The sequence below is a fragment of the Python bivittatus genome, unplaced genomic scaffold (assembly GCF_059951505.1).
Source record: "Python bivittatus isolate LINGU-HERP-01145 unplaced genomic scaffold, Pbiv_v1 ctg000120_np1212, whole genome shotgun sequence".
Classification (NCBI taxonomy): domain Eukaryota; kingdom Metazoa; phylum Chordata; class Lepidosauria; order Squamata; family Pythonidae; genus Python; species Python bivittatus.
This window is the reverse complement of record NW_028277037.1, coordinates 6,459,686-6,531,774: the sequence shown is the minus strand read 5'-3', so window position 1 is coordinate 6,531,774 and position 72,089 is coordinate 6,459,686. Positions and strand designations below refer to the sequence as shown.

Genomic DNA, 72,089 nt, shown 5'->3' with positions numbered 1-72,089 from the left:
AAAGATCACTAGGAACTTTAACTACTAGAATATGTGCTGGTTAGTGCATTAAGGGTGTGGCCAGGGAGTCATTTTACAAAGCCTTACAGTTTTAAATGGTATTGGTTACTGATTCGTCTGTATGGGACCACATTTCAGTAGCTGGTTCTTACTTTTAAAATTTTCAATGGCCAGGACCAAAAAATGATATGTAATTTCAAAAACCTATACATTTTATGAGCTGTGTCTTCACATGTATAGAAGAGGCTTTAACTGAAGGACCTTTCACATATATGAGCTTCTACTCTACTCAGAACTTAAAAACTTCTTTTTAAAAACAATGACTTCTACTCAACCAATGTTGAGTAGAAGTCATTGTTTTTAAAAAGAAGTTTTTAAGTACTGAAACATACAGTGACATCTGAGGTGTCCGTGGTGAGCAAATAACAAAATCAGTGTCATGCTGACGTGATATAACCTCCACCCCTTTTGTGGGTACATTGTGACGTTGCATGCAAGTCCAAAAAGGGCACAGATTGCCATATGATGGCGTGACGCTGCATTCATCATTTTGGCAAAAGGGGTGGATCCTGTAGCTGCCTCTAGATGATGTTATTACCAACATGTTATAGTGCACTGGAGTATCTTCAAAGGAGTTAAAGCAATCAAGCCTCCATAATCAGTTAATATAATTACTTGGCACAATGGTTCATGTTCACTGACTGTCCTATTATCTTGGTATCTGTGTGAGAAGATTAGTAAGTGAACATCTTTATTGCAGGCCAGACCCCTTGTTCCCATATATTACATTCCCTAGAGATGTCATGTCCCCCAAAGAGAAAAGAACAGCAACAAAAAAGGAACATTCATTTAGAAATGCTGTTTCAATAAAGGAACATCTGGCAATTCTTATCTAAACTAAAAATGAACAAATGTACTTTTGGAACGGAGAAGAAAAATGTGTCTGGACATTTTAGAAATTAAATATTAGATCATTCATCGAGCTCAAAAAACTTTCCAACTGAGCCATATTTATTGGACTTGTGGTTGCAGTTGTGGATGACCTCTGGAAGGTTGTGTCCATCCTTGCTTTCAGTACCATTGCCTATGGTATCCTTCTGGACCACCTTCAAGGGCTAGGAGGAGGGGGCACAGTGTTATGCTAGTTCTCTTTCTTTCTCTGGGGTCAGTGCCAATCATTGTTGAAGGGGGAGGGAAGTCTGCCCAATGTTCTCTCTTATGTGGAGTGCCACAGGGGTCAAGTGTCTTCCCACTCCTATTTAACATCTACATGAAGCCACTGGGTGAAGTCATTTGAGAGTATAGGGTGAGATTATCTATATGCTGGCCAAGTGATGCTGTCAAGGTTCTTTCTCAGTGTCTGGAGGCTGTGGGGGTCTAGATAGGAATGAATAGAAGCCTATTCATTCTCAACCCTAGCAAGATGGAGTAGCTTTGGATGTTAGGGCCTTCTGGATCTGGTGATTTTCCATCCTTAGTTCTGGATGGGGTTACATTATCCCAAACAGAACTGGTGTACAATTTCAGAATCCTCCTAGATTTGCAGCTCCTGTTCAAACAGCAGGTGGCAGCTATGACCAGTGGGGCCTTTGCACAGCTTTGCATTGTGGACCAATTGCACCCCTTCTTGGATCAGGAGGCACTGCACTTAGTCACTCATGCCTTGGTCACCTCTTGAACGGATTATGCAATATGGTCTACAGGGCGCTGCCCTTGAAGAACATCTGGAAGCTTCAATTGGTCCAGAATTCAGCAGTGTGGGCAATTATTGCTGTGTGTCTTGCTATGGCCATGTTATACCTTTGCTCTGCAAGCTGATGTAGAGGAAAGAGGGAATGGCCTTGAGGGAAAGGAGGAAGAGCCACTACCAAGCTAACAGTCAGATAAAAGGAGCCTGAGACCGTGGAAAGAACGTAATATGACTAAACACCTCAGAGAAGCCCCTTTCTAGTTCACATAAAGATAAAGGGAGAGGGAAGTACTTTAGCAGCACAGGGTATTCTTTCAAGAGGCAGGTTGTATAGGATGGAACCAGAGTTGCTAGTGAATTTCACTTAAAACATTTTGTTTTGTGTGGCTTTTGACTGGGGTGATGTTTAAAAAGTAATAATTTTGCCCATCAAAGGATGTAACTGGAATTTTTAGGATGAAGATAAGATTTTGATTACTGGTGCTTTATTGATACATGTGACATGAATTGTTGAGCACATTTTTCTGCTGAAAATCAACGGTCATCATTATTTGATGATTTGTAGCTTTGATGATTTTCGATTTAGGAATTTGGAAACCTCCAGGAAAAGAAGGAGGAGGAGGAGGAGGAGGAGGAAGAAGAGAGAGAGAGGAGAGAGAGAGAGGACTAGGAGTTCAGATGAAATGTGAGTGCCATTGACTGCCTATCCCAAAGCAAAGCTGGAAAACCATTTCCTTGTTAGCTGATCTCATTTAAATGTATTCCAGCAGTAGATGAGCTGAGCCTGAAAGTCAACAAAACTACTGATTTTTAAAATTATGAATGAATGAATGAATGAATGAATGAATGAATGAACGAACCACAGGAGGCTCAGTGAGAGGCTTGATTTGGAGAAAGAAAACATGATGTGAACAGAGTTTAGAGGTCTAGGTAGAAAAGGTCATGGATCAAAGTAGCTCTAATCATACATAAAGTCAGTTGGGATAGGACTTTGAGGAATCTTGATTATTCTTGTTAATCTCTAGTATTTATAAATGGTAATTTGGGCCATAAGGTTGCTTAATCGGTACAAAAAACACAAAGAACTCATGGAACAATTTAACACCCCAAATTTTTGAGAGAATCATTGAGCTTTTATAAAACTAAAGTTATTTCTTAGGATAACCCCTGCAGTTTTGAATTTGATTCTAAAAAGAGTGTGATGGCATGAATGTAGCATCTGTCTCCAACCTCTTAGAGCAACTGTGTTTTTTCTGGGATCACATGGGAGTTACTTTAAGAAGTTGCACACAGGCACAATAATTTATCCCTCTGTATGCTCTGAAGCACTTTCTTAAAATCAAATCTGAAGTGATGCACACCCCTACTGTAAATTCATGTGCTTATATGATCTGCTTATGTATAATCACATAGGTAGTGTGGCAAACATTACATACAACACTGACAAACGGAAAGATGCAATACCGCATAATATACTGTATAAAATGTACTAAATGAATGCATCAAATACAATTTTACTCAGTTTCTCAGTTCTCCATTCTTAAATTTATTACAGCCATTTTGTTGCATGAGTGAATCTTCTTAAAGATTGCACCAACACTGAGGTGCATTGATGTACTGTATGTTTTGCTGGACATTTGCAAGATCTACACCTTTAACAGTATTAACCATAGTGATTGTTTCTGGCTGTGAACTATTAGAATCAGGTGGCAAACTCTGTATAAGAGAAGTATCCTTCCTCTTATTCGTTTGGCTGCTTTCCTGATTTTACCTTTTTATGCTCACTGCTTTTATCCTGCTGTCTGGTATATATTTTGTATTGTATTATTTATATTCTTTGTTGTTACTTCTGTATTGTTGAGGATGTATTTTATATGTAAGTTTACCTTTTGTATATTTTAAGTAGATATAAAGGTTGATATATTATATACCTTGTCTCCTCTTAATCTCATTACCCATCAAATGGGTAGCAGAGGATGGTTAGGCTTGAGAAGCTGATAAACTTTTTAAAGAGAAGATGAAGTTATTATTAAGTCTGGTGTTTTTCCTTTTTGATCCAGACAGCAAAGAACTCTTTTTCCTTTTTTATGGTAAGAAATTTTTAAAGGGATAAGGTGTTTTATGTAAGTGTTTTATTGATAGTAAATATTTTAAACTAAAGGAGAATTTAGCAGACGAGTTTGCACAGAGTAATTTTAAAATGTTGGTAACCTTAGGCACTTTAACAGATGGAGCTACTACATCTACTCAAGGTTTCCAACAGGGTGTAAGTAATAACAGTGTATTTTTAATTCCAAAGTTAAACAGGAATAACTTTCAAATGTGGGATGCAAGGTTAAGAGTTTCCCTTCAAGTATAGGACTGTTTACACATCATAGATAAAGATATGCCTGAAAGCCAGTTAGAGCAAAAGGAGTATAAAATGAAAGAAGCAAAAGTCTTAATGATATTATATCCCTGTATAGAAGATCATGAAAGTCAATTAGTAACTAAATATAGAACAGCTAAAGGTTTATATAATGCTCTTAAAGGAAAATATTTCATTAGATCAAATAAGAATGTGATATTTTTGAAAGAAAGATTGTATAGTATGAGGATGAAAGAAGGAACTAGTATTGATAAGCACTTAGATGAAATGTTAAAGCTTGCTTCAGTCTGCAGGAGCAGAGATATCTGACTCTGAACTTCACACCTGTATATTACTTAGTCTACCACAATCCTTTGCAAACCAAAAGGCTATGCTTGAGTCTATTGCAAAAGTGGATTTAGATTATACAATTGCTTATTTGAGAGACTCTGGCCTTAAAAGGGTAACAGACAACACACCTGGAGAAATGTTAGTATTAAGAACAAGACCTGATTTTAAGGAAAGGAGATGTTATGTGTGCTCGAAGATTGGGCATATTGTTAAGTATTGTAGATTTAAAGGGGTAGAAGGTCAAAAGTCCAGAGGAGTAAATGTTCCTACAGAAAGAATGTCTTTTAATAAACAAGGACATTTTAATAGCCATAGAGACTTTAAACCATTAAATGGTAGACCAAATAAGAGATAATCAAAGGTTTAATAATGGTATGAATGCTTGCAATGATAATCAAGTGTTTCAAATATCTGATTATCAAGGTGTAAATGATAGAAGGCATTTTCTCCTTGATAGTGGTAGTTTTATCCATATTTTCCGGTTTAGAGAAAGTTTCGGTGAACTTGATACAGAAAATAGACCAGAGATATTGAAAGCAAATCAACAAAGGCTAAATGTTCTTGGAATTGGAACTGTACCTTTAAGAGTTTTTACTTCTACAGGTGAGGTAGTAAACCTTACATTAACAAATGTTGCTTTTGTTCCTGAAGCCTCAAATAATTTGCTCGGTACTAAAAGGATCGTGAAGAATGGTTACACTGTAATACTTAAATCCAATACAGGAAAAATTATTGATAGGACTGGTCTGGTGCTTAAAGTTGATGAAAAGGATGGATTTCATTATATCATTGATGTTAATGGCAATATTATAACAAATGAGGGGAGGCCTATATGTCAAACTAGGCAAAATATCTGTGATCATAAAACTTGTCTTTATTCATGGCATGTGAAGTTAGCTCATAGGAATATGCAAAGTATTGAAAAATTATTGACAAAGTGGAATTAATGCTGTTAAATGTGATAAAGCAAAAGAAAGGTGCGAAATCTGTATAAAAGCAAAGGGAACGGCTCCTAGTTATTCAGGACAATCCAATGTACAAGATAAGGATTTTTTGGAAGAGGTTTATTCAGACCTAGTGGGTCCTATGCCATTATCTGCAGGCAAGAACAGATATTTTCTTACTTTCACTGAATTTAAGAGCAAATATAGTTATGTATATATATTTAAAAACAAGGATGAGACCCTTGAAAGGTTTAAATGCTATGTAGCCGCAATTAAGAACCGATTTGGTAAGGCACCTTACCTACCGTAAGTAATGCTACGTACTGATGGAGGTGGAGAATATTGTAATGCAGATTTTGAGAGGTTTATGGAACAGGAGGGCATAGAACATAAAGTAACCATATCTTACTGTCCACAACAGAATGGATTTTCTGAGAAGCTGAATCGAATGTTACAGGAGATGTCTAGATCTATGCTGATGCAAGCTGGACTACCTGACTCTTTATGGGCTGAAGCGGTAGTTACAGCAACTTATTTGCATAACAGAATTCCTAGTAAAGTGACAGGTAAAACACCTTTTGAACTATGGTTTGGAAAGAAACCAAGTTTAAAGCATATAAAAACCTTTGGTGCTAAAGCGTATTCTTATGTTCCAAAAGAAAGGGGGAAGCTTGATCCACGAGCTGAAATTGGAATCATTGTTGGATATCCTCCTGGGAGGAAAGGGTATAGAGTCTGATCCTAAAACTCTTGAAGTGAAATGTTGCAATGTTGTGTATGTGGATGAGTGAAATATAATGCAAAAGACAGTTGAGGCTATATTAACAACTGATTTACAGAACATAGATACTGTTTCACAAGAATTGGTCACTGGGGTACCTATAGAGATCATTGATCAGTTAGAAGGTCCATCTTTGGGAGATGCTGTTATAACAGAAGGGGAAGTGAGAACTAAACCATGTGAAACAAATAGAACAAACAGCTAACGTAAGATGATTAGATAGAAGTAATAAAGGTGTAGATCTTGCGAATGTCCAACATGTTTGTAGAGAAAAACAGATTTTAATTATATTGATATAAGATAAGGTAGCTGAGGAAGGAGAAGTAGGTTAGTACCTGCCATGTTCCTCAGAGACAAGAATGTGACTAGAAACCCTAACAGTAGCCATTTCAGTTCTTTGAGGAAACAAGAATAGTAGCCATTCCATTTTTGAGGAATCAAGAATAGTAGTTCAGAAGTCATACCCAATTAGATCTCATACTGTTTATGTTCTGCTGCAACACTGTCTTTTTTGAAAAATTTTGGACTTCCTCATATTTCTAGCCCTCACAGTACCTACTGATGATGGATGTTACTTTATATTCTGTGTATGTTCACGTAAGTCCACCTAGTTAGGCTGGAGTCTTCCAGACGTGAAGGGAACCCTGACAGCATCTCCCATTGAAATTGTCAGCACGTGTGGCTTTCTCTGGTGCCAAGAATGAGAAAGATAACTCTTGAGCTCTTTCCTCCTGAATAATCTCCATGCTTAACAAGAGAAAAAAAAATGACACCAAAGAGAGGCAGATGATGGATTCTATTGATGTGTTATTTATATGATGCAAAGCAAGTGGCTGAGTGTGCAGGAAGGACTGCCAATGACAGATGAAGAGGCAGAACAATCAATTTTAATTGTACACAGTGAAGCTAACATTGCATTAGTGAGTTGACAGAAACCTCTTTATAAGCACCAGCCAATTTATGGTTCTGCTGGCTTGCTTTTCATTGCACTGAAATGACCATTTTAAAAGGACATGTTTTCAAAACCTCCAGATGACCCAATTTCATCTTGCAGATGAATAATGACAGGAATGTAATCTTCACCTCTATGAAATTCAAGAGCTGAAAGTCCATTAACCAGGCAACCTCTTTACCAATAACCAGACATATCTATATCTTTATACAGTAAAGGAACTTCATGTGAGATTTGATTTTTCCCTTGCCAAATATTTCTAGTCTCCATTGTTACTGACTCTGTTTTACACTGAAGCAAATGAATTTGCTAATGTGCTAGCAGAGGGCTGTAAAGCTGCTTAGAGAAAAAGCTTAGGTTGCTAAGATTTAAAAGATCTGTGTTTTCTAGGAGTTTCATATGCTTGAATTGGCTGACACTGGAAGCTGAAATGAGGAAGTATAACCAAAACACCAAATAATTAGTATTGTAATACAACTTGCCAAAGGTCACCTTGGAGTTGTTGAGAACATTGAACCTCCCATTAGAGTTGCTTACAAACGTTATTCAATCTTTATTAAGTAAACCAACCTGATTCTTACTTCCTGGATGCAGTGTGGACATCCACAAGGGGGAGGCAAGCGATGTCACGTGCATCATTATGCCATCACACAAATTATGTAGTAAGTGTCATTTGCATGATATGGTGCGCATGACATCATTGTGTCTTCTACTGGATACATTTGTCCCTAGCCATTATAGGTAGGGGTAGACTAATGGCTGTTGATGTGACAAAGGGAATAATTTCTTCATTAAGAAGGAACCAGGTAGTACTTCCTGGAAGGTGAAAAGTAGCACTTCCCAAAAGACAGGAATGTAGTCGTGTGTACTCTAGATCAGAGAGGGAAATTTGAAGCAGTTTTTTTCTTAAGGAAAAGATTTTAGCTTTCCAGCTGCCTTTTTCTTCCCATCTTAGAAGAAAACATTTTTCCTGCCTCCTATGATGAAGTTAATTCCAGAAAAGAGGACAGATGTTCAGAAAAACAGGAAATTACAATGGAATTAGCAGATTTGTAGCTAAAATTCAAACTTACTTACATAGCACTGAATGCTATTAATGTTGCATTTAAAAGTGACATATAAACAAATGCAGATAAAACTTCAGTTGCTCTCTTTTAAAAACCTTCTGTATGGATTTGATATCACCCAGAATAATCAGATCATGATTTCAACATGAGAAAACGCTTATCTCTTCATCTTCACTTTTATCCAAACTACCCTTAAAATATCTCAAATACCCACAGGATACAAATTATGGGAAGATAAACAATGTTTAAGTATGTGAAGAAAATGAGACCTTAAGAAACTTACAGGAGCCTTTCAGAAGGTTTGAAGGCTCCATTGTGGCCACTCAAGATGTAAGCAGATTGTCCACCCTAAATCAGTCTGCACTGTCTCTGAAACAGTCTTTCACTGATTCTCCTGTATGGTGAATTTCCGTCTCAACATTACTATATGAGGATTTGGAATGATATTTTCCTCATGTGTCATTCTGTCTAGCTCTGAAGTTGACAGAAGCAGAAGGTGTGGGCCTTCATTTTTTTTTCTCACTCTCAAAGCCCATTCCACGCATAAATTGCCAGCCCTATCCTTTCCCAAATAATGAGAAATTATCATTATTTGCTATTATCTTAGAATCAGAGAAAGTTATCAAGAAAGGTATTAACAGAAGAAATTCCTGTTCCCTCCATAATAGCCATGGGGAGTTTCTCTTCCATATTCATCAGTCAGTTCTTTGCTTCAATCATGGATTTATGATTTTGTGACAGGAAGAAGCCACTTGACTGTTGACCAGCACCTTGCAGCAATTGGTACCAATCAGATTATGTACTTAGTCATATCTTGTAGCAGTACCTAAGTATAAAACCTAAGCCATGGAGATCTGTATGAGGATCCCGGTTTATGACAGCACAGCTAAAAATCAGGAATAAGATGATTAAAATGCTATGGACCATTGGAAAGTTTTTTGCTGCAGAAGCTGCTACCGTATCTACATGTCTGTGTAGTCACAATCTAGATTGGCAATTTCAAGATCAACAAGGACCTTTGTTTGGTGATTTAGCATCTCCCTCTGATTTTTCTGTGATATCTGCCATTACTCCATTTTATTAAGCTGCTATGTCATTGCTTTTTACTTCCTCCTCTGGCCAATACTGTACTTCTAGCAACCATAAACTGCTGCTATCACTGTTAATATGACATGGCTTTTTTTAAAAAAAAAACCCAACCATTTAACAAATTTTATTCCTGACTAGCATAGCAGTAGGCTTAGAAGGTGGAGAGATCTTGCTGTCTGAGGAAGTAGTCACTTTGTATGAGATGGGCAGCTATATAAATATGATAAATAAATGCATGTATGTATGTCAGAAAATGGCATACTGTCAAGAAATCTGAGATGTCTTCCTCCTCGATTGAACAATATGAAACTCCTGCCACCTTGGTGCAAAAGAACAGAAATACCAACAGTGTTCCTTAGATAGGACCTATATTAACAGAAATGAGCTTGCCGAGGAAGTAACTGCAATGGCCAATGAAAATCAAGTATTTGATCTTTGTCTTATGACTAAGAACACTTAGTCACTTCAGTTTTGACTTTGACTAAGACTATCACGTCAGCCTCAATGACCATTTGAGGCCCTTTCATGAAATGTCTGAACAATAGGGAAAATGTTGCTCTGAGTAGTACCATCTCCTGAAGTTCTGGTGCTGCACAACTCTTGCTTCCCTCTTTTAGAGACTTCAGATGAGAACTGAAATCGTGATTATCAAGTTATTTCTAGAGATAATGCAATGGAGGAGAGTCACCAATTTCTATAGCAACAGCACAGAGCTCTTCTGGTAGGTGTGTGACTGTCTCTGCCTGTGTATTTTAAAGGCCAAGCATATCATTAAACTTTTCAAGAAAAGGGAGAGGATTTAATGTTTTGAGGCAAATGCTTCTAATTTATGGTAAAACATTTCTGACGTGTGCAACCACTTTAAGTGAGCAAACCATGCAAGATATATACCCAATCACCTACTCAGCAGTTTGCTTGAAACTTAATCTACTCTAAAATCATATCGGTAGGGATATGGGAGACAAACTTCAAAACAAACTCTGCTTCTGCTTCAAAACAAACAGTGGGGGGAAGTGAATTATGAAATGAAAGGGACCTTTCCAACGTTGGTGCTTGATATTTCTCACACTATTCCTAGGAAAATGGAGTACAGATTAAGAGAATTTATCTTTTTCTCAGGATAAGTTCTCACCACTTCTGAACATGTGGATTCAGCTCTTATTCCATCTGCCTGATGCCATCTTTGGATAAGCATCCATTCTACCTTGACCCAAATATCATGGATCTTAACGTTTATACTTGTTGATTGTCTGCTCGTATTGCGTGTTTGGAAGTTCCAGAGATCAACATTTTTTGCTAAGAACTCCATCTCCTTTGCTACATGTGCTGTTTAAAGATGGAGCTCCTTCCAAGTTGCTCAGTTTTCTCTTTTGATCATCATAGGTAGCAACTTGGATTGTTCCTCTTAGTGATTACTTCTCTCTGAATTTGTCTGCAGGTTGGGGGCCCTTACAAGTTCCTTTTAAGATAAGCTGGATCTACAGTAGTAAGCTCCTTGTGTCTGACATTCTTTGTGCTTTATGTGTCTTGGCAAGGGAGCAAGTGGGTCTGCAATAGCCCATTACAAGAGCTGCCTCTATTGAGCTGGTCAAGTCTGTCTTAGAAGTTGATTTGTAATCTTTCTCCACCTGATTGAGATTCTTGCCACAGATCTGTCTCCAAATTTCCTGCCACCTGTAGTAGGTCTTTACCACTTTCAGTCTGTATTAGGCCGCCTGCCTTCAATGGAACACAGTAGCGCTACTTCCCATATGATGATCAGTCATTCTAGTTTGGGTGGCAGTCATTATCAATCCCAATCTCCATCTTGTTCCTTATCCAAACTATGACTGGTCTTTCCATCCTGATAGTTCCCAGGACAGTTGCTATACTGGAACATTATAGTCTCCTACAGGCAGCTGTCTTCAGTCTCGGATACCACCATTCCTGGCACAACTACTCACTATGAACATGATATCCCATTACAGCAACCACCTCTCTGCTGCAAAGTATTGCAGCTATTACAGGGGATGGACTACTGTCACAGATTAGTCAGGGCCAGTGGACCCAGCCTTGCTCTATCATATGCCAGCCCCTTTTGTGAAATAGCCTATCATGATACCATCCCTGGTTCTTTCCTCTTTTTCAGATACGACTGTGTGTCCCATATGGCAGAGACATCGTTCTTCAGATGAAGATGATTATCTCTCCTCATTAGTTTCAGTTTGCCCTTCCATCTATTCTCCAGGTTAAAAGTATTCTCCCCATTAAAGAATGTCCAAATATATACTTGGACAAGCATCCATATGACATGGTCCCTTGGACATGATGTTAAGCAAACCATTCAGGACTCTGTTTTTCAGCAGCCAAGTCAGTGAGAGTTCCAATGCCTTCTGGCATTCTTAAAATAGCCAAATATGATTGAAGCCATTCTCCATGCCTCCTACTTCAAAGCATCACAAGAACCTTTACTAGGTGCAAGAAGAAGAATTTCCTTCCTTTTCCTCCATCTTCCTCCTAATCTTCAGTGGGCCTTTGACCAACATTGACTTGCCTTCAGTGCTATATTTTGTTGTTGTGTATTTTGTATGCTGCATCTGGGAATTATAAGCCACTTACAGCTGCTTTTGACTGGGAGCAGCATATAAGCCTCAGGTAACAATAAATGAATAAACAAACCTGATCATAGTTGAGCATGACTAATCGGATCTAATGCCATCAGTTCCACACCTGTGAACATGGAAAACAGCAGCTCATTTCTACAAACCACGAATATTATTCACTGGGTGATCTAGGACCCCAGATTGCCAATAACCAGCCCTGTTTGTCCAAGAATTAGCATTTGTTTTGAAACAGCTTCTTGTTCTTTCAGTTGTCCAGATCATGAAGCAGCTGCCAGAAACTCAGGTTACATTCATGTCCCACCTTTCTTCCATGGAAATTGGAATGATATACCTCCAATTTCAAAACAACTAGCAGTGACCTGAAAATAACTTGTTTATTAGAAATCATTTCAAAACACTCTCAAATTTACTACTTGGGTAGCTGACTGAGTCATTATACAGATGAGCAGTTACACTATTCCTGGTGCTGGTGAAATGTATTGGATTCCTGTTTAAATTAAAGTTGCCATTTCTAAATTCTCATGTATACGTTTATATATGTAGATGGCACTCAGATATTCATGTTCTTTCATTCTCTTTTTTTAGTGATGCATTTCATCTATTTTGGCAAGGTAAAAGTAGCTGTAGTATTCTCTGTTTCTCCAGCAGTTCTCTCTGTGGAATCTCATTTCACATGTCCAGTTAGAAAAGTATCAGGGTTAGTGCTTCATTTATTAAAGCACTTATGCTGGGATTAGGACTAGAGATTATTTTCCACAAAAGCCTTCTGAATTCCTGCTATGAAATGTATATGGGTGCAGTGTATGTGCTCTGCATAATCTGTATCATTTCAATACTAAATTTTGCATTATATATTCTGTGGCAGTCAAAAGGAAGGGTACAAACTTATAAAGAGCAAAAGTCTTCGTTCCAAACTAGCAGGAATCTTATCCACCTATCTCTTGGCATCTGTTCAAGCTTCTTTTCAAAAATAAAATAGCCATAAATACAATCTATTTCTTAAACGAAAGTTACCATGTTCAAGAAACTTTTTTTTTAGTGCTGTTAAAGCTGAAACAGGGAGAATGGTAGACTAAAGGCTAGCAGAACATTTCTGGGTAAATTGTGGTAGATTGTTTTAACAATAATACATTAGAAAAAGGGTTAGGGAAAAATATTTCACTATGGCTGGCCTTGGGCTAATCACTTCTGTCTGAGATTAAAATATGTTACATAGGATCACATTTTGTGTTTTGATCCATAACTATATGATGATAGATTCTTTAGCTGCATGCTTAGAAGTAGACTGAAACTCGCAATTCATCCCTATGAATACATCAATGGGAGCAAGAGTGGATTCATTATGTTCTTTGACCTCTAATTCTGCATCTGGCTCTAAAATTGCTAGTCAGACATTTGGTATCCTTTGGTAGTTGATGAAACTCAGCATTTTTAATAACGATATATACAAAATAGTACATAATATATACAGTTTGTACAAAATTGTACATAAAGTCATGATTATGAGGAAAGAGGATGTGAGGCATCTGAGGAGTAATGCAAAGGTTACAGGAATAAATGTAATTTATGCAATGTGGGAAGAAACAGGTCTTTCTGTTTTCAGGACATTCCAAAGTAAACCAAGTGTATATTATGTTTATCTCTTAATCCTTGCATTTCTTTTTAATAAATAGCCTGTTGAAAGTAAGGACTGTTCTATAACAGTTTGTGTTCTTGGTGCTCTGATTCTAGGATGCTCCTGAAATGATATGCAGATATCGTTGATATGATATGCAGATATACCAGATATGCAGAATTTAAAAGAAGAAAAAGTCACCAATTTATAGATGAAGCTATAGTGAGAGAAGTCTGTCAGGAGCCTAAATTTGGGCCTGGCTATTCAGATAATGTAAAGGGCTTGGCTGTCATGATAGTAATGGAGAAAACCATAGTAGCACAGACTTTACACTGCCCAGGCCTGGTCCATTGAAAAACCTCTAGTTTTCAGGTAAGATGCTATTCATGACCAGCACAGCATGAACAGTAGGACACAATTAAGTGTTCAGATCTGAATTAAGGTGGGGAGGGAAGATACCAAACACTGCCTAGAGAAAGATGTGGGAGTAGAGGACCCATAGCAAAAAGAGGAGGAGGAGGAAGAGGAAGAGCTGCTCTTTTGTCTGCTGTAGAAGCAGATTCTGTACATGTCAATGCATATGCCTGCTACTGAAAACCACCCACTGGTGTAAAAATCCATCCTTGTTTGAACTGCCTAATAATGCATGTCTGTGTTCCTGACTGGATATAGAAGCAAACAATAGCTCACTTTTTAGTCAGGAAACAAGACGGTCCTTTCTGCCTCACTTTAGCTTTGCATGTCTGCATCTCTCTGTGTGTGTGCCTTTGAGTCATTCTTCCAGATTTCTTGACAAGATTTTTGGAGTTGGGTTGCCCTTGCCTCCTCCTTATGGCTGAATGAGGGTGACCGGCCCAAAGTCACCCAGCTGGCTTGATACCTAAGGCAGGACTAGGACTCACGGTCTCCCAGTTTCAAGCCTGGCTCCTTAAACCACTACACCAAACTACCCCTCATTTTGGCATATATTCTTTAAAAATACATGAAATCACATCCAAGTATATCCCTATGCGAGAAACATCCCCCCACCCCCCACATATACCTATCTCTTTTTAACTAGAATATATATTTTATGTCTTTTTGAACCAAGAACTCAAATTTCAGAATTTGGGAAAAAGCAAACATTTTACTTCTAAATGATATTGCGTTCAAATCTTTTGCTATGATAAGACGATAACCATAGATATTCAAAGATAATGATGGTTCATCCTAGTAACATCCCTATCTTTATACCACAGAAGTATGACCTGCAGAGATGATCCAACTGCCGCTTGCAATAGAGATATGCAGCTATTTGGACCCCAAGTGGAAAAAGTCAGAGGGGAACTAAATATGTTTTTTTTACATTGGTGATGCTTCTTTTAAAAGAAGATGTGCAGGTGCAACGTGCATGCCCACGGCCCCTCCAAAGGATCTATCCCACTTCAGATCCAAATAGCTACACATCGCTAGTTTACGGCCACCTCAATGTGGCTTAAGTCAAAAGTATGAGATCTTCCTTTGCAGTCTGGGGGAAGCTGAGTGATATTAAGGAGCAATATGGTTGCCTTAAGCCTTGCAGATGCTAAAGAAATCCATTTGATCCCTTAAAAATATTGCAGTCTCTTCCCAGGCCTTGATTCTGCCCATTTTTGGAGCACAGCCCTTAACATGCCACACAAATCCTGGTGTAGCTCGCAAATCTCTAGGGCCACGGAATATATTGCTTGCAGCTTCCACCATCTGCTGTTTGTTAAGCATATCAGCTGCATAAAACGTTCTTATCCTTTAGTTTCTTTCTTTCTTTCTGGGAGTGTACTGAGAAGAAGCAAAATTTATTTTCAGGAAAATGGATTACGTTAGAGAAATAATGAACATTTTCACTACATCCTCACCCAGACATTTAGAGACAAACATACTCTGTTATTAAACCTGTTTGAGACTGAAATGTGAGCTAACCAAATCCCAGGCAGATGCTGTAGATAGACACCAGTCCCAGTGTTGGTAAACAATTCTGCTAATAAGATTTAATGGCTCCAACGAATCATTTTCACCTACCTTCATTCTGCTACAAGCTGTGCTTAAAACAATGCCTGGCAGAATACATCTGACATAATTTGTGAATGGTTTTTTTTTTCCTTGCAAATATACCTGATAAGTGCAAGGCTTTGTTTTGTTCTGTTTTTTCCCCACCCAATGCATTCATTTGCAATTCCTTTTGCATACCGGGTTATTTCATGTCAGCTACAGACCGAAAGTTATTCATGAATGGCCCCATTGCAAATTGGATGATGTGTATATTGGATGGAATGATTCTTTAGGAAAGAAGGAAAAGGAGGAGGGGAGAACATGGGATGGGAGTGGGAAAGCTGTTTCTTTCTCCCTGGGCTTTAATAAATTGTACCAAATTGAGGGAGAAATGTCATTAACTAGTGGTAGAACACACTGGAAGAACTGAAATCTTGCCATTCAGTAGCAGTGGGCTAGATGGACTGCTTAACTTAGAATTAAATACTATAGCTTCCTATGTTCCTAGCTTCCAAAATATTCACCATTGTAAACTCTAAGCCCCCCCCCCTTCCAAAGCAATTGGAGTTTATCCAGCCCCCAGGCCAACATCAGCAGTGAGAGGATGTGTGGAAAGTCATGGCTGAAGCCCTGGGATTTTCTGAAAATTCACCCTGGGATATCTTTATTGGGGAGGTACTAATACAGCCCAACATTTATCATCTCATCCTTGAAATGGTCTTCATTCAAAATGAATTACTGAATTGAGCTAAAAAGAGATATAAAGTCCTCAGGGATTATGGGAAGCTTTAAAAAGAAGGGGGGAAATCCTGCAAAAGTATCTTAAAAAGGGGAAATTAGTACATTTAAATCTTTTACTCTTGCCCCTAACTACAACATAGCCCAGTAACTGGTGTTTTTTTTTTTCCCCTTGCCATGTCCTTATGACATTGCCTTCACCTCATCTGCAACCCATAATTGAGCAGCTTAAAACTGTCCTCAACTATTTGGGTTGTAAAGTAGTATTTTCCCTCTTCTTCTGACATAGTTTTTGCCATCTGGCATCTTTCACCGACCATTTGATTGCTCATGCACTCAGGAGTTGGGATCGGCCCAAGTCCTATTGGCTAGCTTAAGCTGCGGTGGGCACATCCCCTTTGCTCTGATTATCATTGTAATTTTGGTTTAGGCTGCAGGAAAAGCTAGATATTGGTTTCTGCAGAGATATGACTCTGCTTTCCATACAGCTTTCCTGGGCTCCTTATGAACACCGGCTTAGCACTTTCTTGAAAGAGTGCTAGTCCTGTGCTGCCCAGAATGTCAATGAAACTGGGAAGGAAAGCCAGGTTCTGCCAGCTCTGTGATGCTAGTTGTGTTACCATTGGGTGCATTCAGGTTTTCCATGGCTTCTTATCAAAAGAATGTCACATGGCCACATCACCACCACCACCTCCACCACCACCACCACCACACCAGTATCACCTCTTCCTCCTCTCTGGGCATTTGGACAACACTAAACAATTTCTTCAATAAGGAAACAGTCCTGAGAAGAGTTTCAGTTCTAGGGCTTTTGCACAAAGTACTGAAGTATTGATGTACCACTTGGTGGAGAAAGTACTGTTTTGCCCACTCCAACCTGGCTTTTGACCAATCACGCTTGCACGAACCTGGAAGTTTACTGTGTGTTCTCTGTAGACATCCAGTGACAACTTCTGGCTGCTGCTGACCACAAGGCCAGATGTGGACTCCTTGGTCACCTCCTGCCAGTGCCACTATGTCCTGGCAGCACTAGTCAGGGACAGACCTCACTGTTTGATAGATCATTCCTCCTGCTTCCCACTTTTTGCTGGTTATCCGCCACTCAGGCTATTTTCTGAATATGAGTTTAGCTTGCTTTCAGACAATTGTCTTGTTATAGCCATTCTCAGGAATAGCCTGATTGACAATAGCACAGTGGAGGGCTTGCGCCCAGCACAAAAAGCTCTCTCCCGTTTTGTCCTGTAGTTCTCCATATCTATTACCTGACATCCAGGCTATTTCTGAACCAAGGTTTAGCACTATTTTAGAACTACCCTCTTTTCTTAATTTGGCCTGCAATTAGCAAGCAGAGCACCATTCACCGGTTTTGTTACTGGGGCAAAATAGGAATTGGAACAGGCACGGCAAATGTTATGCTGGCTTGAGGAAGCAAATAATAGAGTAAAGCCTCAAGAGGGAATGATAGCACATTATTGACGTCTCTCAGAGCATCTCAGCCACAACCAGCTACTTTGCTAATGATCATAAATCTTTGCTGAATCAATATTCTTCAGTGGTCACTGAATTATTTGTTTCCTTCCTATATGCAAAAGAAAAAAAGAAGCATAGCTTAGATGATCTCTCTGCAGAGGCCTCCCTGTGTTAACACTGCAGCAGAATGAGTGGAATGCGACACTATATGGCTGCTTTATTCTGTTGAAGAAAAAGTGATATGCAAATATATCCCATTCTCTTTCTTGGTTTGGCCAACCTCCTCCCCCCCCCCCCGCAAAACAACATTTCTCTACTGGAAGGCTTTCCCCAGTTGTGTGGGAGAGCTGTAATGAACATTGCCACAACCGAGAGCTGTGATGGTTTGTGTGTCTGTTAATTGTGCAGAACTTCATGTTGCTTTTGTCAAATCAGAGATGGTTCTCTCTTTCTCTCTTTCCTGTAATGGTTTGTACCCAGACTGATGGAGGTTCAGGAAACTGTTGGCTAAACAGACAGTTGTAAGCTTCTTTATGACCGATGAAAAGAATTCCCTCCTTGCCAAGTATCAGGAAGGTTGTTAGAAAGTCAAAAAGCCTCTGTCCCAATATTCACAGAAATATATTGGTTCTGAATGGGAAATTTCAGTTGCTGAAATTCTTCTAACCTTATCCCTGTTGCCTCAATAAATCTTGCTAAAGAAAACTCTGTGAGAATCTTGCTTAGAAAGAATCACTTTTTATTGGAGGCAGTTGCTAAAAGAGCTTGATATCTCCTCCTTTTCTTTTTCAGTGGCAGAGGTCTGCAAGGGTGGCATAACCATGTTCAACTGGATGAGTTTCTATGGGATCAGAAGTTCTGTGAATTGGGTTTCATAGTTAGGTGGAGGGTTGTTTATGTACAGATACTCTCGGTCAATATGTGAAGGTCAGAAGTGGAGGAGTTGACTTGCAGCATGTTACCTTGGGCCTTCGTGTATGGGTGTATGTGTGTATCAAAAGGGTTATGATGGATTTATTTATCTTTACAGGTTATGATGATGCTGTCAGAACCTGCATCAACCAACAATTGTTAATTTACAAAGCATAGCAGTCAATGGGAGTTTGATTGATTTGCTTCTGCCAATTGTGACTGGGGAGGGGGGCTAGTAGTTAATGGTTGTAATAGGAGTAGTACTGGGAGATGGTGAGGAGCTTAACCTTATACGGGCAATGAGGCCGGACCTGATTGCAGGCAAGGCCAGTGGGGGGCCTGATGGCCAGGAAGGAGATATGTATCCCTGGGAGGAAGGAAAGAGGTCACCACCAGGTGAAAAGGAATTGAGGTGCCAGGGCAACAAGGGGAGGGGGGATAAATAGAGTGAAGTTTACCCAGGCTTTAGTTTTAGCAATGTTTTGTTTCCAGCTGCATGTACCACACAATAAAGGAGCATTTATCTGAACCAGGCCTGGTTTCATGAGAATTCTTCTGAATTGGGGTTTGGACTTTGTGGACTTGACAGATGCCCTCTTGATCACATTGCATAAGAACTCCTTGTTGTGAAAGGCAGAATAGAGGCTAAATTAAACACCTTCCCAGTTTCTTTTGGGAACAGGTGAGTCATGGTCCTGACCCCAGAAGAACAAAGGATGTTTTCCACAATTAGAGAGATAGAAACTGAAAGAGAGCCAAAACTAAATAACTTCTCAACGCCAATTATGATTTTTCAAAGATTTCTACTTGTTTATTTCAAGGAAAGAAATCTGCTGTGGCTTAGGAATAAATTTTGCCAACAACAAGTACAATGCATGAAGTATATGAGCATGAATAAACAGGAGAAACTCTGATGATTCTATTTATTAAATGATGTGTGAACCAAGAATTCTAGCCTGTTCCCCTTCTAACAAGACAGACTTGGAAGTGGTGATTTACTTCTGGCTTTCAGTTCCTGATTTCTTTGGGAAAGGCAAAGGGACTGCAGTTTTTGTATCATGGCAAATAAGTGATAAATTATATAAATACTGACATAGTTTTTGCAGAAGAAACCAAGCAGTAAATCATGCAAACCAGGATTTTTCACAGTTGAGGCTTCCTAGGGCATGTGCAGCCATAAACTGGACATCTTGAAGGTCCTAACGCCGTACAAGGTGAGAATGGGTGTATTTTATAGTTTTTACTTGTAACTCTGCTGAAATGGCATAAGGGTTTAAGGCAGTCAATTTTTTTCCCAGCAGAAAGAGCAGGGAAAAAAGGAAAAGAAATAAAACCTCCCCTAAACATCTTTAATGCTGCTGAAGCACAGACACAAATGTCTGGGGAAAATATTGATAAAATCTAACAATAGCATACTAGAATAATAATGCACCAATGTAATTTTAGTACCACAATACCAATAATCTACTTGTCATTTCTGAACATGATTTGTGCTGAATTATATTCCAGATTATTCCTGTTTTACATGATCTGTCAACTGAAACTGCTTGTTCTGTTTTCTTGCGCATTCCCAGGACTGGTGGGAAAATTACCTTAAATATGAGTCCAGCAAGACATTTCTTTTACTGAAAAATAGCTTGGTCAGTGGTATTTCAGAATGGAAGGAATGCTTCACTATCATAACCATCTGTTTTTTTCGGCAGAAGGGGCTTAGATTCATAATGATCTTTATAAATATATATATTTCAGACCTCACAGAGGGAAAAATAAACTTTTGAATGTGAAAAAAAACCCATTAAAAATCTGTATGCCATCCTTTTTCCTTTCACTACTCAGAAGTGTTGCCTCCCATGATTTCTTTTCAGTTGGAGAGGAAGAATCAAGTCTTCATTACATACATTTGTGTTAGCAAGCACTTTGGCCTTGTTTTAGAATTCTTTCCTTACTTGCAAACATGCCCAAATACTTTCCATTAGGGTTTGTTTCTTCAATATCCCCATCATGGAGTTGCCATTAAAGCCTATAAAAAAATAAAGTTGTCATCCTAGATGGCACAGCTGAATGAGATGGTGGTTTTTCATGCTTCTGGGGAGGCAATGGTCAACAAAGCAACTGGAACATGGTAAGCACCAGCCTTATAAATCTTGAAATAAATTAATACAGAATGGATCCTAGATCCTAGTCTATGGCTTTTAGTCTTCTTCTTAAGCCAGCCATTGAGAAACCATTCAGACACCATTTCCTGGCTTCTTTTATCTTCTGCATCCATGTTGCTTCCTTCGGGTAGGTCAGTTCTGCCTGGCCAAATTATTAATACATCAATCAGTTAAGGATGCTTCCAAATTTCACTCTTTAGCAATAAGAATGGCAATAGAAGATCTCAAAAAAGTAGTAGTTTGGAAAATTTTGCAGTTACAGGAGCTAAACCTTCTACTGCTAATGTATGTAGAGACCCTGATTTGCTCTAGGGAACCATTTTTCAGACTGTTATGGGTGAAATCCTTCATAGTTAAGTTTCTCTGTCTCAAATGTTCCTCAGTCTTAATTGTGTTGGTGTGAATACTATGAAATGAATCCAGTATGTTGTCTACATCTTCTTAGTGTCCCTTATATGATATCCTGAAATGTGCTTTGCTCTCCCCAATTATTTCCAAATTGGAGGATCATACAAATATTATAATTATATCATTATTTTTTAAGGGATGTTAACTCTTCACTCACATTTTCAGTTGGAAATACCTTTATTAAGCCATACAGTTGCACAAATCTTTGACTTGGGTGTGTTGTTCTATTGTTTCATTGTTTATAATTAACATCCATAATTTTGTGGTTATTGTACCAATTTATATTCTTTCTCTTATTTGTAATGCTGCTCAATGACTGTAATAAAGCAATTTCATTCCTCTCAATATCTTCTTTCTTTTCTTATGTCTTTCAGCTATTTCAAGGCTGACCATTTTATCTGACAAGCACTTGTATTTTACTTTATAAAGTGCATATTTTAAAAATTGCTGTTTAGATGTCTTGCTTTAGGACTGTAAACTCCAGAATCATTTAATTGAACACACTGAAAACCTGGCTCCAAGGATGGTTAGCTCATTAAATGGGTTCCTCAAGGAGAAATCAAATTATATGGTTCACAGAAACCAAAGATTAGCCCTAGGAATTCCTAACTAAATCTATTTAAGGCCTTGAAACATATTTTTGCCTTTTAGGTGTGGGAAATAACTGTAACTTTATAGCACATCGTATACCAGATAGATTTTTTAAATATAAGACTTATGTAACGAAACATGGCATTTTAAAGGCTAATATTGGTAGGCCATAAGCTTTCATGGCTAAAGCTGTTTTCAGATGTTTTATATGATATCCTAATTTGTGAATCATTCTCTCTCTCTCTCTCACACACACACACACACACCCCACATGTACATAAACACATACAGAATAGGAAAGTGTAAACACTGGAACCAAAAGAACATGAGATATCCACTAACAAAAATCTGAACTGAACTTCAAATAAGCCATTGTAAGTGCTCGAGGAACTGCCTACATTCCATTTTCATCAATGTATACAAAACAAAGTGATTCACTGATGGATGAAGGTCACCCAACTGTGTTGGTGGCACAGTGAATGGACTACATGGCTGTGTTGCCAAGGTAACAAGATGCTTTCCTCTTCGCGGCTATGCTTCATCATACAATTCAAAAAATTAGGATGCCACATGGCTGCTAATCAACAGGTGACCCTGCCTTTTTACAAAGGTAGATTGTGACTCGGTCCTGCAGTGGTGCAAATATGGAAGTACACAAATCTCTTTTCTCAGGTTCTACTAGGGAGAGAAACTTGCTCTTTTTATCTGAAAGCTGGGCATCTGAGCAAACCAATAAGACCCCTAAGAAGGTGGCCGAAGCACCTTTTGATCTACGGTTAAGTCTGACTGAGGTTATTATTGAATACAACTACAAGAACAATTAACATACAGAAACTCAAATATCTAAAGCACACTTAAAACATCACTGAGTTTTTAAATGTGCTAAATTATCCATACAAAATGGAATGCTCCATGACCAGTCATTCAGTAGCAATTTCCTGATCCCTTCAAATCATAACTGATATGCAACATCATTGAAGAACTTGTTAATAAATCTTTTCTGATTTATATTTTGATCCCCCCCCCCTCCAGTTGTATCTTATCACCATTAAGAAAGTGTTCCCCCTATCTTTTGTTTGCACTTGAGCTTTCCAGCTTCTTCTGGATCTCACACGCTAGAGATGCCACTCCGCAGGTTTTGAACATCAAGATGGAAAACAGAAGGATCTGAATTAGACTAGAACCCTGTATTTTCCAACAAGATGGAAATAGAGCTGAAATGTACTTATGGACTAAAGTCAGCTCTAAAAAACACGTGAAACCAAAAGGGCAGTTGAGGGACAGAACAAAATGGCCCTTAGCTGAGCAATCAGAGCATACTAACAAGAAAAAGAAGTTTATAGAGAGGCAGAAAAATAGACTGAGCAAGGTAAAGAACGGATGAAACTTCTATGGGCCCTAGATAGCTGCTGCTTGTGCAAGGATGGATTCTTCAGGTCATCTATATTTTGCTGTGTCTCTGACACAGCAGTTTCTACCAACTGTGTTTCACATTTTCCACTCAAGTTCCTACTGAATGACAAGGAGATGAGAACCTAGAACCTTTATTTGAGTAGTCTGTGGCTTGTGTGCCTCAGTCAGCTGTAGTTACTTGCTCCACCTTTATTGCTTGCTTGCTTGCTTGCTTGAATTTATATAGCCATCTCAGAGGCATAACTCTGGATGGCTTACGACAGTGTTGTCCAAACTTGGCCATTTTAAGATAAGTGGACTTCAACTCCCAGAATTCCCCAGCCAGCCATGAATTCTGGGAGTTGAAGTCCACTCATCTTAAAGTGGCCAAGTTTGGACAACACTGGCTTACGACGATTAAAACAACCAAAAAATAAAATACAATTAAAAACAAACAAACATGTAACAACGCATAAAAACAATAGAAAAAAGCCACACCGCATAATCAGCAGCAGCCGAGATACAAAACAATCAGCAGCACTCAGCATAGCCACTGAACAGGCTCTACTACACACCCTCATCCCCAAGGTTAGTGGCAAAACCACATCTTTAAAGCCTTACAAAAAGCCAGTAGGGTTGGGGCTGATCTGATCTCCAAGGGGATGAGCTTCCAAAGGTTAGTAATTAAGGGGCTGAACTAGGAGTGGAGAGACCAAAGTTCTTCTCCACATTCAGCCAGAAAGTTTACTGGGTGACCCTGGGCCAGTGTCTCAACCCAACTCAACCCAGAGAGCTGCTGTTTGGGGGAAAAATGGGAGGGGAACTTGCCATATACTGTGCCAAGTTTCTGATGGAAAAGCAGGATATAAATCTAATGAATAAATAAATGTTGCTCTTAAAGCAGCCACTCAGAGCTTGTAGAAATCCATGATCATGCAATGTTCAAATAAAACTGGGACCATGGACTGCAATATTGGATTACTGTAATAGTAGGTTTCTAACAAATAAATACACCCTCAAAATCAAGTTCAACTCTTGGTGGCTAGTTGAACCTCGCTATGCAGTCCTCTTGGCAACAGAAAATTAGTGGGTTACCACTGCTGTTTTCCAGTTTATTTTCTAAATTTTCAAGTCTATCAGACAGCCCTGCTCTTAGCTGCTTAGCTTCCGAACCTACACACGATCAATCAGTTGGGGCAATAGGTTTCGGTTAAATCTTTTCTCCAATTCTGTTTAATCAAAAGAACAGAGAGTGTCAACTCAGAGCATGCCTTATGGAATGGCAATCAATGGGAGAATTTTTTTAAAAAAATATAGACCAAAGTCCTCCTTACATGGTAAATGTCATGGGATCAACTCATGGGATCACTGTTGTTTCTCTTCAAAACTACCAAAGAAAGGGACCAAGGCTAGAGAAACACTGCCACAAACGTCATTAATGTCAAAAGAGATTGAGCCATTGTGTTTTTAGACATTTTCTTACTGCTTTATCTCTCTCCGATTAGTTCCAAGATCACGACCGACCAACCGGCTCATTTCTCAAAACAGGTGTCTCGTAAAACCTGGCTAGGATCAGGGAATGGGTTACAATTGAATGCTACAATAATTTCAGTGAATAAAACCCATTGCATGAAAAAAATATCCTTAGTAAGCTATCGTGGCGAAATAAGTGGATATTGAATGAATGTGGCAGGTAATGAACCAGTACCAAATTGTGTCATCTAGATGATTATGCAGCCCGAGGTAACTAATAGACATTTTTCGGTTTCATTACTTTTACTTTTGTACAAAGTCTCAGGCAAATTTTAGACCAAGTGCGCCTAACATTTTTGACATTATCTAATTACTTATAGGTCACTTGAAAATGTGCTGATATAAAACCTAATAAAATTACTGGAGCTTGCTACTATACATTGCTCTGAGGACCGCACTAGTTTTGTGTAATTGGATAGTTATTAAATAGTATCAGATAGGACTGACACAATCTTAGGGCTAGAACAGACGGGCAATAATCTAATCCAAGCTCTGGCTGTGAGGGGTAGGATATAGGGTCCTAAAGGTTTTTCATAAAACCCTAATTTCATATCATTCATATTTTGCCATTTTTCATCATTTATTTTTCAGATCCTATCAGATCGAGCAGATGCACAGAGACAGCAGAGCATCACTTGCACTCTCTCCTTAGACAAAGGTTAGCAATTGTCCATTCCTGCTTTACAACATGGCTTATGTAGTCTCCCAGCTGGCAAACCAGAGCAAACAGGCCATTGTGGGCATCCACAGGGGAGGGCAAAGAAGAAGAAAGTGACATCATTTGGGTCATTTGCACAATGATGTCATGACAAACTGATGTCATAGTGGTTTTGTATGAGTGGCTATGGAAGGTGCCAAATGAGAATTTGAGAGGGGATGATATTATATTTATCAATCAATCAGTCAATCAATCAATCAATCAAACTTCTACCCTGCCTCAGTCAAATAACTCTTGACAGCTTATACTGTATGTAAAAAACAAAAATTTAAATGTCTGAAGACAGATTAAAAGCAATCACAATCACAATAAAAACTACTGAAAACAAATAAAAGGTAAGAGTAACAAGGGCATGTGGATGGTGCTGAAGGATCATTGTACCATTATTCTGTTCTCAAAGTGATCTTCCGCTACTGGCTGCTGGCATCAGAGAGGATGTGATGCTGTCTAAGTAAGAAGTCAAAGATCTAGGGCATGGTGGCTGGGGAATTCTGGGAGCTAAAGTCCACACTTCTTAAAGTTGCCGAGGTTGAAAAACACTGGTCTAGGGGGAAATGGATGTATGTTTGATATACCTATGTTTTGTCAGCCTTGCACAGTAGTCCAGACAAGATGCACACCCAATAACTTTATTGTAAAGTTATATTAACAGAATTTTGCAAGTCTGAAAGTACTTCTCTCTCTCCCCCCCCCCGCCTCACCTTTACAGTCCAAGAAACTAGGGAGAGTCCCTTCTGAGATGTTTGCCATACCCACATTCCTTCTGCAGACTCAGCTGCCTCTGATTTGACCATAGTCTAATCTGTGACTCTTTCTTCTGTCTCCCAAGGCCATTCCCACATACATTACATATTTCTAGAAAATTCAAATTCCATGAACAAGTTTCAGATAAAATAAGCTTTTCAGTTCTGTATTAACCCAGTATCTTCAATGGCCTTCTTTGTTTCTAATAAACAAGGTCCATATACAAATTAAGTACTTGTCTTAGGTTTTCCATTTTGATTATCAATCTGATGGGAGTTGATGGGAGTCACTGCAAACAAAAGTAACATGCAGTTAAAAAACACCCCCCTCCTTATGAAACAGAAAAAACTGATCAGTTTTTTTCCTTCCTTCCACCTGGGGCACGTAGGCAGCTTCTGGCAAATTTTCATTTTCTATGCAATTCATCAACCAGTTTGTCTATTTTTAACCAGAAGGAAGTTTGATGGGACTTCTTTCCCAGAAAATGAACATAGAATTTAATCTTTAAGAGATATAAAAACCTGTTCAAGTTCTGAATCTGGTTTAAGCATGGTTATATGTATTTAGATCTTAAGATATTAGTGCAATTGTTTTTGAGAACTCTGAATTTGAGATGTTTGAAATTTTTCTTAGCTTCCTAATGAAGGTCTTAGAATAATTGTTAAGAATTTGTTCACTCTTCAGGAAAGACTTAAGTCCTCTTGAAGATTTTGCTAAAGAACAGCATTAAAAGAGAGACAAGGTTTCCTTGGAAACCAATAATGCTGGGGGGGGGGGATTATGCAACATTGTGAATGAATGAGATTGAGGGGGGAATCATTCTGTTAGGCGACATGAATGAATGGGTGTGATCAAAATGAAAGAGAACAGACAAAGTTATTGGCCCAGGAATGAATAAGTAGTAAATAGCTGGTGAGTATCTGCTTAGAAAAAAAATCTGTGCTTTAAGCATAAGTCTACTCATACGTAGACCCAGCAAAGAAATGCATATAAATCTTAAAGCATGATTGATTTAATTATGATGAAAGACTACGAGAATTAGTGAAGGATACAAAGCTGATGAGAGGTTCTAACTGTAGGCAAGACCACTCTTTGACATAGCATCAAGAGTGGACCTTAGGAAAAATGGACATGGAAGAAAAAGAAAGAAATATAAGTCCTGTTTGAAAAAGTATTAGAATACAGATTAATCTCCCAACAGAATGAATGGAAGATGAAGATAAGATATGCTTAGAAGAAAGTGCAAAGAATTATATTAGTGAATGCCATAGAAAGATGGGGAGGCTTATGCTAAGGGAAAGTATGAAAAATGATGTTTGATGGAAGTGAAAAGGGCTGTGGTTGAAAAGAATGCATATAAAAGAATTATTGCTCAAAAAATCAGGGTAAGAGGGAAAAGTGCTATATAATATACAGTATATAGAAAGAATATTATTATATAGAATGTAGTCAAAGAGACCAAGGAATGGTTAAGAATAAAAGAGGGAGAGAAAATACAGAGCAATTGAGATGTAAATGTTTAAAATATATAATTTGGGAATAGGTAAAAAGGGTGCAAAACAAGGAGCTTCCAGCAGAGTGCATGGATTTTTTAAAAAAGCGATGAAATAATTTGGAATAAAACTGAACTAATGAAATGTTGGAAGGGGTATTATAGAAATTGGTATGGGAATAATATCTATGTGCTTTATGTGGTCACTAGGAGTAAAAAATGGCACATAATCAATCAATTAATCATCAATCATGGGAATAATAACGATAAATGGGAAGTCAAAAATGCTGTGAGAATATTGAAAATGGATAAGGTAGTAGGTGGAGTTTGCATAACTGGAGAAATGTTAAAATATGGTTGTGGCTTCTTTAGGGAGTTGTTGCCTGATCTGTATAATGTGTGAAGACTGCATCTGTGCCCGATGACTGGAAAACTGTCTTCACTGATCCCAAAGGAAATTAGCATGCGTGAATGTAAAAACTGAGTTTGTCAAGTGAGCCCAGGAAGATGTTTGGCAGAATTTGAGTCAAAAGCATACTGTATGACAGTTGACAATGAACAAAATTTGGGAAGTGCAGTGAAGCTTTATGCCAGGCAGGGGGTGGGCAGACAGCGTCTCAGCAGGCACTTAGGATTGTATGAATGCACAAAAGCAAGTTTATTATGTATTTGTTGATTTAGAGATAAAGGTGAAAATGGCAGTACATGATGGACGTAAAGCATGCATGAAAACTAATAGACTGCATAGTAGTTGAACACTAAGCAGAAACTAAGACATGGATGTGCAATGACCCCTCATTTGTTTAATATATTTATAGAAAAATGTGTAACAAATTATTGTTGTGCTGATAGAGGTGTGTTGGATATAGATGTGGGAATATATGTCAACTTTTGAATGGAGATGATGCTGTGTAGTTCACTGATCATCGCCATGATTTGCCGTCAGTGTTAAAGAGATTGTGGGATGCAAGCGACTTAAGAAAACGAGACAGTTGTGTTTGACAGCAAAAACAGAGTAAACCATTTCAAGTCATACATAAATGATGAAAAACTGCATCAAGTCAACGAAGGTGCGTACCTTGGAAGAATGTTTATTAAAGATGAGTAGAAAGGTTGTGGAAAGTGTATGGTCTATTGCAAAGAATGAATGCTTGTCAAAAGAAGCAAAATGGCTCTGAATAAAAGAATGCTACAGCTCATTTTGTTATTTGGAAGTGAAAGTTGGCTATGCCAGGAGAAACATTAAAATTAGCTGAATGCCATGGAAATGGGTTCCTGAAGCATGGGTGGTTAAAAAGAAAAGAGAAAGAACGAATATATGAACAGGGGATGAATTAAAGTGAGTTGATTACAAAACTGTGTGGCCAGTGTAGAAGTCATACACTGAAGTGGTTTGGTCATAAAGATTGTATGAATCAAGAACAACTCACAAAGCAGAGAGAGGAACATGAGTTTCCACACATAGGGGGTAAGTGATGTTGTGGGTCCACCCCCGCAACTCACAACTTGCCTCAGATGTCCGGATGCACAGACTTAAGGGTGGGATTTGCATCATGACATCATTGGGCCATGTCATTTTTGCATCACGGTTTGCTGTGGCTGCTGCTGGAGGAAGAGTGAATGGGTTGAGAGGAAGGGGAAGATGGAGAAAGTTGTGGACGTAACCGAAAGATGAGAAATGTAAAAAGCAAAAAGGAATGTGCAAAGTGGGGAAATTCTTCATCTGGCTATTTCTTGCTTCTCCGTCCTGCTTTGCCCGGCCTCGCTCACCCCCAGAGGAAACGGCGTGACGGCCCTGTCACCTGCAGATTTCAACAGGTGTCAGGAAATCGGTTTCATTTCCTCGCTCCGCTTCCTCTGGTGGCTTCTTGAATCCTTCGGGGGCCCGCGGGCGCCTCGGACGCCAGCAAAGGCAAACGGGGAGGCGGAGAATGAGATGGGGCGGCGGCGGCGAACCCAACAGCAGCCAGACGCACCCGCGCAAAAACACCCAAGCGCGCCCGCCCGCCGGCCGCTCCAGCGCGGACCTCCTCCCCGCCACGGTCCGTCCCAGCCCAGCCCAGCCCAGCCCAGCCCAGCCGGCCGCCGCTGCGCACATGCGCGCCGGCCTTCCGCCGCTCCCACCCCGGTTCCAGCGACCCAGCGCCTGCCCCGCGTGCGGCATCCGCGCGTGCACGGGCGGGCGCCTGTCCCCGGCTCCGGAGGCGGCGCCTGCGGAGTCCCTTCGGGCCGAACGCCAAGCCGGCGGCGTCGCGGCTCCTGCTTCTCCGTGCAGCCCCGGCGAAGCGCGCGGCGGCAGCAGCGGAGAGGCTTTCGAGGGCGAAGTTGGGGGGCGGGCGGCGCGGCGCCTCCTCGCCGGGAGAGCCTCCAGTCGCCTCTGGCGCCGAGCCTGGCTTCGACTCAGCCCACTCTTGGGCTGCCGTGAGAGACTTTGCCTCTTTTTTATTTTGCCCTAAGTGGATTATCTCCGCTCCCCTCCTTCTTCCTTCTGTATCGCAGCAGCGGGAAGAAACAAAGGACCCCCTTTCTCTTCCCCCTCCTTAATTTTTAAATGCTATTTTCCAACCCGCGTCTTTGCTTCTGAACGCTCCGACTCAAGCCATCTCGCACCTTTTTTCCTCCCCAGTTGGGTGGATTATTGTTCCTTCTATTCCACGCCCCCCCCGCCCCTTTCGCCCTTAAGCACTGGAATATTTGGAGGAAACAAAGCGACTCTAATTCTTTCCCCCTTCTCCTTGATTGTTCCGGTTGCAAAGCCCGGGACGCCGCGCACCCTTGGACTGCCGAGAGACCCCTTCGGCCCTCGCTCTTTCCCTTTGTGGCGGTGGGGGGTGCTTGGCTGGATCAGTTTTCCTTCCGCCCCTCTGCCTGCCCCCCAGTGAAGTCTTGTGAAAGAGCCGGGGCCATTTTTCTCTTTCCCTCTTTTTGTTGTTCTTCCTACCCTCTTTTCTCCAAGAAGCCTCCAAGATGGGCTGCACCCTGAGTGCAGAGGACAAGGCGGCTGCCGAGCGCAGCAAGATGATCGACAGGAATCTCAGGGAGGATGGCGAGAAGGCGGCCCGGGAAGTCAAGCTACTACTCTTGGGTAAGGAGATACAGTACTACCAGGATGGGCATCTCTGGATTCTCTTTCATCCTCTGGGCTTCAGTCCTCTCCCCCCATCCCTGCCAGGTTCTTCTCCTATTGCAGTATCGGGTGGCAAGTGACCCTTGGAACTGTAGTTCATCTGTTATGGTTTGATGGCATCGAGTTCTGCTTGTCGGTTGTGAATTTCTGCCCCTGCAGAAGTAAATGGATTTTTTGCTCTGCCTCTGCATGGCAGTAGGTTGTTCTCTGCTGCTACCCTTTCCCCAACCTCCTAGTTAACCAGTTGTACCGAGGTTCTGTGTTTTCAGCCATAAAATTAATGGAACAGAAGGGCCACCAGCCTTTGAAGCACCCTCATTAGAGTGGGGAAATGGGAGAGGTTAACTGTCTTTAGAAAGATCATTAATTCTCTGTTACCTGATCTTTTCTGTGAAATTAACAATAAAGGCAGGTTTAATGGAACATGGCCTTATTGTCACACGTTCCAAACTCTTGCATGAAGGATGTCATTTTGGCCTCTCTTGTTTGATCAGCGGGCCTGTCCTCCAGACTCACTCCGCCCGCCCATGGCAGAAACAGAGTTTCCAACTGGATCAGTAAAGGGCTGATAACCATTCTGAGTGCAATTAACTCATGGTGACTTCCTGCTGAGAAATGCAGTAGGAGTGTCCTTCAATGCATACCATTTTAATCTCTTTGAATACCTGGAAGGCTGAAAGTGGGATGAAAATGAATACAGTAATGGAACATCTACATTCAAAAAATAACCCCCACTCAAAATGTGCCCCCTAAGTTTTATGGGATTTGTGTTAAGTGGGAAAGAGAGAGAGAACATTCCTTTGACATCTGGAAAACAGCTGATGTGGAAGGCAACTCTTAGTAGCTTTTCTTCTCCACCCTCCCAAGAATTCATATGTCTTCCATTTCCTCAGTTCCTTTCCATCCTTTTGATGCATTAGCCTACCCTTCCTAAGGTTGTGCTGATTGGGGATTCTGGGAGTTGTAGTCTTAGCACTAATAGAAGGCACAAGGGAGGAAATGCTACATTAAATTATTGCTCATAAAACCATATGGCATGCAGTAAGCTGTTAGTACTTAACATTTTTTTCCCCAAGGTATTTTTACTTTATGTCAAGGCCTCTTCACTGTGGCAGCACAAAATCCAGAGTATATGTGGATTCTTAAATCCTTTGTTAGTGCTTTGCTGCAACAGACTAACACAGCTACTTCCTTTAAAAGCTCTCATATTACAGCATTACTATATTGTTGCATTCTTTCATGAATAAACAATAGGATTACCCCACAAACACTTCCTTTTATTCTAAAAAAACACCTGCATTGGAAAATCAACACAGCTAAATGACTTTTACATTGTTAACTGCGAATGTGTTTACCCAAATATAAGTTTGACTGGATTCTATGGGACGCATGCCTAAGCCAGATCTTTGGTCTATATTATTTCCCTCTTGTCTACAATGTCTACCAGAATATGTACCACAAAAGTATTGTGTGATTATCAATGTAAAGTTCATGAGTGTCATCCCTGGGAGTGTGGTGAGTTGACAAGTTTACTTGGAAGTCAGTCTCACTGGATTTAGTGTAATTGAGTAGAATCCTAACTATACTGCCATTATCTAACTCAGCTCTCTGCTCAGATCTGCAACTTCTTGTCTCTGATAGGTTATAATAAAGCTTTTGTTTAAACTTGCAGTGAAGAGAACCTACCACTTCTCAAAGCAGTCTCTTACAGTCAACAACTAATATTTAGCCAAAAATGGCTTCTTTGCCATTTCCACTCTGTTCTCTCCAGCAACATAAAACAAGTTCAGTGAGTCTATTAGATAGTTGCAGACAGTTGTCATGTCTGCTTTATTTTCTTTCCCCCCAGACTAAATACATTCAGCTTGTTCAGAAATATTTGTCTGTACTGATTGGGCTCTTCTGAATGTTCTGTCACTCTCCACATCATACTTAAAACATGCCACCCAAAAATTGACATACTTTTTAATATGCAGTCTAACCAGCACTGTTCAAAGTGATACTATTATTTATAATAATCTGGTCAGTATTCTGGTGTTAATACATGCATTCATGCATATAGAGTTATCTAATATTTTTAAATGCTATATCTGGTGAAACATGGATATAAAATAGGACAGGGCAGGTGGCTGTAATGTTTTTCTGAATGCCTTGTAGCAAGGTCAAGAAACAAAGAGAGAAATAAATATAAAAATTGTGTTTCTTCAGAGTTACTTGTTTCAAATAAATTGGTTTAGCTGTCTTTTCATATTTTATCCTTAAATTTGCCTATGGATAGTATGTTAGCTATGCATTTCATGTTCCTTTTGGCCTAGGCTGGCAGCAGCTCCTATAGTTCCCAATTCTTCCTTAGATTTGGGATAGTACAATTTAGATGAATAAAACTATTTTTCAACAGGTGTTAAATCTCTGGGTGGTAAATTTTAAACCTTCCTGGATGTACCTGTTACATTTATCTGCTTCTACTAAGAATTTAGGCTCTGTTAAAAATTATGATGAAAATATTGTTGTGATAAAGTAATCCATCAATTGTACTATGGGAACTACTCTTCTGGCTTATGTGTGTTTTTGTAGGCTGATGCTTATGTTATATTTGCCACATGAGAGGCTGGTAGAACAGTTTCCAAATTGAAATTCAGCTCCTTTTATTGTCCTGTAAAGCTGTACTAAGTACACGAGAAACTGCTAGGTATGTGTTGTCTATACGTCCTTGAATATTGATCAGAAGAGTTATTACTGCTAGGTCCATTTAAGTGTTAATTCACAGTAATATTATGGTGGAAAATGCCTTCAACATTACTTTCAATTTTAAACAAGATATTTTTGCCTCCTTTTTGCTGATAGAACTTGAAAGAATTAGGGAGTACAGTTTACATACTATTGTGGTGAATAATATTTAACATTTCATGCGGTTTAATAAAGTACATCACAAATGTCCTCCTTAAATGTTTGTCAAAAGCTATTTTTGAGCATCTTTCAAAATGTTTCTTTGGCTGGTTTGAGTAAGCCCATAGACTTTTTTATTTTCTGTTTTTCAATAAAAAGTAATTGGATTGTAATATAATTTTTCTTAATTGTTATGTCTTCCAAATCAAATAATTTGTTCCAAAGATTAGTAATAGGCACCCTACCACTAGTTTCTCAGAAGTGAAGTTTTTGTTGTTACATTAGACATACTAATGGGAGATCTAGTTATTTGGTAGAATGAATTTACAAGTCACAAAGTTCTTGAAACACATACTTTAGATTTAAATCTAGTACAAAGTTATGTATATAGAACTCAGTAGTTTGTGGTTTAACTAGTAAACAAACAACTTGTGTAGCTTTTCCCTAAAGATTGTGTAACAGGTGGCATTTTTGTCTTAAAGAAGAAAACCTAGAACCCTAAAATCCACCTATCTGCTATGCAGTTTTGATTGGGGTAGAGCTAAATATATCAATGTAAATGAGGCACAGCCAGTTACATACTGTACCCTGTGAGCCATGCCCTTCTATAACATTGAAGAACAAGTCTACTTTTAAGATAGTATAAATCAAGGGTTTTTCAGCAATCTGATTTAAATGGACAGCTCTGTGTTTTTGTGAGTATTAAGTCATTGGAAGTATTATAATTGCTTAAACTAGTGTGAATCAGCCAATAATTTATTTGATCTCAATATACCATTTGCCTATCTCTTAAATATATCTATATACTACTAAAACTCTTATTGTATTTATCTGTTTGTCTGAACCCTTAAGTTAGCCTAAGTGGTGCATTATACCGCAACCATTTTTGAATCAACGTACCTAAATTCCGCTAACTTAAAAGAATGTGTACAAAATCCAGGACCCACTACTCCTGTGGAATTGAAATTTCCATGATGTTCAGACCAGTTTTATTCGCAAAGTTGTGGCTATTGCAGTGTCCCTGCGGTCACGTGACCATGATTTCCGATGCTCCCTGCCAGCTTCCCACAAGCAAAGTCAATGGGGAAGCCAGCAGGACGTTGGTTGTGGCCACCCATGGTCATTCTGTTCATCTGTTTAGGTAAGTAAATATTGACTTCTTATTGAAATTTGTTTGCCACTACAATTATTTTTTTTATTTGTGATACAGTATATACTCTTCTTAGATGATCATGAAGCTGTCCAGCCTGGGGGTAAAAAAAAATGTGGTTAACCTAAAATTCAAAGTTCATTCTGGTCACATCAGACTGTACTACCTTTCTCTCAAAGGATGACCCAACGGGTCACAGGGTTGTCTAGTAAACATTATATTTAAGAACATAGTATATCTTACTTAATCTGCATTTTAGGTAGCTATGGGGGAGTGGTACATGGAGTTCCTTTTCCTAGAGGCCTCCAATCCTAGTAATAATCTAAATTATATATTTAATAAACATGAAACTATATATAAGATATATTGAGGAGCATTATCTTCCCCCAATAGTAGTCCTTTCCAAGTAAGGATTAATTTCTGTTTCAATCTTAAATGTGAACATCTACACGGTCACAGAATCCTGATTTGATTGCTGTAGTTCTAAACACCTTTAAAACAGCAGATCTTTCATAAACATTTTTTGTTTCTGAGTTGCAGCATTGATACTATCCTGGGGCATTCATCTTTATCCCATAAAGTTAATTCTATGTTAAATAGTGCCTTTTATGTTTGGCCTTCAGGCTTCTGAAAAGTAGAAATACAGTATAATTCTCGTAGCTAGAAATGCAATCTCATTTCTAAGTAGCAATGTGAGTAGTTCAGATTGCAAAGTGAGGGTTGGAAGAAGTACAGGTAAATCATTCAGACTTCAATACATAGTTTTCCAGTCAGCTGAGCAGCTTATCTTATTTAAGTTAAGTATGAATCTTGATTTAATGAAGGGACAGTGGGGTATGATTTTATGTTCACAAAACCAATCTCACTTATATAAGTAAGGAAGAATCGGATCTGAAGCCTGTTATCAAAGCTTTATTGAGCTACAAATAACGAAAACAAGAGTGATGTTCTATGCAAATGAGTGGGTTATAAAAATGCCAAAGATCCCAGAAAGGAGTTGGAATATGGGTGGGAGATCCTTGATCCTCATTTAAAATAGAATATTATTTTGTATTAATATGGAATATGGGCCAGAAAATTTCAATCCATATTCTAAGATGGTAACTATCAGAGTTTAGAGATGCATTAAAGCGGTAAAGTGCTATTAGAGAATGAATGTAATTTTATGCTATTTAAAATTATATATCCTTTGTTTTCATGCCATTAGACAAAGAGAGTATGAAAGCTTATTAGATATGCAAGCATACTGCTGAAATTTCATGGCAAAATACTGAAAGCTAACAGTGCATTTTCTGCCATTTTAAGTAGTTTTCATATTTAAGCCTTAGATCATAGAGGGGAGGAGAGGAGGAGAGGAGAGGAGAGGAGAGGAGAGGAGAGGAGAGGAGAGGAGAGGAGAGGAGAAGAGAAGAGAAGAGAAGAGAAGAGAAGAGAAGAGAAGAGAAGAGAAGAGAAGAGAAGAGAAGAGAAGAGAAGAGAAGAGAAGAGAAGAGAAGAGAAGAGCCTTAAAGATAGAGGGGAAACCTGGACAAAAAAAAAATGGCCCTCCCAATTTCTGTGACACTATCCAATACACTACTGCCCAGGTCTGCAAAAAATAAATAAAAAGTGTGGCCCACAGTCACAAAAATTGTACCTGCCTCTAAAAAAAAAAAAAAAAAGAGGGATTTTTGTTCAAGGCAAGAACCAGGTCATTGAAGTCTGGCTTTTTAAATATGCAGCTGAACTTGACTCTCTTCCTTTGAAAAGTGCTATGGGAAATATGCCCTCTTTCCTCTCATCACAATATTGGAACTTTTGAGTTGCTTCAGTTGCTCATCTCTCGACTTAGAAACAAATTTGAAGGCTGCTGAATTAGTCAAAAAAAGGGAAAGGGTGTTTTTCCTAATTCATGGGATCCCTTCTACTTGGGCTCTGACAACTTTTAGGGAAGGTCTAAAGTTTCCACTTCAGTGTTTCACTGAGTAACTCTTACTGGTTGGAGTCTTAGTTAGAGGTGATGCTGATTTTGGAAGTCTATTTAATTATTTTGTGTTATGCAGGTTTTAATGTTGATTTCATTAAATGTTGCTGCCGTTTTAGGTATACTGGAAAGATATTAAGCAAAACAGCTGTCAAGTACAGTGGTACCTCGGGTTACGAACGCCTCTGTTAATGAACTTTTTGGGTTACGACCAGCTCCGGCCGCAAAAATTTACCTCGGTTTGCGAACTCCGCCTCGGGGTTCCAACAGGATACGCGGCCATTTTTCCGCCCCAACACGTGGTCCGCGGCCATTTTTCCGCCCCTGACACGTGGTCCGCGGCCATTTTTCCGCCCCGACATGTGGTCCGCGGCCATTTTCCACCCCGACACGTGGTCCGCGGCCATTTTCCACCCCGACACGTGGTCCGCGGCCATTTTCCACCCCGACACGTGGTCCGCGGCCATTTTCTGCCCCTGACATGTGGTCGTAGGGAGGGGGACTCTCCCTCCAAGCAATAGCCGCCTCCCTGTCCTCCACGCCAGAACGGATTAACGGTAATTACATTGAACCTTATGGGGAAATTTCCTTCGGGTCGCGACCAATTCGGGCGCGACCAGAGTCACGGAACTAACCCTAACCCTAACCCTAACCCTTTTCATCAGTACCCGTCAAAATTTTATCTAAAACAGTCAGCTCATCATAGATACCTTCTGCTTTAAAATCTTTATCGAATCTAGATTGTATTTGCAAATATGAAAACCAATTCATCTTTATACCTTGTTCTTCCAATGCTTGCATAGTTTTAAGTTCACCCTTTTCATTCAATATTTCAGTATATCTAACTGTTTGTTCCTTTTTATATGTTATTGGATAAGAAAAGGCTTCGATAGTGGATATCCATCGTGGAACTTTTAAATAATATTGTCTTCTTGTCTTCTCCCAGTTTAAAAACAATGCCTCTCGAATATAGTGCCTTCTAAAATAGCCCTATGTTTTCGTTCCCTTATACCATAAGAAAGCATGCCAGCCCAACAACAGGTCATGTCCCTCTAAGGTCAATAATCTATTATTTCTTAAAGTTATCCAATCCTTTACCCACATCAAATTTGTCGCCTGATAGTATAATTCCCAGTTAGGCAAGGCAAACCCACCTCTTACTCTTGCATCTTGTAGTAATTTAAGCTTTATTCTTGCTTTTTTACCCTGCCAGATGTATTTCAATACAATTTTATTTAAATCATCAAAGAACTCTTTCCCTAGATGAATTGGAATTGTCTGGAATAGATATAATATCCTAGGCAATATATTCATCTTAATAGTAGATATTCTCCCAATCATTGATAATTGTAAATTCTCCCATTTTGTCAAATCTGTTGCAATCTGCCGTTTAAGTTTAACATAATTATCCTCCTTCAATGTACTACATCTTGGTGTAATATATATCCCTAGGTATTTAACCCTGTTTGTAACCTGTATTTCTAAAACTTCTTCCAATTCTTTCTTTCGGCTTGCTAGCATATTTTTTGTTAATATCTTTGTTTTATCTTTATTTATTTTTAAACCTGCTACTTTTCCATATTCTTCTATCTTTTCAAAAAATTTAGATGCTGTTTCCAATGGGTCCTCTAGTATAGCTAAAAGATATTGGATTAAAATCCACACATGGTTGGAAAAAATGACAAAACAACATATAGACTTTAAACCAGAGACATTTCTACTGGGAATTATACCGGAAACATATAGTAACGAATTGAAATATCTGATTGTAAATGTTTTGACAGCAGCTAGAATTGTATTTGCTAAGAATTGGAAGAATGAAAAAGTACCTATGCAGGAGGAAGGTATTAAGAAAATTATGGAATGTGCTGAGATGAGTAAATTGACATTTGAAATTAGAGAGCAAGAAGACAAACAATTTTATATGATATGGGATTTGTTTTATCAATGGTTGGATGAAAAGATATAGTAATGTAATAGATCAGGAAATTATATAATAGAAAGTTGATAAATTGATATAAATTACTATATATATATATATATATATATATATATATATATATAATCAATGGATAAAAATGATACAAATCTTATGATGAAAGCTGGTGTTATAGACTAGTAATAAATGAATAATAATTGATAACTGATAAATATATAAATATGTGTTGGATAGATAACATGAGACTCTACATAAATGGTGAGTGAAGACTATGAAAGGATGGCACAAATGATTGGTAACTGGCTGACACACGGTTTAAAATGGAAGATGGTTTTTATGTTTTTTATGCTATTGTTTGTTTGTGTTTGTTGTAAAAAATAAAATTATTAAAAAAAAAAACATAGTATGTTTGACATCCCTTCCACTTTCTATACACTTTTCAATTTTTCACTTAAAGTATATTTTATAAAAAACAGGTGGGGCTAGTGAACAGCAAGACAATAGGTTCTTTGTGCTTAGAGTTCATAGTCACGTAGATACCATTTTCTCGAATTCAAATGGATATGAAAGGGCTAAGTACATGGACATTGGAATGTATAGGTAGTCCTTGCTTAGAGACCACAATTGGGACCAGCGACTCGGTCATAAGTAAAGTTGTTGCTAAATGAAACCACAACTGTCCTTACGATCTTACTTCGGCTTTCCTTTGCTTTACAGACCTGCAAAGGTTGTAAATGTGAGAACTGGATGCAGAGTTACTTTTTTATCACTGTTGTAACTATGAACAGTTGAGTCAACCTTAATGTGGATCTTAAAAATCATTATGTTAGACGTGCCATATTGAGAGTATGGAATAGATACAAACCCAGGTTGTGCTTACAAACATCCTTGTGGCTCTCAGCACAAGAAGCATTTTATAGACAAGAAACAATAAGCAAACACAAATGGCTAACTTATCACAAGATGTTATAATTTTGTCAAAGGGAATGTAAAATAAAATCATGAGAAGTGCTGGTGGCAGAGGGATATAGCTGTCAATGGTTCTCTTATTTACAATTACTAGGAAGATTTAAAGTAGACAAAAGAATTTATGGTTTTGCATATTGTAAGATTGAATTTGAAATAGAATTGTGTACAAATGATGAACATGTAATTGCTAAAATATATAAAGTTTTATTGAAATTTGAAACAGAAGAAGAACACATGAAAGAATGTATGATAAAGTGGGCTAAAAATTGTGGTAATAATATACAGATGGAACAATGGGAAAATATATGGATTGAAATTTACGCTGTTATAATCTTAAAGAGGAGAGATACAGTTGTCCTGATGCTCAGTTAGCTTCACATAGCTCTGTTGACCACTACAAATACCATGAAGTAATTAGCAGTTTCTTCACATTGTGTGTTACATTTTTAAAGCTATTTTTTGTCTTTAGCCTGTTTTTTGTCACATTCCTTTCTATCCTCCTTGTACTATATATAGTTCCTTTTGAAATAAGGTGTAAGAAATTTGATTCAAGCCATAGTAGCATTCTTCTTCATTAGTTATATCTTTTTACCTCTTTTGCCCTGTATCATAAAATCTCAGGATTGATAACTACTGTAGATAGTAGGATTCTACAATTCATTTAGTTTACCAAGAAACCTGCTTCTTAAAAACATCTTCATAGAAACCATAATTTATTTTTTAAAGGGCATATGCAGATATAAATAATCTCAAAATGTAACCTGCAGAATATGAGAAGGCCCACAGCACTAATAACGTAGCTCATGTGGAGTTCTGGTGATATAATGTGATGAATTGATGGTTATTGTGGTAGAATGCCATTACAGGCTTAATTGGCCATTTCTTTGAGGGTTGGAATGAGGCTAGATTAAGATACTAGAGAGGTTCAGGGAGTTGGCAGAGTGAAATGGAGATAATAAATGAAAATGATTGTCCATAATCAACCAGTTCTCTCAGTAAATGTGAGACAGACTGTAATACCTATGCCCCATGCCTAGAGTACTGCGCTACCAAGAAAGAGATGATGATATTATACTTCAATATAATATCATTTTGATGTTGTGACAGTGAGATTTAAAGTGCATTTAACATTCAGAAGAAATTGTACTACTTCTGGTTAAATTAAACCTTCTTTCCCCACAGTGGTAGCTATAATAACCTTTTAGTTTCTCCAAAGTCAAACTTGGATGGTTGAGTGCTCTGTCTTAGAATCAGACAAGTCTGAGGAGAAACCAAGGAGAACATCTGCAGTCATGGCTGTATCTCATGTTATGCAGAGTTTCGGACTGTTTAAAATGATTAATTGAGACTAGCTTTTTCCTTCCTCTCTTAGCAAAACAACAGCAAAAAGCAGCAAAAACTAACAGGCTAATAAAACAGGCTCTTATGACGTCTAAGAGTCATGGAATATTGACCATCAGTTAAAAACCATAGTTAGCATGTTAGTACTGCTTGATTTTCCAAATGAAAAAATTCTGAATGGAATTCTAGAGGTACCAACTGTACTGAAAGAAATTTGGAAGTACCAAACACCTGATTTCCATAGTGGCACTTTATCTTTAAAATATGTGACTTTTAAAATATGTCAGTTTTAGCAGTGCACTGAAGAGAATTCAGATTTTTTAGCGGGTCCTTTTACATGGATTACTGCTTATATTACAGTATGTATGTACTGTTTGCATGTATGGTGACAATGTCTGCTTACCTCTCATAAGTAAACACCCAGGAACAGAGTTGAAGAGGAATTAAACCCTGATCTGGTTAGGTTTTCAAGTGATTTACAGCACGATGGTCAAGGGTCTTCCAGGTCTGCTTATTAAAAATAATGTTGCCTTGAGGAAGGACAAGATACATATTTAACAAATAAATACATTGATAGGAACTCAGATGCTAACTTGTACTTCACTGTGCAATGTGTTGTAGATGTTCATTTCTATAAACATCTACATATGATTAATTAGGTAAATGGTTATGTATTCAGTGCCATCATTTCCATCTGCCTGTAATTGGCAGACATCTGATTTCTAGAATAAAACAAAGTAGAACCCGCAAGTGATAGGTCTCTAGTTATACGTAATTATGAACTGAAAAGGAGATCATTAGTAATATAAAGACTGTTTTTCAAAGAACTTGGACTTCAGTTCTATTTGTTCAAAGAATCTTTAAGCTGGAGTAGAAATACAGTTCGCACATAGCTGACATTGTGTGTGTTATGTGCAGTTTAAAATAGGGATTTAACAGAAAGTTTCCATCAAATAACACATTGTGTGTTTGTGTTTTTCTTAGGGGCTGGTGAATCAGGAAAAAGCACAATTGTCAAACAAATGAAGTACGTATGTTTAAGAGTGAGAATATAAACTTACTAAAGTCAGTAGATGATGTAACTAAACTAAAGGGTGATCTTTTTTTTTTTCTTGGTCAGAATTATCCATGAAGCTGGATATTCAGAAGAAGAATGTAAACAGTATAAAGCAGTTGTGTACAGTAATACAATTCAGTCCATTATTGCTATCATAAGAGCTATGGGGAGACTGAAAATAGATTTTGGAGATTCAGCCAGGGCTGTAAGTATTAACTTCTTAATGTTCCCCTTAAATACTATTCTTAATTCTGAAATTAAGAATTCTGAAATGTAGGAACCTTGATATTCCTGCTAGTGTTAATTCATTAATCAATTCATTTGTTTGTTCATTTATTCATTCATTTTTTTTCTCTAATTAATTTACAAAATAAGATCAACTTCTATATCTCCAAATCCTGGAAGGGAAAGGTTAAATAAATGAATATAATATCCTAATTCGTTTCAAATGGGATAAAACCTAGTATGTGAAGAAAAACAACTTTTCCTAGTCAATTTCAAAGGCCAACCCAAATAAAGTACAATTGTGCAAGAGTCCTCAAATTGTAGTATGTACAAATAAAGTAAAATAATGTTCTTAGTTATTCTAGATGGAAATTAAAAGTTCATAAGTCTTGTGTCATCTCATTCATATGACAGTTACAATTCATATTGGAAAACTCATTTTCCACATTTATATGTCATCCATTTAGATGGCTTGGAAAACTTACATTGATATCAACATATAATGGTGATATAAAGCCATAGATCTGTAAAAGGTCAATAAAAATATATGTTTAGACATCTTCTTTTTAGAATTAAATCAGAATGGGTTTGGGAGATCATATGCAATTGTTTTCATCAGCATAGGGAGAAGAGAACAGTTGAAGTTAAGATAACAGTATCTTAAAATGATTAAGTATCTCCTAGGACTGAGGAAGTGGCTTATGTTATGTATTTGCTTATTTAAAACATGAGTATACTGCTTCCCATTAGAAATCTCAAGGTAGGTTACAATAAATCTTAGATAATTTCAGGTCTGAATCTGAATCTGATTCTGGATTGGAATAAATAGTTCACTTACTTACCCATCTTAAATGGGAAATAAAAGAAACACAAAGGCCCCTTATTTTCTGTGGGATTAGAGAGAAGGGGTGTAATTTGAATAATGAAAGGTAAAAAACATCCTTCAGGAAGGTGTAGTGAAACAGAGAGGGAGAAACAGAAGAAGAGAGAGCGTAGTATAGTGGTTAAAGTGCTGGACTAAAAGTAGGGACATCCAGGTTCTAGTCCTCTCTTGAGCATGGAAACCAACTGGGTGACCTTGGGCCAGTCACTTCTTCTCAGCCCTAATCCATGTCAGGCTCTGTGACAAGCCAGCTAAAAAACAACCACCCTTATCACATCAATCATTGATAGCTTTGCTTGTGAGAACTCAGCACAATTGAAGGTGAAACAAGGACACCCTACAATTAAGTGAACAAATGCTAAGAAGTATCTCAATCTCTCTCTTTCTCCCCCCACCCCCCGCCCTTGACTGAGAAATTCTAATGAATTATAGAGTGTGTAGCAGTCACTTCTTGAAATTTATATGTGAGCAGTTATCTCTTGGGTTCCATTCTTGTGAACTTAGTGTTGCTCATGGAGTCGTGGAAGCACTTTTTCATGATGAATTTGGTTTGTGTGAATGGATTTCTCTTCTTCTAAAATCACTTCCCAATAAGAAGGTATCAGACAGCTCCACTACATTACTGCAATGAAAACCTCAAGTAAAGATATTTCTAAGAAATGAATAATGGCATTTGAGCTCTTCACTTTTTCTTTTCTGGTAGGATGATGCACGCCTGCTCTTTGTTCTCGCTGGAGCAGCAGAAGAAGGTTTTATGACAGTAGAACTTGCTGGGGTTATCAAAAGGCTGTGGAAAGATACTGGTGTTCAAGCCTGTTTCAACAGATCAAGAGAGTATCAGCTTAATGACTCAGCAGCATAGTAAGTATGAAACCAGAATTATGCCTTCTGCTGCAAATGCTATGGCACAACAGATAAGAGCTTTGATTTTTGCAAAATGAGAACAATCAAAGCCCCTTTAACCAAAATAAATCTGCATAGAAATATACCTCCCTATAGATCTAAAATAAAACCATTTTGAATGTTACAAAAAGTCTGTTCTTACACTAATAAATATCTTACTGATACAGATCCCTGCTGCTCCTGATTCTATGTAAGAATCAGAGACCATTACTATATAACCACTCTGACTGACTGACTGATGATTATTCATTACTTTTTGTTGAAGTACAGTGGTACCTCGGGATATGAACGCCTCTACAAACGAACATTTCGGGTTACGACCAACTCAGGATACGTCCAGAGTCACGGAACGGATTCAGTTCGTATCCCGAGGTACCACTGTATTCTTTCTATTGGTTGTGCAAAAAGTCCCTTTAGGTTAAAATATGTAATTTCACCTCCTTTTGGAAACCATCATGTCGTTCCCTTTTCCACTCTTCGTGAAAATCATGTGATATAATAGTACATTATATGTGTCATAATAATATTAATTATATTTCATTATTAATGATAATGAATTTGAATGGCAAATTGAATTGGGATTAAATAAGCTTTTTCCTTGCTACACCAACTTCGCTCTGGCCCTAACGACTTTGGGAAGTGTGGTCACTAGCATAATCCTCAAGCATCACCTCCCTCTTCCCCCCCCCGCAAAAGAATACCTCCCAAACATTAAAAATAATTTTTAAAAATGTACACGTCTTCTTTAGTCTTTTGTTTATTTTCTAGTTTTCCAGTAGCAGCCAGTTCCACAGATCTCAGGAGGTGACAAGGTACACTTCTCAGCTAAAAGCCAACTGAGAATAACCTATTTATAAATAAATAAAATAAGCATCTTTAGAAAATATGGTTTTGTCTTCTATTATGACTAAAACAGGTGATGTAATTTCCGTTGAGATTACAACACATAACATTTTTTTCTGTGGCATATTCCTTCCAAGCAGGTGTTTCCTTGGATGGAAAGCTCCAGATGTTCCTAAAATGCCACTTCTCAGATTCGAAAGGGGTCTGTCAATGGCAAACAAGAAACGTTGCAACAGAATCCGCTTACAGTAGACCATTTAATGTATGAACTGTACATTACAATACAACCAAATTTGCATTAACATTAACCAGGTTTTTGTTCATTTAAATTTCAAAACATATCAAAAGCTAAACAAAAGATAAAAACCTCAGACTCATCTCAGGAGGAAAAAAGCAACTTGATTATGAATTAGATACAATAAGCCAGAGAGATCTAAACAAGAGGTCTGATGTTCTACAATTATTCTGGTTAGAATAATGATTTCTAGTGCTATAAACATGGTCGTTTCATATTTATTTAGAAATAAGTTCCATTGAGTTATGATTCTGCTGTAGGGCTGCTATTCTGTTCATAACCATCTAGAAGCAAGTCCCATCAAGTTCACTTGGGTTAGCTTCTGGTAAACACTGAACTAGGAGTAAGTTGTGTTGAATATAGAAATGTGCAGAACTGCATAATTTCAGGCATTCATATGTCACATTACTGTAGACATTCTCTGAACAAATCTTCAATTTTTCCATCTAAGCAATATACCTGTTGATTATTTATGGGTAAGTTTATCACACAACTGCTACTTCCAGGACTTGCCAACCACAGAGATGGTTTTGCTAGTCATAGTTTGGAGAGAAGAATCATCAAGGCCATTTGGCATTTGACATTTTGCTAATAATTTGCTATTGTTTAGCATGATATACGAATTCAATCTTAGTACTTGACGTTCTTCTGAATAGTTTTCTGCAACTTCTAAAAAAATGAACCCATTGGCCGTATAACATGGACCAGAGTTCTTGGAAGCTGTCTGCGACTTTAAAGCAGTTACAATAATACTTTGGTGAAGCTAATCTTTATTATACATACAGTTCATTTTAAAATTAAAAGGTCTTCAATATTTATTCTGTCTTACCAGCTATTTGAATGACTTGGACAGAATAGCCCACACTAGTTATATCCCAACACAGCAAGATGTCCTCAGAACTAGAGTGAAAACTACAGGAATAGTGGAAACTCACTTTACTTTCAAAGATCTCCACTTTAAGTAAGTAATGGCATTAAATATGGGATATTTTATGTTCAAAGTGTTATTAAAATATTTTCTCTGCATTGCATGTGGGAAGAGGATCTGTCTCTGCTCAGAACATAGTTCAGAATATTTTTAAGCTGGCAAGTACTGGAAGAATTCCATGTCTTGTCCACGCTTCTGAGCTCCTGCTAAGTTCCACTTCTGCCATCGCATTATAAAGAAACTCTACAGGCAGCCACAAACCTTGCAGTATAATTGCAGAATTATAATTAACCAAAAGTAAGATCTTCTTAGTGTATGATTTCAGAATTTGGTTCCTGTCTTCTCGTGCAGCTTCTAGAGGTAGTTTTACAAGGACATGGGACTTACAGGAGTGGGTAAGATTAAGTGAGGAAACAACAGTTTTGTTTAGATCTTGTTTTCTTCCACTTCAGATGCTCTCGTGTTTTGGTGGTGACAGGTGAGCTGAAGTGCAAGGAAGTGGCAGTGAGAAAGGCGAAGGGAGTTTAATAGAAATAGAACAGGTGTTTGAGTTATGCTTTGTTGCTGCTGTTATTACTATTAGCAGCAGCAAGTATTTGAAGTGCAAATAAGGAATCAATAGAATGGGGATAAGGCCAGACAATGGGAGAGGAGATTTAGATTTTGTTTATGTATATGTGTGTGTAGTTACAGAATTGCCACCCCATTTTGCCTTGTATGTAGTGTCAATACCAGCATCACCTTTTTATTCAGTTATTTGTTTTGCTATGCCATACCGTGCCGTCTCTATCTCAGAACTGATCTCCACGTTGTTTGCGCTGTCCTGGCTTAGATAGAATTGAAAGTTCTCTACCATTAATGGTCTGCAGAGCACTAAGACCAATTTCTTAGGTTAGGAGTACTGTGGATAAACTTTTGCTACAGCTGTATTCTGTGTAAGCCATGTTCATTAGTAAACCCCTCTTTCCTAATTATTTAATAATTCTAATTAGTTTATTATTCTATTTTCTTAGCAGAAATAACTGAAATTTCACTGAGTCCTGAATGATATAGCAGTTGCTTTGTCCACTGCTACTCGTGGAATGTTGCAAAGCCCTTGTCCATCTAGCTGTGGGGGTGGGTTAAATTTTGTTTGTTAATTTAGTTTTATTCCTATTCGTCAAGTGCTTCTTCTTTTGAGTCACTGCCATTAACTTGAAGTTTCTTTTAAATTGTCTGATTGGGTGGGTTCACTGCCCACTGGCATAAATCATGACTTTCTTAAGGAATCATTTTTAGCTTTCTGATTCAGGAGTTATTTGACCTGGTTGTGGGAGAACCAACAGGCAGTTCTAGTTATGTCCGCATCTGAGGTTTTTCTCTCTTTTAACATCTCATAATTTGACCCTTCTTAACCTTGACTCCACCAGAAACCACCACCCGCCCCCAGTTCATGAACGCAGTAATGTCTTAGATCTTGCCTGGTCTTAAGATATGATCTTGACATTATTTACAGCACTGCCATCTTCCCAATTTATTCTTCAGTTTTCTTTGCAAGGCTTATCAGCACTCCCACAAATGCTTTGTATAGTATTTCCAGGCTAATTAATAAACTTCTCTCAGATCCTTTCCATTGCTTGTGCATCTACTGTTGTCGGATATTAAACTTGGATAGTCCCTAGAATCAGATGGGCCCTAGAATCAGTAGATACTTTCACATTTTGTTTCATTTTAGTCCATGTGCATATCAGTCTACATCAGTGATTCTCAACCTTTTTGAAGCTGCCGCCCCCCTAAGGAGCGGAAAATTTTTCAACACCCCCGGGTCAAATCAAACATTCATATTGAAAGGACGCTCAATGCACGCACTGCGATTAATCGCGCGGGAAAACAGCTGACGCATCCGCTGTGCTGGTTGGGATCGGAGAAGAATCATAGTGTCGAGTTCTTCAAGGTCATCCTACCGAGAATACAAATTCGTCTCACCATTCTTAGAAGTGCGTGAGGGCAGCCGTCGCGTAAGTTCGTTTTATTGCTGGTACAAATGGTGTAAACCGGATAATCGATTTAATAAATTTTGGGGGAGTTTTAAAATTAAGTTCGAATGCCAAAACATGCTCATCGCCCCTCTATTGCCCAAAACATGCCCATCGCCCCCCTACCGCCCAAAACAAGTTCACCGCCCCTCAGCATCCTCCCACCGCCCCCCGGGGGGCGGTACTGCCCCCGTTGAGAACCAATGGTCTACATAAACCTCTAAACATGTATTATGTTACAGTGTACTTTTAAGATTACAGCTGATCTAATATGTAAGCTATATGTTGACTGAAGATAGACCTGCTTATTTGTGAAAGTGGACTCGTCCTACCTCTATTAGTTTTATTTTCCTCATGCAGAGATGTTATGCCTTTATGTTGTTATTTTATTATTGTAGTGTTCTAAAGAGTACTTTCAGTGCATACTTTCGTTACACAACAGAACTCATAAAAAAACCCTAATCAAGTAGTTCGCTAATTGATCCCATAGTCAAACAGGTAATTACTAAGAATCTTCATCCATAACTTCATCAGTAATTGTGTGCAGGGAGAATTCAAGTCAGGCATCTAGAATGAAAATATTGGGAGAGTCTTACTAAATGAAATGAAGCTGCTTTTCAAGGTGACTTCTCTAAAATGTTTACCTTCATTTTGATCAAGCAAAATAAGTATATTTGAACCTTTATTTTAGTATTAAGAGTACAAACAATTTATCATGGCTCTGCAGCCACTGGGCTCTTGCTTCAGAAAGTGGATCCAAGATAATATTGTCAGCTCCATGTAGTCCCTCTCTCATTGATCCCTTTCTCCTTATGCTTTATTTTTTCAAATATATTCTCATTTGTGCCAAGGAATAATTTGATTTTAACTGTATACTGTATTACATTTTGCTTATGAGATACTGTAGTTCACAATGTATACCTTGTGATAGGTTGTGAAATAAAGAAAGCTACTGTGCTTCATAATTTTGATATTATCCTCGGTAAAACATAAAGAATATAAAATCAGTTTCCTGAAAACTGTAATCATTTAGTTTACATTAACCTTGGTTAGAAGGGGGGACTTTATAAGGACACCAACTTTGCTTTTCTGTACAAGAATGAACAGGTGACAAATATGTGAAGCAGAATTGTTGTAGCTAGGTTAAATTATCGTATTTTACTAAAAAAGATTGAAATAAGTAAAAAATAATTTTTGATCTACCTAAAATAAACTGTCTGTCTGTCTGTCTGTCTGTCTGTCTGTCTGTCTGTCTATCTATCTATCTATCTATCTATCTATCTATCTATCTATCTATCTATCTTAATATCAAAAGCCCAAAGGAAAATTATCCATGCCATCACAAAAGAACTTTGATAGGGAGAAAGCTTAATGAGAAATAAAACTCACTGGGTGGCAACCTATGCCAATGTCAGAGAGTCTGTCCCGCCATTCAGTCCCAACATTTGTGGCATCTGTAGCCAAGAGTGATGATGACAAAATAGCAGCTGCTGAGTGACATCATGCAAATGTCACACTTACATTCTTGCATTGGGATGTCTAATACAAGTATCACATTGTGATATTTGTGTGATGTCATTACACACCTGTCACCTTATGCTCTCTCTCCCCCTTGCCCCTCCATAGATGCTCATGCCCATTCTCCAATTTTTGGAAGACAAGTTGCCGGGTTGTCTGTAACAATCCTACAAGGAGCAGGAAATATCCATGGAATCTGAAAAGTGTTTTGCAGCCATCTGATTTGGTTTGCTAATCAAAGTGCACCCTTGCTTTGATTTTGGAATCAGCTTCAGTGCAGTGATTTAATTGAAGCTTCAAATCCAAGGGCCACTTCAGAGCTTTGCGCAGACTTACAGGACTAACCACAACAGCAAAGATCATGAACTGCTCTCCAGTATATTCCCGGCATGAAAACATGTGTAGTGCTTCTATATTTAATATAAAATCAGGAAGAATCTTCACTCTTATTCATTTGTTCGTTCGGTTTGTAACCTACTTTTTAATCTAGTTCAGTACAGAAGGTGGGTCACAGAATACAAAACTGAAAAACAGAAATTGAAGATCCCGAAAAATAGCTCCAGAAGGGAGCACAGTCCATAGCTTGTGAATGAAGCTCTAATCTGCAGAACCAAAAAAGAAAACTGTGTTCATGTACTAATGAACACAGAGATATGTCACATATAATGTGAAATGGGTTTAATTTTGCTTTCACATGTAGAAGGTATTTTGGAGACTGTTTTCCATTCTCTAGACTTTTTATGTAGCCTTTCTCTTCAAACATAGCTGCTCTAATTAATTTTGGTCTCAGTAGAATCCTGTCTTAAAATCTGCTGCTGATTTTTTGTTTGGCTCTTGTTTTACAGGATGTTTGACGTTGGAGGCCAAAGATCAGAACGTAAAAAATGGATTCATTGCTTTGAGGGGGTTACAGCTATAATTTTTTGTGTGGCACTTAGTGATTATGATTTGGTCCTTGCAGAAGATGAAGAAATGGCAAGTAAACCCTTTTTTTTTTTTTTAATCCTCTCATCTACAGTTTGCCTAGGAAGACATCCCTTTGGTTATTTATTTATTTACTTATTAAATTTATATGCCGCCCGACTCCAGGCGACTACGGACAGTTACAAATCGTTAAAACCATTAAAACCAAAAATCAACACAAAACAAAAAAGAGCAAAGATGACAGAGATAACAAACCCAGATGAGAATAAAGAAAACGAAGAAAAGGCAGTTCCAGTCATGCTCACCAAAGGCTTGGGCAAAGAGCCAGGCGTTCAGGGCCCTTCAAAACACCAGTGTGGGGGGGTGCATTTGGAGCTCTGAGGGAACCTCCTTCCAGAGGCAGGTGCTGCTACAGAGAAGGTGCATTTCTGGGGTCCCGAAAGATGGCATGGCTTAATGGCTGGAACCCTGAGCATGCCAACCCTGCTTAGATTGAACTGGCTGGGCAGATATTGTGGAAGACTAGCAGTAACCAGGCCACCCTGAGATGTGTTGATGCTTAAAAGATCATCTGCTGTATGTTCATAATCATCAAATTGCTTGAAAATTTTATTTTCAGTTCTTGTATTTGACTGGATTTTGGCCATGATTTGTAGAGCTTCATTTCTAAAATGTTAAAGTAAAATTCAGTGAGTGGTTAATAGAACAGTTTAAGTTGTGAAAGCGTGCGTCTTCCATATGCTTCCCTGGCTTACATATATTATGAGTCCATTCTTGCTTCTATGCTTTGAAAATTAGAGTAAAATCTGAAATATATTTATATCTCACTTTTCCTCAGAAAATCTGGGCTATAACACTCCATCATCCAGTTTTCCCAGCAAAACCAATCCAATGGAATAAATTGGATTGGGAAATAATAAAGGACCCAACGTTCTTTAAGTTAAGGATTGACTCTAACCCAAGACTCTCCAGTCCTCCGCTCAGCACCTTAACTACTACCCTGGACCTTAGCATCATTGTAGTTGTCAAAGCATTGTAGCTTATCTCTAATAATTTGTCTAAAATGGACAGTCAAATCTACCAGTATGATCCTTCCTGCTCTTGCTTTCCTGTATCAATTTCCTGCCAGGAAAGTTGATTTTGGATAAAATCCAAAACTTTTTTCCACCTAAACATGGGCATAGGGCCTATGTGAAAGAAAGAAAGTCAGGTTTGGTGTAGTGGTTAAGATACTGGATCAGGACCAAGAAGACCTTTGTGCTATTCATGCTAGTTCTCCTTAGGCATAGAAGCCAGTGGGGGTGACTTTCAGCCAGCTGCTTTCTGTCAAATTGTGGAAAGTTGAACAAACATTCTGAAAGAAGGTAATGGCAAACCACTTCCACAGTGTATTAGGTATGTAATTCAAGAGAATATTATCCTCTGAAAGGTTTAGCTTTTGTTGCACAGTCACATTTATATAGTCCACTACTTTCTCCCAAGTATACTTCCCCTACAAGTATAGGACATTGTAAAACATGTTTTAAAGAAGCACTATCCTTGTTACATCTCCAACAAAATGCTTAGTCCTTTTCTATACAAACATAATGGAGTCCAATATATTCTAAAAACTATTTTTTTGTTGTATAAGTCATAGTTCAAGGTGTATTGATACCCTTGCTATAGAAGTTAAAACACTCTCCCATTGTCTAGGCAATATAAAAACCTCTAATTCTTTATTCCACTCATCTCTTAACATCTGCATGTCAAATTGATTTATTGATAACAAATATCTGTAAAAGCTAATAGTAGATTTTTTTTTTTTAGTTTTAAAGGATTTAACAAGTCGTTCTAGTATCTCGGGTGTCTCAGAAGCTGAAAATGCTGCTGGTCCAAACAATGTTGTTAACAAATGTTGTAGCTGTAAATATTGCCATTGGGTTACATCTGACAGATATTTATTTCTTAACATAGCTTATCTTTAAAATTCATCTTCATCATCCGTCAATTGGTCCAAAGTCAATATCCAATTTTTCCATATCACCATCTTTCCCCCAATGTTTAATGTTGGTTTTTCCCATAAAATCAATTTAGTGTGGGAAAAGGGGTTGAATCTTTTTTTTTTATTAGACACTACATTCCATAGCTTTCTAGCTGACAAATTGTTTCCAGACATACTAGAGTTCTGTTGTATTTAGATTATAATACTGTCCAACCAACCAAAGGTGCTATTCTATTCCAATGTTATATATTGTGTGTGTATATTCCAACGTTGCCCAAATTGGAAAATTAACACCAATTGTTGGCTTCCAGTATTTAACATTTGACAATAGGTGGGCTTGATGATAGAGCTCCAGTTTCAGAAACCTGAATCTTCCCTCATTAATTGGTAATTGCATTTTCTGTAAAGATATTCTCAGAATCGAAGAACCCCATAAAAATTTTCTAAACAATGAATTTATTTTCTGAAAATATTTTCCAGATATTTGAACAAGAATTCCTCTCAGAATATAAGTTTATCTGAGAATAATATTCATTTTGAGACCATTCACCTTTCCCCGAAGGTTGAGGTTTAATGACTCCCATCTATCCATATCTGAAGAAACCTCTTTATATTTTTATTTATGTTACATGTTACAAAGTTTTTTGTTTTTTGTTTTTTTTGGTATACACATACCTAAATATTTAATGGATTCGGTACAAATGCAGAACTGATATTTCTTAAATGGATGGGTAACTACATTTTCACCTACTGGCATCAATTCTGATTTGGACCAATTGTAGAATATCCTACTATTTTGCTAAAGACATCTATCGTTTGCATCAACACTGGAATAGTAGTGTGAGATTTAGAAATAAAGAGAAGAATGTCATCTGCAAATAAAACCAATTTGTGTTCACCTGAACTATGTACTACTCCATAGATCTCCCTATGTTGTCTAATAGCACAAGCCAGAGGTTCCACGCAGATATTAAAAAGCAAGGGTGAAAGTTGACATCCTTGTCTAGTTCCCCTAAATAGTGAGAAAGTAGCAGAAAACATGCCATTAACCTTTACTTTAGATGTGGGTGACTCATGATCCAGTTTATGAATTTCAGAGGAAATCTGAACCTGTTTAGTACAGCAAACACTTTATCATAATTGCACTCATTCGAGTATTGAAAACATTCATAAAACATAATAGGAGAATCTAAATTGGGTCCATAAACATTAACAATCTTACATTAACTTTGAAGTATTGATTTCATTGTCTGAAATAAGAAATGTCGCAGATTTTTGTTCTTGTTTGTTTACATAAACTGACTGTTGTTTTCTTGATCTATTTAATTGGGAGTATTTTGAAATTCCTGATATTATTATGTAGAGAAGTAAGGAAGAGTAACCTGATATATTATCTCTTTTTTTTTTCAATTGCAGAATAGGATGCATGAAAGCATGAAATTATTTGATAGTATCTGCAACAATAAGTGGTTTACAGATACCTCTATTATCCTGTTCTTAAATAAAAAGGATCTCTTTGAAGAAAAAATTAAAAGGAGTCCTCTAACTATTTGTTACCCAGAATATCCAGGTATACCTATATATATGTTTTATGCAGAAAAAAAAGGGGGTTGAGGGAATGAGGATAAAAAAGAGAATTGGTGTCCTAGAACTTATAGTAGTGTAGTAGATATTGATTAAAACATTTTCCTCCTAAATAAGAAGTATCTGATAAATTTTGAATGGTATTTATGGAATTATGTACATAGTCTGCATTTCACCTCTCCTATAAAATCATGATATTTTAATCATTGAACATTCTATAAAGTGTTTAACTTGCTAAAGCACTCTTTGTACTTTGCTGTAGCCGACTAACAGTTACTGCACTGAATAGTTCCATGTACAGAAGGAAAAAGCAATTTAAAGAGTATAGTAAATGTACCAATTAAATCATTGGCAACTCAGACCAAGGGCAGGCAGCCAAGGTCCCCATAGGCCTCAAGACTGCACCACTAAAATTTGGTGGCAAAGATTCCATGACTGAATTTCAGCTGCAAGATTTCTCTTCCCTTTTTCTTCCAAAATTAAGATAGGAATGGACATGGGAAGTTCCTTACTTCTAGGTTGAAACTCAACATACAAACATTCGTGGTCCACAATTGCTGGATTTTGATCTGATTTTGGGCTTTTATAGTGTGTTTAAGAGGGGAGCCCTTGATGATGGTTATGGGTCATCAAGTTGGTGTCCACCTCAGTGACTACATAGATTTTCTCTGGGATGAATTCTGGCCCTTTTATTTGTGCTGATGCTGTTACGTCCTTGAAAGATCTTTTATGGTTCACGAGAAGGTTGAGAGGCTATATTTTTGGGTCAAAACTCATCCCTGGCATAAATAAGCGCTTAGAAAAGTTAATAAGAACGCCCTTCCATTTCCTGTGTAAATTTTAATTTTGAAATACTAAAAAGATGTTATTGTTGAGGAATTTAATCCAACCCAATACAAGTCAACCAGAGGGAATTGTAGCAGCAGCAAAATATTTTATTTAACAAATTAAGGATCAGAACAGACTCCTACCATGATGCAAAGAGTTAAGACTAAGACATAGAAAATGTCTTCTCTATTTATATGCTATGGAGTATACTCAGAAATCTAATGTAAGTTATTTAGGGAATGGTTTTCATTATGTTAAATTAGGGAAATCACATATTTTAGTTGTAACTAAACTTAACATTCTTACCTATGCATAAATCATGCAACATCTATTCCAACAGATGTTCTTTGGGTATGTACACTTACCTATCACTGACCTTATTCCAGGCTGAGAACAAAGAATGAGGGATCTATTTGCTTAGTTGTACAGACAATTTTGTTTTCTACAAGGGGAGGAGTGGCTAAGATGGGCACTGAAATCTTTTAGTAAGGCAGACTAAAGTAACTTACTAAATGGCTCTTACGTAAAAAAGATTTTATAAAGACTACTAAAGATTTCATGAAGAAAAATATTTTTTCCTCCACACTATGAACAAGCTAATGCAAATGATAGTACATTTGCTACCTATTACAGCAAAGTCTAACAAAATCATTAGTTGTTTGGAGTAGTGGTTAAGGGACCAGGCTAGAAACTGGAAGACCATGAATTCTAGACATGCCTTAGGCACAAAGCCAGCTGGGTAATCTTGGCCAGCCCCTCTCCCTCAGCCCTAGGAAGAAACAACAGCAAACCACTTCCAAAATCTTGCCAAGAAAACTGCAGGGACTTGTCCAGGCAGTTGCCAGGAGTCAATCCTGACTTGAAGGCACCACTATCTTCATCTCCATCTCTCTTAGGGATGTGCAAAGTGGTTGCAATGCACTTCAGCAAAGAGCTTTGCACCATGGAAGTGTTGATTCTCAAGGTGGCATGGAAAGGATGATTTATGCAAACCTCCATCAAAGCCAAACACCATCAAAGCTTTTCCCAGGCCTAGAATTTCTTAAAATGTAACCCCTTGCTGAAAACAACTTCAGCAATTTTCATATCTCAAAAAGAGGATTGTTTCTTTAAAAGTTGTGTGCGTTGGTACTGTTCCAAACTTAAAATGTCTAAATCCACCCTTGTTTTTCTTTTTAGGATCAAATACGTATGAAGAGGCAGCTGCATATATCCAGTGTCAGTTTGAAGATCTAAACAAGAGAAAAGACACAAAAGAAATATATACTCATTTCACATGCGCCACAGATACGAAGAACGTGCAGTTTGTTTTCGATGCTGTAACTGATGTAATCATAAAAAATAATTTGAAAGACTGTGGTTTATTCTAAACATTTACATCCAACTGTACTTTTTTTTTGTTTTGTTTTTTACAAAAACCAAATGTGCTTTTTTAAAAGACCATGAATAATTTCGGGGTTTTTTATTTATTTATTTATTTATAGGATGTATTTTTTGTGGCCTCGGGTTAAAGAATCAGCTCAGAAACTGAGTTCCGCTCGTTGATGTGGTAAACAATGCATTGTGGTGACCAGGCCAGTGTAGTCTTCACTTCTGTAAACCATTTTCCATATGTTTATTGGACAGCTTTGAATAATACTTGGCAACCAGGGGCACCTGCTGTGGAGCATTGTCCAAACAATCCATAGGATTCCCCAGTTGAAGTCCTGGCCCTTTTACATGTGCGAAACATGCATAAAGGGGCCAGGCCTTCATTGTGGCCACCATCTTACTTTTTAAAGCCCTACTGCAGGTGCCTTCTTGGCAACCCTCAAATACCTTGATTGTCCATTTCTTTGTGACCATAAGTGTTTGGTTTATATAAACATTGAACACAATATTTAAATAATTTGTTGCATCTTAGAGAGTGCCCATGTTTTAAAAGCTGTCATTTCTGTACCATAGCAAGATTTTGCTTTTTGGATTGTTAATTACACTTCTAAAAAAAATCCTTATTTTCATATTATGCATGTCGCCTTTTTTCTTAAATTTTATTTATAGATCTGTAATTAGTATTGTAAACTTTTTCTTGCATAAAGGAATCTTTCCACTTGCTCAGGATTAAATAGTAAATGGCCCAACCATTTTCCTAGAATTAGTCTTCTTCAAAACCAGTGTTTAACATTTCAACAATATTTTCTCCCATCTTGTATTCTCCAGTGCCAAATAATTAACAGAAGAAGAGAACTCTGGGTGAGAGCTAAAATGGCATGATATAATCTCTTTCTCTTTCTCCCTGTCTCTCTTTCTCAAGCTGGTCTATGCATTCTAGATGTTCATTTGTCATCCCTGAAACACAAGAGTCAGAATCATTCAAGGTCCAACTGGATTTTGGTCTATTTTGCAGTGGTGGAAAATGGTATCCTCATTGGCTTGCTCCTCCTACCTCCTTCAACAAACAGGGATTGGGCACAGGGCTCTACGATAAAGACTTCCTATCCATCACACGGGGCAGCCTATCAGTGGAGTGCTGGCATGCTTGAAAGAGAATGACAGGAAATTCAGGATATGCCACGGACGTTGTGGCAGCTGTGCTCCCTGTCTCAGTATAAAAAAGGTAACATGCACATTGTTGTTTGTAACCATAGGTTTTAGCAAAACACTTGCACATTGTTAGTTTAGAAAACTCTCCCAAGAGAATCTCAGACAATTGGCAAATGGATTGATGCCTAGTGCCTAAGAAACAGACTCTACCTGCAGTACTCAAGTGTCTTCTCCATTCTCCAAACGTGACTCCATCCTTAGATAAGATGTCCATGTGACTATGAACCCTACTGCAGCAAAGTAAGAGTATTCATCGGGGCACATGAGAATTTAACCCATATAGAGGTGGAAGAACCCCAGAAGCCAAGTCCCTTGATGGTTATCATGGCCAAGTGCCAAATACACTGTAGGGATGAAAAGCATCAGAGACACATCATAATAGTCCTTCCTGTCCACATGACAGGATATTATTCAATTTTTCAGGGGAGAGCCAGGGAGTTGCAACAAATGCCAAGCAGGATACAAATGGACAGGCACAGCCATATATGGATGTTTATTATTCATTTTTTTCGGGGGAAGACCAAGGAGTTGCAACAAGTGCCGAGCATCCTCTTTGGGTACAAATGGAGGGCAGTAAGCCTCCTGACGTCAAGAAATTAACTATATCAGACTCTCCCTTCCTCTTCAAAAACAAATGGATATGAATTACACACACACAAACCCCCTATCAAGTTCCATTATTTTTATAGAAGCTGTTAGAACCTCTGAACAGGTAGGCTGAGAAAAGTAAATTCCAAAATCTTTAAAACTACTTTAGAAAAAAAGGCAGGAAACTCTCTAGCCAGAAACAAGGATGTTCCATCTTGGTTGAGAGTTTTCCAGCCTTATTCCTTTGAAGCTGTTAGAACAGGCATTTCCTGGCAATGAGAAGTAAATTGGAGTAAATGGCTTTAGTGGTTCCTAGCATTGCTGCTTCAAAGCTTAGAAGAAGTACAACTCAACCATTCAAATGGTACGCATCTCTTTCCTGTTATCAAGGCCTCAGACAGAAAATACCATAAGTGCTGGGAATTACAATGTGGGAAATCAATAACTTTATTCATTTTTTAGAATGAATTGTAAAAAACTCCCCACCTTAACTATAGTAGGAATTCTACTGGATTCCAACTCAGCCATGTTTGTCTCTGAATGCCTCTTGTACTATTTCACAGGAATCTTACTGATTTCTCTGCCTTTTAAGAGTTATCTTTTTTGTATGGCTGGAGAGTTTAGTCACTTAGGATTTTTTTTATTTTATTTTATGCTCCAAAAGTGGGTGGGTTGTCTCTCTCACAGAGGAAAATTCATCCAGATGAATAAATTCTGCTCTTTGGAGCAATATGTTAAAGAAACCTACATTTAAATGACTTATTACAAAATTTACTATACACTAAGTTAATATTTGTCTTCAGAGAAAGATTTTCCTGGTTGGCTTTTTACCTTGAAGTATAAAAGGTCTTGAAACTAAGATCAAGAGGGAAAACTGAACATTTCAGGGGTCTATTTTTTGCTACTTCACGTCTATGCTTTCATTTCTTTTAAACCTTGCCTTGTGTCACAGTATATTTTTAATGCTTACCTCTTCAGAATAATTTTTCCCCTTGGGTCAAGAAGCACAACATTATAATCAAATCTGCAGAATAGTTTAATCCTCCACCTTTTTCAGGGTAGATGACTCTGAAAAATTATCAGCTCCGTGAAAGAGATTCAAGTGACGCTGATACTAAAAGCCAAGTATTTCCAGCTGTACATGAGGAGATCATGGCATTAGTGTATTGCTGATGAATGCTGGAAATCTTGCATTCATGGAACATTTCACCTATAACCTTGGATTCTGTTTTACTTGGATGACACTGAAGTCTTCTCATCAATACCAGCCCTCCCATTCTTACCTCTTCAAGAATGAGAGATCTGACAAGCAAAAATATTAAACACAGTCCCAAATGTCATGCTGTGTTTTATGTCCTACTGGTATATAAATTACTACATTGAATTGCAATTCTGTTGCACGTTGCCATATTGTAGGGCCAATAAAGGTTGTTTTAATGAAGATGATAATGAATTAAAAGTCTCTATTCCAGTTTCCTTCATTTAATTCTCCTTTATCCCTCTGCCTGATTATTAATATACCTTGATATTTCATATTCAATTATGTTTTATTTTATAAGTTATTTTTAATAATTATTGTCACTCGGTTCAGTTTTTTTTTCTCTTTCCTCCCCATAAATGCTTTGTTAGAAATATTTCAGTCTAATTTTTTTAGCTTCCCTGAAGTTTTCCAGAAGTCTCTCTTTTGTGTTGTGTTTTATTTAAATTTGCTACCAGTTGTTAAATTATCATTTTAAATTAAAATTGTCTGTGCTAGCTTCTCTGCCTCTTCCATCACCTCTTCTGGATGCTAGCCTTTATGGACTTGACAGCAGCAATGATTTTGTGACTTCTTATTCATATACGCTAAGGAAACAACTGCTTTCACAAATTCAGTCAATGCAGATAGCAGAAAATAGCAAGGCCAGTGACTTTATCCTTTATGCTTCTGTATTCACAAAGGGTCATCAACATTGCATATAAATTCTCCCTCTTTTGCACAGATATCCCTCAGTCCATGTTCTGAAATAGTGTCATTAGAGTAGGTGCATATATGTGCATACATAAAATAAATAAATTTGGACTGGGTATTCTCATTTTAGGGACCATTATGATTGAGAACAGAAAGTACTGAAATTTGCAAAAAAAACCCTACCCAGTTGCATTAACTTTTGAATGTCTGTCTATATACTTATTTATCTATCTCATAAAGTTCTAGCTTGTGTGCAAGTTTCATTCCATTAAACTGCAATACAAATGGTGGTAGATTACAGATGTTTGAATTAATCTACATTTTAATGAATTTTATTACTGTTCTGGATTTTGACACAAAACAAGGCCTGCTTGAAATTGTGATGAGAGTGAATTTGGGAGTTTCATTCCATTCAGATGTGAGGAAAGATGGCCCTAGGCAGAATGAGGTCTGTCTAACATCCACCCTTTATCCTCAAAATCTGTACTGAAGAGGAATGGATTTAATTTTCATTGGAAACTGCACAATGTAGCAAGACATTATTTCGTTAAAAAAAAGAAAGAAAGAAAACCCAGGTGCATTTACAGCACCACCACAATACATAAAGTGCCTATATTTCTTAGAATTGTCATGTAATCACAACTGTTACACAACAGTTCCCAGAAACATAGGAAATGTATTATATGACAGTCCCAGGAAATGGAGGAACTGTGTCACATGAACACATCTTGAACAGTTCACAGAAATTCAAGAATCAAAATGCTCTTGAAAGATCTGCTGTTTCTATAAACACACCTGTATTTCTAGTGTTAAAAAGGAAAGTGCCTTTCAGAAATTTGCTAGATCAAAACAATGAAATCCCTAACAATGAAAAGCACAATACAGCAGATAAAACCTGGTCTGCTAATCCAGAAATTGGATTCATTCCAATTCATGAAGCTCTGTATCTATCTGAACCCTACTGTGATTTGTTTGTTTGTTTGGTTGGTTGGTTGGTTGTAAGTTCTAAGGCTACCTACCTACCAATGACCCAGGGTGTGGAGGTAAGGATGGTTAGAGGATTAAAACCAGTTAATAACAATAACAAAAAGTGACAACCTGAGAAAATAAACTGTGTTAATTACATTTGAAGAGAAGACTCACACATCTTCTCAGTCTAGAACCAGGTCTTTAAAGTTATCTTACAGGAGAGTAGGTCAACGCCAAAAAGACCTCATTCCCTTCAAGGAAAAAATGTCCATAACACCCTTTACTTTGTTATATACTAGACAACTCTGTGACCCATTGGGTCATCTGTTGAGAGAAAGATAGTGTAGTCTGATGTGACCAGAATGAACTTTAAATTTTAGCCTGACCATATATTTTTTACCCCCATGCTGGATGGTCCCGTGATCATCTGAGAAGAATATATATCACAAATAGAAAAATAATTGTAGTGGCAGACAAACTTCAATAATAAGTCAATATTTACTTACCTAAACAGATGAACAGAATGACCATGGGTGACCACAGCCGATGTCCTGCTGGCTTCCCCATTGACTTTGCTTGTGGGAAGCTGGCAGGGAGCATCAGAAGTCACAATCACATGACCGCAGAGACACTGCAATGGCCACAACTCTGCAAATAAAACTGGTCTGATCATCATGGAAATTTCAATTCCACAGCAGTAGCGAGTCTCAGATTTTTAATGCATTCTTTAAGTTAGCGGATCTTAGGTACCTTGATTCAAAATGTTTTGCAGCATAATACACGGTTTGGGCTAACTTGAGGGTCCAGACAAACACAATGAGAGTTTTAGTAGTGTATTGAAGATGGATTAAAAGACATTCAAGTTGAGCTTGATTCCTGCTGACCATGTGGATATGACCTTGGGATTTTCTTGGCAAAAATATGAAATCGTACGTCATCTCTTTCTTTCAACTCTCTTATTATTTGAAGTAACTATTACTGTTATTCTGACTTTCATTCACAGGGAATTTTAGGGTACTATAGATATGCTTCCAGTTGAACATTTACAAAGAAAATAAAGTGAATTCTGGAAACTGGTTGAATAATATGAAATATATTCTGTTTAAAGTATTAACCCTGGGAAATATTCCTGAGTGTCTGGGAATATTTAGAATTCTGCATTACTGATTTATATGTATCCATCAATTGCATTATGAGGAAGCATTGTATTTATGTTTTTAAACATAGATTTTGTATTTCAGTGTAGTTTTGTAGTAAATTCAGTGTGTTTCAAGGTTCTAATTAAATGTGTTTGTACCTTATGTGAATTTTTTCATTCAACTCAGCTGATAACAGCTCTGTAACCCTAAGCCTGAGTATATGTAAAAAATTGTGGGATATACAAACACATCTTTGTGGCAATTGCTTTGAATTCCAAAACTCTGTCCTAATTAAAAGTGGGATTTTTCACCACATTCTCTATTTGATGGTTTAAAATGTTGTGTGAATATACCCAATGGTGGCTTATTGAAGATAAAATGGTTAATCACACCACAAGTTAGCACATGTGTGAATTCAGCCAATGTAGATATAATATTGCTGAATCCAATCACCTCTCCTTCTTGAATTTTATCCTCATTTGTTCATTAGCTGGCTTGAACTGTTTTTTTTTTTTTAATGATGTTTTTTCCTTCCATACTTGCATAATGTGCCACTTCCTATCAGGAACCTAGCAACTTTATTTCAAATACATCCTTTCAAAAAACAGGCTATACCTCATATATTATATCTCTACTATGAAGATAGCACACAGTCAGAGTTTAAACAATTAACTCAGGTGGACTGTGAATGTATCTTTGTGTTATCTTTTGAGTAAGATTTGCTTTTGTATTGTATTGAACCAGTAAGATGCTACTTAAGTAACTACCTATCAAGAACTCAGCATCCAGGAGTAAAAGAATCCATATACACTACTGTTGCTAAATGAATGCAAGATACCATATGTTCACTTTGATTGTATCGAAATTGTAATTAGGGCTATTTGTATCAACTTAGCTTCTATAAATGAAATTGTAATGCCTATAAATGAAATGAACTAATATTGGATGAGACTTTATTGGTAATGAGTAGATTTGTGGATCCTTTAAAGGCTGAACCAAAATTGAGAGTAGTGTTAAGACAGCTCTTGTCACCTGTGACAAGATATTTCTTTCAGTAGGAGATGCACAAGGAAAACTCAGTCCCCACAAACTGCTGAAAACAAGAGATGCCATTTGAAAAAGAAGTAACTCAAAAAATATGTGTATCAAAGTGGATTTAATAGGATTTATACCACACGTACATGATCATTTTTCAGCTCCTTCCAAGATAAGCAGCATTACCTAAAGCACAGAAACAGAGTGAGAAATACTAAGCTAAATAAATTAAAGATATGAGATAAGAAAAAGAAAATATAGCTCAATCTAATTTGTATTCAAACCATACAATATACCCCTCAGTACATTTTTATCCTTGGTTCCAGCATGTCCATATTCCATTCATATGTTCCCTTTTGTTCTTTAAACTTCTTGCTTCTTTTTTTGAAGATGTCACCAACCTCCTCCAACCACAACGTTTTCAATCTCCTGCTCCAGACGACTTGTGTAACACAACTGGGCAAGACCAAAGAAGCAAGAACTACAGATTACAGTATCTTTAATACTAGTCTGAGGTAAATACAGAATCTTCAGCATTTCCCACCATCACTCACAGTGAGTTCATTAAGGCTTTGCAGACTCTGAAATGCTCCGTAGACTTCTCATCACCTGGGCTGAGTTGCTATTTATGAGATAAGTCAACTGACTCGCTCTCTGTCTCATGACTGTTTAGATCTCTATTCACTTTTCTTCCTTTTCTAGCCTCCCCAGAATCTCTCACCTCACTATTACCAACCTACTTTAATACTTTCATAGACATCAATAATAATCTAGGTGACACTAGTTCATACATTCTGGCAGACAATTTTATCATAACTAAAACTAACTGTTGTTTCTCTGCATACACACCCACTCCACAACATCAGCTCACCTGCAGTCCGATGGATTATAACCTTCCCCTTTCTCTTAATTTCACAGGCATGCAACATATCTACTTTTCTTCTTTCAGTCAACTGTTATTTCATGATCTTTACCATTTGCTCTTCTTTCCACGTCGTCATTACCCCTACAACATGGTCATCCCCAGATGATCGATAGATATTGATCTCCACTCCCCATCATGGGTTTGCTCATTTGAGGCTTTCACATAACACTTTTCAATGAGGTAAAAAAGGTGTAGAATAAATTACTAGTCTTAGCTATACCTGTGCTTGAAAGACATTTTTCCCTAATGATAAGGTCAGTACTGTTCAGTTCTGATGCACTCCAGCCAGCATGCCACAAGTGCCAAATCCAGTTTTATTCCAGTTATATGGATACTAGGAAATCTAACTGAGCAACCACATTGCAAGTTAACATGCTTTGCCTACATTCCATCAACTAGAAGGTAAATGCAGTCTACTGACACACACTCAGAAACCTTCAAACCTTTTTTTTTTTAAGCTTCAAAAAGGAAATGAAAATCTCAGCCCCATTCTCTCAACTGGTTAGCATGGTACCATGAGACCCTCAGAAGTCATAAATAATGAACAGTGGAAGAAGCAACTTTATTTTTATTAAATGTGGTCTCAGTTTGCCACCTCTTTTCCAGAACATGGCTGAAAGCTGGGGGACTAGAATTGCTCAAAAGGTGAGTATTGGCTATGGTAGCCCAAGCAGTAACTGTGTTCCTCTAAGCTCTGTGAGTATTCACAGTGAGGATGATACAGAAACTACTGCTTCCCCTGAATTTACCTTCTATGATGGTACTAAAACTCGAGTCATTTAGCAACTTAGTCATTCCTGATTAGCAGGAATTCCTGTGGATAAGGAGCAAAATACCAAGAAGAGAGAAATTATTCTGTTACAAAGATCAGGCATGAGAGACCACAGATGTTTGGGTAGGCTAGAGGCATAACAATTTGGCTCCATAAAGTTATATATATATATTACATGCAGACATCTGGTGCAGTAACAGTTCTGTGTGGCAACTGTTCTGTTTCAACATAGTCAAAAACTCACCCACAGAACAGTTCTGCGAGAATATTGTTTTGTGGTATGCAAAATATTCAGAACTAGTTCAGTATAAAAAACTCAAAGGAGTTTTGAGTAAATATACATTGAAATAATAATACAAGCAAGTGCTAACCTTGAGGGAGTGGTTTCAAAAGCTTTGATGCAGGCCACTAAAATGTTAAGTACTCATCTATGTTATAAAGTCAAGAGAAATATTTCTTTATGACTTCACTTTATTGTTGTGATGTATCTTTTTCAAATCTGGATAATTTCTTTACAGCCATTTTTGCAGAGTTCCAGTTGTGATTTTGCCTTGAAGGTAATACTAAGCCTTCAGCTCAGTTTCTTTCATCTCCATCACTTTATAAATACACTTTCAAAAAAATAAATAAATAAGAAAGAAAGAACATTTGATTAGATTGGGTTTTATATAGGTGCTTAGCTGGAAAATTGCCTAAAGCTTCTTTGATAATGAAAAGCGCTTGGATTAGTCAGAAAAAATGGAGAGCGAGCAAATGCAGAAGTGTTGTTTGCCTATAAAGATACCTGCAGATAAAGATGCTCAGGAATGCATCTATAAATAGGACATCATTTTTCTCTCCTACTGAAAACATGGATTATTATGTCACACAACAGGAAGCTTTCTTTTTCTTGGGTCAACTTGCAGAGAATTTGCAAATATGTCAATGCCATAAAACATGTAGGTGAGAGCACATGAACTTGACTATTTGTGTGTGTGTGTGTGTGCTATATTCAAAGGCAAAAATAGAAACCAATGATTTATTGGACAGTTCTCTATTTTGAAGCAGAGCAAATAGAAGTTAGCATAAAAGGAAAGGACAAAGCTTATTTTAGACATTTCATAACAAAAATGACACTTGTCATTGTCTAACTGAACAGACCCATGACTCACCACTTGCTGGATTAAGGAACATGGGCATCGGCAGGGGGTGAGGGTAGGGTTGGGGGGGTGGGAAAATAATGACATGTATGATGATGCATGACAGAGATGGTGTGACTGACTGACCTGTGTCCAATGACATATAATAATTTCAGTGTGCCATTTACCTAGTGATGTCATCATGCACATATCATTTGATGGCATGATGACACTGCTAAAAGTGACCATAAATTCAGTCTATCCTGTGTTTATTCTTTCTGAAAGTGATGAACATGTGATCAGCAGCTTCTTGTTGCAATATAAGGATGTGACTAGTGTTAATGACATCCAGCTCAATGCCTCTGACATTTATATCTACCCTTCCTCTAAAGATAAGGATTCTGAAGACCCTTGGCTGCTTGAAACAAAAAACAAGAAGGTGCTTGCTTCTTCATGCATGTAAACTTACTTCAATCTGGGCAATTTGCCATCACTGGAAAGTCTAAACTAGTTTAAGAAGGGATGTGACAGTTTGAAACATAAACGTTTCATCCATGAAGACATGCTGGGAGTCTCAAGAAGAACATGTTGTCTGGGCTGCTCATTTTCCTCTATTAGAAGATAAGGCCAAGCTTACCTAAACACCTCAGAAGTGGTGAGAATTCTCTCTCGTCTTCACTTGTGAATCCAGCAAAGTTACAAGTCAAGTCTTTTTATTTCGGTCATTCACCAGCAAAAGAAAGCTTTGAAAAATAGGATTACAACCATCCTGTTGAAATCAAAGGGTAATCTCTATACTATAAAAATGGATGGAACATTTTTAATCGCTAATACAACCTATAAAATCAGGACACCAATCCAACTAAAATGATAACTTTAAGTTTTCAAGCCTGAAAGTGAATATAGTGCAAATTTATAAAGTTTAAGTAAAACTATCGAGTGATGACTTACAGTAATAAAAATAGCTAACATGAAACATAAAATCATTATATTTTTAAAATCTATAAATAAACCATGCTTAATTATTGTGCCCAAAGGAAGTATATTGGTATAGTGTAAAGTATAATAATATATAAAGGAGTAATGGCTAAAAAGTTAACACAACCAATTACAATAACTGGCTATCTGCATTATTAAAGAAGGCTGTAGCAATTGACAATAATAAAATAACAGAAATAAGAATCAGTATCAATAAAAGTACATACAGGCATAATGCATAGAAATAGATAATCGACTAAATAGACAGTTACGACTGAAATCGGTAATCAATTTCAGCCAGACAAGAGTTGTGTAAGAACTATGTGAAGAAAAATTGTGATGTATTGTCCAAACAATAGAACAGTATTTGGCAACAGTTGGCAAAGTAGAATGAGATAGGTCTGATAATAGTAACTGGTTGTAAAAGCAACTAGAACCGCTAGATGCAGGATTAAAAGTGGGATCACAATTCTTAGTGAGCATCAACACAGAAGAAGCAGCACAATATAACCTTATTTAGCATTTCAATTGCTCCGCCACTGTTGGGGCACAGTCTCCACTCAAATGGGAAGTTCTGGTATTCCCCCTCAGTAACTGTTGTTGGGAGACTGTTAAATCTGGACAAAGATTAAGCCTTTCTGAATCTGGGGACTGCTATACAACCAAGATACCTAGCCAGGTAGAGTAGATGAGCAGCATGGCTCAAAAAATGTCCCTGGGCTAGACTTACTGGTCTGCTTGTAACTCCAAGTTAATGGCACGCTCCTTAAGATGAGCTAATGCAAGTTTATAGCCCATCTGGGTGATGACGATGCACGAAAATCCATAAGATTTTAATTTTTCATGAAGTCCCTGGCTTTGGGAAGATTTGAAGCTATCAGCCAAAGTTAGAAGAGCCAGACCAGCTGGAAAAAAAGAAGCTTAATCCATTAAGAAAAGATGTGAGTCCAGGCAGAAGTTTCTATTTTAAGTAAATCACTTTCATGGTACAGTACTGCATTAGGACAACAGCAGGACACTTGGAAGATGGAGGCGTGAAGATACCAGCTGACTCAAGCTTGCCAAAGGACTTCTTGTATAAGTGGAACCATGAATCCACTTCAAAGAAGCTGTATTTACCTAATACGTTTTGTTAACTTTGTTGTCATAGCAGGATTTTGACTCACCACAAAAATATTTTTGAAAGATTTACAGTGTTGAAAATTTTCTGATCTAGATGGGAAGAATGTTTAAGAAATATGGGTCTTAATTCTCTTTACAACTCCAAAAATAGTAGCATTACTTTTTGATTCCTGACCTAGATTATTTCACTGAGATAACCTGTTGTTTTAGCAGTCTGATCCAGTTTGGAGTCATCTAAAAGGGGTGGGGCAGGGGGAACAAAACCGGGAGAATGAATCTGTGTGCCCTGAAATTTATGGCCTGCATAAGAATACTTCCACCCATTCCAATATGCAAAAAACATAATTTTGAGAATCTAGTTCACCTACATATCCAAAAATGGGTTCTGGAATCTTAAACCGATTGTAGCTCTCAAATAACATTGAAATAGCTTGCAAAAGTAGTATTCATTCATAGGAAGTGGACCCTTCTGTTACCAAAACTCATAATCTAAGTTTGCAAAACAATATAAGCATATTAATGTTATAAATAAAAAAATATACTATCCAACTTCCTTTGTGCTCAGATAAAAAAATAGTTTATATAGTATAAGTGAGATGTTAACTGTTTGATTTGGACACAATTCTGGGATAAAAATTGCATGGAATGTTGCTCTTCAATAATATATAGCTACAGATTTGGTATGCAGCAATTTATTTCCATGTTTCCAATGACTTTTCTGTTTACTAGTACGGAAGGATCACTGCAATGCCCACCTTCACAGTTCTGCAAACAGATCCATCATGCTGTTCCCTTTTGAAATAAGCAATCTTCTACAAAGCTCAAAAAAGGAATAAATAGTAAGCCAAGAAAGGAGGAGGAGGAGGAGGAGGAGGAGGAGGAGGAGGAGGAGGAGGAGGAGGAGGAGGAAAAAATGGCATGAGATTAAAAAAAAAAAAAAGGAAATCTAGCTGCATCAAATTTATACCAACACCATTAAGTATATCTCTCTATCCCTTTACATCCTCACAGCCCATCCTTGCTTCACTATATCCATATATCACTTTGTACATTGCCTTTTGTTCTTTCTCCCTTGTCTTTTCAAGGACCTCATCAAGTCCATCCAACTACAATTTTCTTGGTCTTCCTCTTCCTCTCAACCCATTCACTCTTCCTTCACATATTTGTTATGTGATGCAATCCTCATTCATTCTCTCTATATGACCAAACCACCTCAGCATACTTCCTTCACACTTGTTGTTGTTGTTTAGTCGTTAAGTCGTGTCCGACTCTTCATGACCCCATGAACCATATTGCGCCAGGCCTTCCTGTCCTTCACTGCCTCCCTGAGTTTGCTCAGTTTCATGCTCATTGCTTCAGTGATGCTATCTAACCATCTCATCCTCTGCCGTCCTCTTCTCCTTTTGCCTTCAATCTTTCCCAGCATCAGGGTCTTCTCCAAAGAGATCTCTCTTTGCATTAGGTGACCAAAATATCTGAGCTTGAGCTTCATTATCGATCCTTCCAATGAGCAATCAGGGTTGATTTCCTTTAAGATTGACTGGTTTGACCTCCTAGCAGTCCAGGGGACTCTCAAGAGTCTTCTCCAGCACCACAGTTCAAAGGCATCAATTCTCCGGCACTCGGCCTTTTTTATGGTCCAGCTCTCACAGCCATACATTACTACTGGAAAAACCATAGCTTTGACTATGCGGATCTTTGTCGGCAAGGTGACGTCTCTGCTTTTTAATATGCTATCTAGGCTTGCCATAGCTTTCCTCCCAAGGAGCAAGCGTCTTTTAATTTCATGGCTGCAGTCTCCGTCTGCGGTGATCTTGGAGCCCAAATAAATGAAGTCTGTTACTGCTTCCATTTCTACCCCTTCCATTTGCCAGGAATTGATGGGTCCAGATGCCATGATCTTAGTTTTTTTAATGTTGAGTTTCAAGCCAGCTTTTGCACTTTCCTCTTTCACCCTCATCAAGAGGCTCTTTAGTTCTTCTTCACTTTCTGCCATTAGGGTGGTATCGTCCGCATATCTGAGGTTGTTGATGATTCTCCCTGCAATCTTAATTCCGGCTTGTGATTCTTCCAGCCTGGCATTTCTCATGATGTACTCTGCATATAGGTTAAATAAGCAGGGTGACAGTATACAGCCTTGTCGTACACCTTTCCCTATTTTGAACCAATCGGTTGTTCCATGATCAGTTCTGACTGTTGCTTCTTGGCCCGCATACAGATTTCTCAGGAGACAGGTAAGGTGGTCTGGTACTCCCATCTCTTTAAGAATTTGCCACAGTTTGTTGTGATCCACACAATCAAAGGCTTTTGCATAGTCAATGAAGCAGAAGTAGATATTTTTCTGGAACTCTCGTGCTTTCTCCATGATCCAGCGAATGTTGGCGATTTGATCTCTAGTTCCTCTGCCTCTTCGAAACCCAGCTTGTACATCCGGGAGTTCTCGGTTCATGTATTGCTGAAGCCTAGCTTGTAGGATTTTGAGCATAACCTTGCTAGCATGTGAAATGAGTGCAATTGTGCGATAGTTTGAGCATTCTTTGGCGTTGCCCTTCTTTGGAATTGGAACATAAACTGACCTTTTCCAATCCCGTGGCCACTGTTGCGTTTTCCAAACTTGCTGGCATATTGAGTGCAGCACTTTAACACCATCATCTTTTAGTATTTTAAATAACTCAGCTGGAATACTGTCATCTCCACTAGCTTTGTTGTTAGCAATGCTTCCTAAGGCCCACTTGACTTCACTCTCTAGGATGTCTGGCTCAAGGTCAGTGATCACACCAGCGTGGACATCAGGGACATTAAGATCTTTCTTGTATAGTTCTTCTGTGTATTCTTGCCACCTCTTCTTAATCTCTTCTGCTTCTGTTAGGTCCCTGCCTTTTTTGTCCTTTATCATGCCCATCTTTGCACTAAACGTTCCTTTCATATCTCCAATTTTCTTGTAGAGATCTCTAGTCTTCCCCATTCTATTGTTTTCCTCAATTTCTTTGCATTGTTCATTTAAGAAGGCCTTCTTATCTCTCCTTGCTATTCTCTGGAAATCTGCATTCAGTTGCTTATATCTTTCCCTTTCGCCCTTGCTTTTCGCATTCCTTCTTTCCACAGCTATTTGTAAAGCCTCATCAGACAGCCATTTTGCTTTCTTGCATTTCTTTTTCTTTGGGATGGTTTTAGTTGCTGCCTCCTGTACAGTGTTACGGACCTCCGTCCATAGTTCTTCAGGCACTCTGTCTACCAAATCTAATCCTCTAAATCTATTCATCACCTTCACTGTGTACTCACAAGGAATATGATCTAAGTCATACCTGAGTGGTCTAGTGGTTTTCCCTACATTCTTCAATTTAAGCCTAAATTTTGCAGTAAGAAGCTCATGATCTGAGCCACAGTCAGCTCCTGGTCTTGTTTTTGCTGTCTGTATAGAGCTTCTCCATCTTTGGCTGCAAAGTATATAATCAATCTGGTTTCGGTATTGACCATCTGGTGATGTCCATGTGTAGAGTCGTCTCTTGTGTTGTTGGAAAAGAGTGTTTGCTATGACTAGCTTGTTCTCTTGACAGAACTCTATTAGCCTTTGCCCTGCTTCATTTTGTACTCCAAGGCCAAACTTGCCTGTTATTCCGATTACTCCTTGACTTCCTACTTTAGCATTCCAATCCCCTATGATGAAAAGGACATCTTTTTTTGGTGCTAGTTCTAGAAGGTGTTGTAGGTCTTCATAGAAGCGGTCAACTTCAGCTTCTTCAGCATCAGTGGTTGGGGCATAGACTTGGATGACTGTGATATTGAATGGTTTGCCTTGGATACGCACTGAGATCATTCTGTCGTTTTTGAGGTTGTACCCCATTACTGCCTTTCCCACTCTCTTATTGACTATGAGTGCAACTCCATTTCTTCTAAGGGTTTCTTGGCCACAGTAGTAGATATAATGGTCACCTGAATTAAATTCACCC

The 72,089-nt window shown here is 38.0% G+C and overlaps 1 protein-coding gene across 1 annotated transcript; it reads left to right on the top strand.

Annotated features, from left to right (window-relative positions):
• The first annotated feature begins 29,702 nt into the window (after positions 1-29,702).
• GNAI1 (G protein subunit alpha i1) lies at positions 29,703-59,569 on the top strand. Its single transcript, XM_088134916.1, has 8 exons — positions 29,703-30,685; positions 41,960-42,002; positions 42,096-42,237; positions 43,844-44,001; positions 46,014-46,142; positions 50,488-50,617; positions 53,964-54,117; positions 56,139-59,569. The coding sequence occupies exons 1-8, from the start codon at positions 30,568-30,570 to the stop codon at positions 56,327-56,329; spliced, it is 1,065 nt and encodes a 354-aa protein (XP_087991042.1). The 5' UTR covers positions 29,703-30,567; the 3' UTR covers positions 56,330-59,569.
• Positions 59,570-72,089: the final 12,520 nt, after the last annotated feature.

What these genes read in the sequence shown, in the direction of transcription:
- GNAI1 (XM_088134916.1), top strand. Translation starts at nt 30,568, where the DNA reads ATGGGCTGCACCCTGAGTGCAGAGGACAAGGCGGCTGCCGAGCGCAGC. An exon ending in TTGCAGAAGATGAAGAAATG is followed by an intron (nt 50,618 to 53,963) that starts GCAAGTAAACCC and finishes TTTCAATTGCAG; the next exon opens with AATAGGATGCATGAAAGCAT. An exon ending in TTGTTACCCAGAATATCCAG is followed by an intron (nt 54,118 to 56,138) that starts GTATACCTATAT and finishes TTTTCTTTTTAG; the next exon opens with GATCAAATACGTATGAAGAG.